Here is a 72,089-nt window from a genome sequence, read left to right as displayed (position 1 = left end):
AATGAAAAGAGATGCCCATCCTTTGAGAAATAGAATGCCATAACCTTGAAACAAATTGAGACCCTCGATTGGAGACAATAGTCTTTGGTACCCCATGCAGGCGAAAAATCTCCTTGACAAAAATATCTGCTAACTTAGATGAGTTTGGAAGACCTTTCAAAGGAATGAAGTGTGTTTGCTTGGAAAAGCGATCAACGACAACAAAAATTGTCTTCATCCCCTTGGAAACCGGAAGCTCTAAAATAAAGTCCATAGACAAATGGTTCCAAGGACAATCCGGTATGGGATGAGGATGTAAGGGTCCAGGTGGTTTGCTACGGGGAGTCTTGTTTCAAGCACATGTCGAGTATTCATTGACAAATTCTTTAATGTCCCTTTGAATGCCGGGCCACCAGGAGGTCCGTTCCACAAGATCGGTGGTTCTTCTGGTACCTGGATGTCCAGATGAATTGGAGGAATGCCCCAATTCTAGAACTTTCCTCCGGTGTTGTGATGAGATGAAAAGGCGGCCCTCTGGGACCGAGATGCTCAGGGATACGAGATTGTTCTTGTGGAATGTCATCCTATATGTCAAACGTGCTGGCAGAGAGAATGTACTTAGAAGGAAGAATTGTCTCCAGATGATCCTAGGACTTATCATCAACCATGAACTGTCGTGAGAGAGCATCAGCTTTAACATTTTTGGAACCCAGTTGAAAGGAAATAATATAATTGAAGCGGGAAAAAAAATTACCAGCTGGCTTGTCGAGCACCCAGGCGATGGGCACCTTCTATGTAGAGCGGATTTTGTGAACAGTTAAGATGGTGATAGGGTACTCCGTACCTTCCAACAGATGTCTCCACTCTTCAAGAGCAAGCTTGATGACCAGGAGTTCACGGTTCCCTACATGATAATTCTGCTTAGCAGAAGAATTTTTTTAAGAAAAAAAGGCGCGAGGATGAATCCTGGCCTGAGGTGATCTTCTTTCTATAAGATGGCTCTGCCCCAACATCAGATGCATCTACCTCCAAGATGAATGGAGGATGAGGATGGGAGCAGACACGAAGGCTCTTTTCAGGTGGTCAAAGACTTGAATGGCGGCTGGCGGCTGACGGCTGGCGGCCAAGAAGCACCTTTCTTGGTCAAGGCGGTAATGGGGGCTACCGTAGAGGAAAAATTCTTAATAAACCTGCGATAATAATTCGCAAAGCCCAAAAAACGTTGTACGGCCTTAAGAGAAGTAGGGCGAGGTCAGTCCAGCACTGCATTTACTTTAGCTGGATCCATGGTGAACCCGGAGTCAGAGATGACATATCCCAAAAATGCCGTAGAAGTTTGATGGAACTGGCATTTTTCCAGTTTAGTGAAAAGAGGATCTTGACGAAGGCGTAATAGTACCTATTTGACGTGGCCGATTCTTGAAGAGATTTGGAAAAAATCATTATGTCGTCCAGGTAGACAATAAGAAACTGATTAAGGAGATCCCTGAAGATCTCATTGACAAAGTCTTGGAAGATGGCACGAGCATTGCAGAGACCAAAGGCATGACTAGGTACTCATAATGGCCGTATCGCGTGTTGAATGCCGTTTGCAACTCGTCCCCCTGGCTAATCCTTACCAAATTGTAGGTGCCATGCAGATCCAATTTGGTGTAGATGCTAGCCCCTTGAAGGCGGTAGAAAAGCTCAGAGATCAAAGACAAAGGATAGCGATTCTTAAGGGTAATCTTATTAAGACCAATGTTGTCGATGCAGGGGCGAAGAGATCCATCATTTTATTTTTACAAAAAAGAATCCTGCTCCGGCTGGGGAAGAAGACTTTTGAATGAACCCTTTTTTAAGATTTTTTTTAATGTAGTCATTCATGGCATTAGTCTCCGGGAGTGAGAGTGGATAAGACCTTCCCCCGGGAAGAACTGAACCGGGTAAAAGGTCAATACGACAATCGAAGGGGTGATGCGGAGGTAGAACCTCTGATCGTGCTTTTTCAAGACTATCACGGAATTCGATTTATACCCCGGGCAGAGTTTGTCTCCTCTCCTGGGGTATCCAATCCACATACCATTTGGACGGAGACTGAGCAGTCTTCTGCACAAAGGGTGCTCCACTGGATAGGTTCTTTATTGGTCCAATCGATACAGGGTTTATGACATTGAAGCCACGGGAGGCCCAGGATCACTTAGACGGAAGAAGTATGGATCACGTCCAGATGGATCTCCTCCCTATGATCCTCACTAGTCTGTAAGTGGAAGAGGATAGTCTGCAAAGAAATTAAGGCTGGTTGTAATGGCCGATCATCAATGGCTTCAAATCCTATCGGGATCCTCTTGCAGACAAGCGGGATGTTGTTCCTCTCAGTGAAGCCTTGGTCGATAAAGTTGCCTCCTGACTCTGAATCCACAAATGCTAAGCGCTAAATGCTAAGCTGAAAACCCTTAGCGGCAAGTGAAACTGGGATCAATGTCCTGGTTGGTAAGGTCTTTTTGGTGATGGGGAAGTGGAGAGGGTTCCCAATGAGACTACCCTGGACCTCAGTGGGAGCTTGCTTTTCCCGACTTGTGAGGGCAAAGAAGTACTTGATGCCCGGAGTTGCCACAATACAGACAGAGTCCGGCGTTATGTCGGCATTGCATCTCAGAGGAAGATAATTTATTACCACCCAGTTGCATGGGTTCAGGAGTGTCGGAGTGAGAAGATTCTGGCGTACCGGGGTGGAGAGAAAATGAACTGGGAGAGAGTTGGTGACGACGAGAGCGTTCGGACCTCCTTTCTTGCAACCTTTGGTCTACGAAGATGCAGACAGCTAAAAGTTCTTCAAGATCCGTTGGGCGCTCTTGTACGGCGAGTTCGTCTTTTAGTGACTCCGAAAGACCCTGCCAGAAGGCCGATGACAATGCCTCGTTATTCCAACCGATCTCCGCAGCGATGGTACGAAACTCAAGAGCGTATCTGGCGACCGGACGGTTTCCCTGAGAGATAGGAAAAAGGGAGGAAGCAGCAGTTACCTTGCGACCAGGTGTGTCAAATTCACTGCGGAATTATATATATAAATATATACTAAGGCACTTCATTCCACGTGCACGCGCAGGATTTACCAATGTGAACGCAGTAATGTAACTCCACACGGGAGTATCTGCGCTGCCCTGCTTGAGCACAGTTTTACCTGCGAATCATCCTACGATCCCACGCAACTCCCTTCCCAAGGGGGATATTTCTAAGCACCACCAGTATTATACTTAGTATATATAAGGAACACCATTACCTATCTACTCTCATTCCTAATACTATTATACTGTCAATATAGACCTTACTTAGGCAGAAGTAGTACACATCAGCATCTGCTCTAGCGTCCACTATACAATGACCCTACCCTGGGATTATTTAGGAACAGTTTGTAGATTAAACTTTGGTGTTCTGATCAGGAATTTGTTGTACACTTACTGTACAACCTCTGAGGTGCTTCTTCATCACTAAGGACATTATGTCGGCACACTAACAAGTTACAGTGTTCTCTCCTCAAGGACACTTTGTATTTTGCTTCATACAGTGTGTCGTTATGCTGCAGATTCTCTCTTGCTGACAGGAACTGCAACAATGTTGCTACTATAATACAGCTGTGTTTTATTTTGGGTTTTCAGTGTTTGCACAAATCTGCTACTTAGATCCAGGCTCACACAATTTAATGGTATTCACGCTACCTTTTATTAGCTATTATAGGTAAATTTGTTTCTATGCAGTAAGCTACAGTCATTTCGGTGATCTGTTCCTAACTAATACTACCTTGGTTCTCCTATATCCTTGTTGTTCTAAACTATAGGATCACACAGATCCATCTCTATATAAGGTGGGTAGACTATCACACACCAGCTCTTTAGAACATCATAGTCATTGCTAACCGTTGGTATACCAAGATCAGCTTTTGCATTTTGTCCTTGATTTACTATTCCCCCCCCCCTCTCACCCCTCCCCTGCCCTATTTGTACCTTACAATTCCTTGGTAGTTGGTTGTATTGTATCATACACCAAGGCACAGTACTTTATTACATGACTCTGTATCCAGGAATTATTCCTTACCTGGGGTTATTATACTCCTAGAGGTTTTCCAATGCGCCAATGCATTGTTTGTTTTTAAAGCCCTTTATTTTATCAGTTGTCTCAAATAAAATATTTCAAAGTCCACATTTATCATCCAAGATTAGTGAGAGAGTGCTACAATATTGGGGTTCTTTCTCCTTTACGAAACTTACAGCAATGATGCTGAAAAACAATGTGACTGTGACAAATCTGCCCCTTTGGAACTAGAAATCACCAGTTATGAGGTTGAGTAAGGGGAACAGGATAGTCAAGTGGTGTATTTTTATACCAAGCTCAAAACCAAAAATATATATATATATTCTACTGTCTGTAATATATTCCATCCTGACCCTGACAACAAATGTCTATGGAAGCACAAAGTCAACAGAGGCAGAAAACGAAATCACATTGTGATATCCGTAATGCTACGTGACATGTAAATATCTCATCCCCTTTACAGCTTGTCATAAAAATAAAAAAGCTTTAACATAAAGACTATCTGAAATCCTCTTTTCAGAGTTGCTGTACCCCATTTAAGCTATCAACCTTCCAATCTATGAAAAAATAGTTAGCATTGTTTGTGAGCATCATAGAACGCTGTTGTCTCAAAATGTGGAGAAGTTGCTATGCACTAAAATTAACCCTATTTGATCACGGTGGCACAAAACAAATTAAAAAAAACATTTTTTGAGGATTCTAATTGCAGCATAGATAAGCTTATCATTTTAGGTGATAATGATTATGATATGTTTGATCAGGAAGATGACCATGAGGATAGAGATATAGCCAGACTTATTGTTTTCAGCATTGTGTAAGCTACGGTCAAGTTAACCCCATGGTCCAGACATTCCAATACGGAAGCATGGACAATGGCAGACATTGCCCCAGCACAGAAGATTGAACTTTTTCAGCCATGGGTCCAGAGACCATAAGTCTCTCTACATCTGTATGTAAAAACAGGAAGGCTCTCCTCATTGCTGACTAGCACCATTGGACTACAAATAAATATAATGTAGTTATTTTTGATTTATTAAAGGTTGTTCAGTTATGTTATAGCTTTCCTATTTGCTTTTTACTTATTTAATTTTAAACACAATTTGTGTCACCTTTCAAGCTACAGAATTATGATATAGAGAAATATTTGTACTATTTTTTAAGGTGACAGTATCACTGTAATTTACTTTTCCCAAGAGGAATAAAAGGTAAAATATTAAAGAATTATATATTTCATACAATATGCAACATCTTTCAAGCTAATGTACACTTGAACAAACAAGTATGCTACATAAAGATTTTTTTTTTGGCAGTGACCTAGTATTACTTTGTTTTATTTTAACCAAGAAGGAATTGTTGAGTGAAAGAGAATAATGGGACACAGAACTGATACATGGTTTGGATGAATGGTGGGGCCCAGGACACTGAAAATGTCCTGGGCCCCTACTATATGAGTTTTGGAGTAAAGGTGAAAGAATGGTGTTGTCCAGAATTTAAACATGTACTGTATTGGGCCTTCATGAGTTGTAAAGTGGAGGAAGGGATGAATCGTGTGGACCAGTATTTAGTCTTTGCCTTGTCCAGCAGAGTTATGACCATTTTTTTTGTTTTTTTAATAGTAAGTGTTTATTACTGTATGCCAATATGAGAGTGTAATATTTGAGTTTGTATGCTCCTAACACTAAACCCTATCCCATGTGAGTACAGTATGCCTCAAAATAATATTTATGTAATCTGTTTCCAAATGTTTAGTATTTATATACTTTATAGTGAAAAAGTGTCAACCAGATACACGAGTGAACAACAGAATCTGATCAAATAGTAATCATTTTTTAATTAAAAATATCCATGGGGTGCAAACATTTGGATCCCAAGGGACTTTTCTCAGAGCTGGTGTATGGTTCATATGAGGTGGTTTTCATGTTCTCTATTCAAATTATGCTAATATTACATTGACATGTTTTCAAAGTGCCAGGTACATAAGTTTTATATACAACTCAATGATTTGTAGTCTGCGTAGTAAATGAGATAATTTGGCAGATTACACACCATGCTGTGATAATTGTTCATGTGCTGCCTTTCTAGTAACGTCCTCTTTAATATTATTATCTTGAAGAATATTCTTGCCCAATCTTGTACCTGATTTATGGCATTAACACATATACTAAGTACCAATTTGGGCACGTATTGATGTTATGCCATAGGCCTGCACTGCAGATACTTTATTCTTAATTTGTGACCATTTTTTTTAATTTAAACAGTTGATCCTTTTTTTTTTTTTACATTTTTACATGTTTAACAGTACAATCTTCCTTAATTTATGGACTACCATAAGAAGACATTTGAAAAAAGTTCCGTGAAAAATGAAATGCTCTGTTACCTGCACGGAAATGCCTAAAAAATGTTTTGTTTCCATACGTTGCTCAACATAGTCAACTAACTATTCAGTGATAATACTGTAGCTTCAGCAAAACTGCTTATGTGGCTTAGTAAATCTAGCAATATGACTTTGACATGGCAGAACATGACTGGGATTAGTACCTAAATTAGAATCTAGAAAATTATTGTATATCACCATGTATATTTTCAATATTATAGTATGCTTTTGTTTCTATGCACAGCTCTTGACAGGTTAGAAGATATATGTTTCTGTAATGCACATTTATTTCCACCTACATTGCTAGATCTATAATCTTTTGTCAAATTTCATGCCTTTTTAGACATAATGAGTTTTCTGTTTGTGCACTGCTGCAGCTTTAATTTCAATAAAATCATAAAACTATCATCATTACACTTAATGTAATTTCTGCTGCATTCATTGAAAAAAAGTAAAATTATATTCCTTATTTAACTACAATTGTATTATTCAAAAAAGGCTGATATACTTCCATCTGAGCACAACAACCTAATCTTGTTTTACCTTGTCAAAACAAGAGCGTTAATAAAGATTTCCTACACCACTGAAAACGTTTTTTTCTTACCAGTAAAGATTGTTGAACATCATTGCATGCTTCCTAATGATTCCCTCTGCAGCTCAACCAGAAACCAAACCTTCTTTAATATTCTAGCCTCATTATTCTCATTTTCTATAATTTAACATCTTCTCATATTATTCTTAATGGAAAAGTCATGCAATATTGAGCAGTAACTGCTGTTAATTTCCTGCTGTATATCATTTGCATTTTCTCATTGCTTGTGGAGACTAATTAACATGCTCTAATTATCGTACTGATTGTCTGCTTTAGCTTATGAGAATATAGGCATCTCAGTCCTTGTTTATCTTACAATAGAAAATGTTATTGTCTTCAATAAAAGCATTTGTAGGAGATCAGCATTATATTTCACCAATAAAAATGTGTGATCTACAGTATCAGTTCCAAGGTTCCAAAGTGGTTCAATTCAAAATACAGTAATGAATGTTGTTACAAAGTCGATTTAATATATGAAGGCTAATTTATTTAGTGGTAAGATGCTGTTCTTTCTAGTGGGCAGAAATGAAGTTTCATTAAGCTATTATTACTAGAAAAACATTTGCTTGCATTCAATTTACACTTAATTTTCTCTTTCTTTATAATATGTGTAACGGGTATTGCCCCCCCCAATCGCAGATCTGATGTGGGTGCAAGGAACATACTGTGTTACCATAGGTGTGGTGCATTACCTGTTGGCTCGCAGGAGGGCTGAGCTTCCACCACGGGGAACCTGGGGCAATTATACTAGGGGTAACCACTTACTCAATTCAGCGCCTCCACCTGCGATGGCTCCCACCAGAGGGGGAGTGGTTCCTCGCAGGACAATACAATAATCACATACACGGGAATATATATATTAACGAGTGACTTTACTAACAAGCAATATAACATATCACGCAATACCTTTATATAACCTGTGTCCCTCTCTAGAGGAGACACCTACGGCGTCGCGCAGGACGCTTCCCCAACACCAGCTGATCCCACCCAGTGTCCCGAGAATCCCACCCAATGTCCCGCACTCTTGGAGAGAACGTGGGTGACTGCGCAGTCACAGTTACACTAAGGGGCCCGTTGGTGCACTTATGACTGTATGGTACCTGCCGAGCACTCCGGTACTCGGATCAGCAACTGGCTTCGCAAAGGGTCAGACGTGTGATGAATCCGTCTGATCCTCCAACCGAACTCCTTTGTACGCAGACCGCCAGGGCGGTCTCTCTCTGGAATAGTCTCTGCGGACCCCAACGTGGGTCCGAACCGCTTTACGGGAACCGCAGCGTCCGCTGAGCCCCTAACTAACACTTGGTACTAATGTGACAGGAACCCTAACCTAGGGCCTGTCCCTGTGGTACCGCAACCTAAAGTGGCTTTGGGGAAAACTCCTAGAGGCCTACCGGGGTTAATAACCTGCCCCACTCCCCTAACTCTTCCCAGCCTTGACTGTACTTACTAAGACCTAACGAGTCCCAGCGCCTACAGCAGCAAGCTGTAGCTCACTGGATGCTGCAGCCAACGTGCTGCGCAACAAGGTGCCTGCCTGTCAGACCTCACAGCACTAACAGCCGTGACTCTGACAAGGCAGCACTCTACACTAAGGGCAGCGTCCCTATCTTGGGCCTCCCTAAGCATTTACCCACTAAACTAGTGGGGAGTTGGGGCCTACCTGGGGTGTAGGTACCTATATGGGGCAGGAGCTGCACTCGCTCCCCGCCCCCTTCCTTCCCTCACAGCTCCCTGACTCCAACTCTCTGTAACCTTTCTTTCCCAGCTCCCACTAATGTAAGTGGCAGGGTCCCTAACCTGAGGGCTGTCCCTGGCAACACTCACCTTACTGGGGAGCTGAGCTATCTCGGGCCCTGGGGGTGCTGGCCTAGTACAGGGAGTCCCTGACTCCTGTACCCTACCTCCTTCCCTGGGCTGCTCCGGTCTCTGACTGCCCAACGTGCTGCAACTGAGAAAAACCCTGTCTGCACACAACATTGTTGCAACTCTGCAGCATGAGAATCTGCCAGCTCTATTGGCTTCAATGCTGCCTGTGACCAGGGTGAAAGTGCAGTCCCCAGAGGCTGCTGGGAATTGTAGTCCTTGGCACAGCTCTTTCCTATGGGGACCGCGTGCACGATCTTTACTGCGCATGTGCGACGCTGTAATGGCCGCCGCTACACTTAACTGTGCCTGCGCAACCTCCCAGAGCTCCGGCACACTGGCGATGGCCACCGCTACCCTGGCCAACCTCTGCGCATTGCGCGAACCTCGCACCACAACCAAGATGGCGGTGCCCGCCGGGAGAAGTCGCCGTCCCCTTCCCCCACTGCCACAGGGGTAAGGCAGGGGGCAAAGGAAGATCAGGGGAACCAGGGGTGAGCCCCTTACACTCTCCCCCTGGTGAAAATACCAACGTCCCCGCTTGGAGAACAGCATCACATTACAGAAAGTTACACAATAAAAATGCATTGCATAAACTGTACAACTTAACATGTTGACTTTAACATCACTGATACATGGCATATCACACACAGTAATACCCGAGGCCAGCTGAATTTTAGCTGTTTCCTGAGACCAATGGTGGGGTGCTCCTAACTGATCATGTGGGGGTACCTCACCTCTACGTCTGTGAGCCTCCCCCGGGAGAATCTCTGGGCGAGCACGCCCTGGGGCAACAGTCACCGGTTCCGCACCACTTCCTCCCCCTGGTGGAAGGAATAGCACAGTGTCTCTTGGCCAGACCTTTACCCGGCCATCCGTGGCATGGATGCAGTAGGCCAGGAGGTCTTGCCTTTTTCCGTGGTCCACCATATGGTGAATGGAGCGCTCCTTCTTGGGCTCAAGGGAGGCAATTCTTACTAAATCCCTCGCTATACAGTCCTTGTCCCTACGTACTTGCGAGGCTTCCGCTGGGAAGCGAGCAATGGACAATGTCTCTTTCCTGAAAGTCTCTGTTTCACCCGACAGGGAGTAAAGGGTAGATACCTTACCACTGCGGTGATTCACGGTGGCCAACAGGTCCTCAGGGACGCTGCCAGTTCCCACGTCGGCTGTCTCGGGAGCGTGGGATCCCCGTCCTGGGACCATTTGGGTCGGAGCGCACGGGCTCACACTCTGTTCAGTTATGGTGACACACAGATGTCCAGCTACGTTCTTCTGCTCAGCATGAACTTTAGTTGGGGCATTTTTCACGGCCACCTCCACTGGAGCCTGTGGGGAGTAAGGAGATTCCTCACCACTCCGCTGGCTTGCGATGGGTTCCTCTTCCTCTGGAACACTGTCAGGTACCATCTGTATTTCACTGGACACCACGATGGGGCTGACTGTTCTCTTCACCTGGACGATAGGCGATAGGTACTGGTCCACTCGCACCACTAGACAGCTATCTTCTAAGGGAGACACCTCCGCCAGGACGCGATGCCGAGTGGAGCCATTCGCCCTGCTGGCCAGACTTAAGGAGTTATCGTGCTCCACGGTCACCGGGAGGCTCACACCCAACACCCCTGGGGCAGTCAACTCACCCTTGTCGTCATTAGCAGGTACTGATCCCAAGCTGGGGATCGATGGTACCATTGGAGTAGGCCGGACTGGCCATTGTAGGGCACACGGGCCCATATCACCTGAATACACTGTAACTGAAGTAGGTGATTCTTTGGCCCCAACTTCACTGGTGTGGTCCGCCGGCTGGCGCATCACCACGAGTGGCTGGCGGCTGAATTCACTGAAAGAAGATGGGGGTACAGACACCTTACCCTGTGATTCCTCTGTCTCACTGCTGGGGTGGTTCACCGGTAGGCGCATCGCCACCGATGGTTCGTCCTTTTCTGTCAGCTCCTCCACCTCCGTGGTTGAGGTAGAGCAAGTAACAGCATCTTCATCTCTGGGTTCTGCCATCTGAGATTCCTGCTTGGGATCTGGGACTGTAGACTGCAGCAGCACAGGCTTTAGAAACTGTGCCCCGCAGCCGGCACACTTGGGGCCCCAGGTCTGTTTGCCACCTGGAAAGTCACACTGATTACAAACACATCGTATACACCCCTCGTCCTCCACCACGGCCACCCGATATTCTATTGGTAGCCTATAATGGTTAAAGTCCATACCACCAGATAGACTCAAGTCCTTTTGTAGGCACGGGCACACCAGAAAGGATATTTTCCCTCCTTTAGACTGCCATGCTCCATATAAATGAGGGTGTATTTCTCTGCACTCTGTACTGTTTTTAATGGGAACAGCAGTTGCTGATGGCTGTTCACTTTGCTTGCTCCCCCTGGTGGAATGTAAAGGAGGGGCTCTATCTATCACTGAGTCACTCACATTGCGGGGGCGGAGCTCTGGTTTTCCCGCCAGTCCCAGACGGATTTCTGCAACACAATTTGGTGCAGGCTTGCAGTCAGCAGCACATGTGCTCTCCTGCTTTGGCGGGAGACGCCATTTTAGGTGTGACTCCCTTGATGAGGAAGCCTCCATTTTGATCACAGGTCGGGTAATCTCACTAAGGCTCTCTGAGTATGCAAGAGGGTAGCCTTCTGGTGGGGCCTCTGGGAAATTCAAGGTCAGAGGGACATTTTCCCGGCATATTTCCTGATCCGTTACTAGCCATAGTCTACAACACTGGTCAGTGGGGTCGTACCGGTGCTCTATCATCTTCCACCCTTGGTCTATGCCCAGGAGTCTACCTAGGGCCTCACAAATTTCCCTCAACTTCACGGTACTACTGGGAACATCCCCTACTACTAGCACATGTCGCGGGGATACTTCTGTCCTCTTGGTTCGTTCGTGGGCCTCATGGCTTGCAGGCCCAAACATGGTGAAAAAATCTAAATTGGCCAATTTGGAAAAAATGAAAACAGGGCACCCCAGGTCTCTCTCAGCAGCGCCTCCAAATGTAACGGGTATTGCCCCCCCCAATCGCAGATCTGATGTGGGTGCAAGGAACATACTGTGTTACCATAGGTGTGGTGCATTACCTGTTGGCTCGCAGGAGGGCTGAGCTTCCGCCACGGGGAACCTGGGGCAATTATACTAGGGGTAACCACTTACTCAATTCAGCGCCTCCACCTGCGATGGCTCCCACCAGGGTGGGAGTGGTTCCTCGCAGGACAATACAATAATCACATACACGGGAATATATATATTAACGAGTGACTTTACTAACAAGCAATATAACATATCACGCAATACCTTTATATAACCTGTGTCCCTCTCTAGAGGAGACACCTATGGCGTCGCGCAGGACGCTTCCCCAACACCAGGTGATCCCACCCAGTGTCCCGAGAATCCCACCCAATGTCCCGCACTCTTGGAGAGAACGTGGGTGACTGCGCAGTCACAGTTACACTAAAGGGCCCGTTGGTGCACTTATGACTGTATGGTACCTGCCGAGCACTCCGGTACTCGGATCAGCAACTGGCTTCGCAAAGGGTCAGACGTGTGATGAATCCGTCTGATCCTCCAACCGAACTCCTTTGTACGCAGACCGCCAGGGCGGTCTCCCTCTGGAATAGTCTCTGCGGACCCCAACGTGGGTCCGAACCGCTTTACAGGAACCGCAGCGTCCGCTGAGCCCCTAACTAACACTTGGTACTAATGTGACAGGAACCCTAACCTAGGGCCTGTCCCTGTGGTACCGCAACCTAAAGTGGCTTTGGGGAAAACTCCTAGAGGCCTACCGGGGTTAATAACCTGCCCCACTCCCCTAACTCTTCCCAGCCTTGACTGTACTTACTAAGACCTAACGAGTCCCAGCGCCTACAGCAGCAAGCTGTAGCTCACTGGATGCTGCAGCCAACGTGCTGCGCAACAAGGTGCCTGCCTGTCAGACCTCACAGCACTAACAGCCGTGACTCTGACAAGGCAGCACTCTACACTAAGGGCAGCGTCCCTATCTTGGGCCTCCCTAAGCATTTACCCACTAAACTAGTGGGGAGTTGGGGCCTACCTGGGGTGTAGGTACCTATATGGGGCAGGAGCTGCACTCGCTCCCCGCACCCTTCCTTCCCTCACAGCTCCCTGACTCCAACTCTCTGTAACCTTTCTTTCCCAGCTCCCACTAATGTAAGTGGCAGGGTCCCTAACCTGAGGGCTGTCCCTGGCAACACTCACCTTACTGGGGAGCTGAGCTATCTCGGGCCCTGGGGGTGCTGGCCTAGTACAGGGAGTCCCTGACTCCTGTACCCTACCTCCTTCCCTGGGCTGCTCCAGTCTCTGACTGCCCAACGTGCTGCAACTGAGAAAAACCCTGTCTGCACACAACATTGTTGCAACTCTGCAGCATGAGAATCTGCCAGCTCTATTGGCTTCAATGCTGCCTGTGACCAGGGTGAAAGTGCAGTCCCCAGAGGCTGCTGGGAATTGTAGTCCTTGGCACAGCTCTTTCCTATGGGGACCACATGCACGATCTTTACTGCGCATGTGCGACGCTGTAATGGCCGCTGCTACACTTAACTGCGCCTGCGCAACCTCCCAGAGCTCCGGCACACTGGCGATGGCCACCGCTACCCTGGCCAACCTCTGCGCATTGAGCGAACCTCACGCCACAACCAAGATGGCGGTGCCCGCCGGGAGAAGTCGCCGTCCCCTTCCCCCACTGCCACAGGGGTAAGGCAGGGGGCAAAGGAAGATCAGGGGAACCAGGGGTGACCCCCTTACATATGCAAGATTTAAAACTGTGCATCAAATATCCAATAAGCAGACGTGTTAATGGCAACATAATATATCCATGTGAATAATACTGTATGTCTTTAAAAGTGATTAATGGTAAAAGGTTGAACTCTATCCAGTACATCTACATACGTAATAGAATATTGTCTATTATACTATCTCACACATTTTGTTTAGAGATATGTGAACCTTTCGTATGAGGTCATGAACCATGCAAAATTGGTTACAGTCTGCTGACAATTCACCATGCATGAAGTCAATATGCATTGCAATTTCTCTAAAATTCTATAAAGATGCTAGATTCTCTTATTGCTGAAGATACTGTATAAATAGGGCAGACACACAATATTGCTGTTTGGCGATATTTTGCTAGAAGATTACAAATTTGGTGACATTATTCACCCTTAAAGGCTAGGTGAAATGTTTTGCATGAAATCAAATTTGGGGGGGGGGGGGGAGGGAAGGGAATGTAAAGTGCTGCAAATGTACAGTATTTTGGACAGTTTCACACACCTTTAATGCCGTTCTCTTAAAATATATAGATGTAGCAGGCATTACTGCCCCATTATCCTGCTGCAACAAACTAAATGAATAGATTTGGCATAAACATCATACAAGGTTGTATTTCAAACAAGTGTAAGCAGTAACACATTATTGTTCAATACATGTTGAAATAATAATCTGTAGAATATGAAATGAGAGAGAATCAAAAACATTATTGTGAAATTTACCTACTGAAATGTGGACTAAGGGGCCTATTCTAGAAGCTTCGAAAACGAACTCATCAAGCTGTTTGAGCAGTTCCTGAACGATTTGGCAAGTTTGCTATTTAGAAAGCTTCAATAACTTGACAAATTCATTCGGGAAGGGTGACGGGATGGGATTCGAGATTAGGATCTAGAATTTTTTTTTTTTATTGCATCGGATTCTCCGGAGCTGATACACAGCTCCTGATACCCCTGCTTCAATTAAATGCAATACAAATACATTTATACAGTACACAGCTTCATTACCTTAGCGGCTAGCCGCTAAGGTAATGAAGGAGTTAAACACAAGTGCCTGGTTTATTGTGTGTAGTGGTGGTATTTGACCCATGGTGGGTGTTTAGGCCTTGCAGGGGGTTGTGGGAGGCATTAACCCCTTCATAACATTGTGGGTACTACCGCTATGGTAATGAAAGTGTTATCCCTCCCAGCTATCCACCCGGTAGGCATAAACACTCACCACGGGCCAATACAACCTCACCCAACCCCACTAACCACAATATACATTAAAACACAATACTAGCCAATAAACCCATTGATTGCCAGTGAAGTTACCTATGCCCTTAAATGGAGCAAAGATAACCCCAATGGCAATGAATGGGCACCCCTTCTACCCCAACAACCCCTCTCAACACATACAGTACATTAATGGGCAAAATTACTATTATCCATATCTGGATAATAGCACATTTGCACATATGTCCATGACAAATAAAACATTATCCAGTCAACATACTGCACCGACACACTTTATTCAAGCAAATACCCAGTATGTACCTGGCAGATACCTGGAATGCGCCGCTCCTCACCTCTGACAAGCCCCGTTGCGTTTGCCTTCCCAGCCTGGGTTCATACCTGGCTGACGGGCGGCTGATCTGTTAAATGATAATGATTAGGATTTAATAGGCTGCAATGCTTCGCGTGTCTACCAGATGGCATAAATTCATGAATTGTAATGCAGTATATATATATATACTGTGCAGTATTGCAGCCAGCGGGAATAAAATGCTTCAATCCCTGCCTGGAAAATACCTCAATGCACTCGGGCAGAAAACAGTCACAAACCTCAATACACCCGGGTATACCCGAATTCGTGGGACAAGCCGAGCTCGAATAAAGTGTGTCGCCAGTGTAAAGTAAATTAAAGTTCTACTTACCCCTGCCAGGATGAAGGCCATCCTCATCACGTCATCCACATCCATGTTCTCCGTGGGCAGGAACAGTACAATAAAAAAACAAACTAATGGCCGTTAACCCCTTAATCACTGTCACGGGAGACCAGTACTTTTAACACCTTTAGCTGGATGAAATCTGTAATTAATAAAGAAAGGTGATTCAATGATAGATTCACTACGAAGGTTATTGTGTGCGAATTCCGCCCAAGGAAGGAGGTCCGACCAATCAGCTTGGGAATTAGACACGAAGCACCGAATGAATTGCTCTAAAGAATGATTAGTCCTCTCTGTCTGTCCATTAGTTTGCGGGTGATACCCCGAAGAAAAGTTAAGAGATATCCCCAACTGATACCCAGAAGAAAAGTGAAGAGATATGCCCAACTGACATCAGAAAGAGCTCCAAAATGTAGTTATAAACTGTGATCCTCTATCGGATGCAATCACTGTAGGAACTCCATGCAGGCAAAATATCTCCTTGTTAAATATTTCAGCAAGTCTGGAATAGCTAGGCCAGCCTTTGAGAGGTACAAAGTGTGATTGCTTGGAGAACCGATCTACTACAAAAAGAATAGTGTTCATACATTAAGACTTAGGTAAATCCACCACGAAATCCATGGATAAGTGTGTCCATGGCTGAACCGGGGAAGGTAATGGCTGAAGTAGCCCAGCAGGGAGGTTCCTAGAATCTTAGTCTTGGCACAAGTTGGGCACGCAAGTACAAAATCCTAAACATTCTTCTGCATTCGAGATCACCAGAAAGTCCGGGAAATGAGATCCAAAGTCCTTTTTGCCCTGGGATGACCTGCCGATATAGTAGAGTGTCCCCATTTCAGGACCTTTTTGCGCAAGGAAGGAGAAGTAAACAGACGACCTTCAGGGACCGAAAGATTGTCAGGAATCTGATTTTACTGAAGGACGATATCCATTAAAGCCTCAAAGTTAGTGGAAGAAAGAATGAGTTTGGATGGAAGAATAGATTTGCGTTGATCCTCAGAATTATCCTCAAGCAACAATTTACGGGTGTCAGGAATCGGCGTTCTCCTCGCTTCCCACACGGAGCACTCCCTCTCCGCAGGGAGCCCCTGGACACACAAAACAATCCTGCCTTACCGTCCTCCACGGCTCCTCGCCCCTGCCGCCGTCGCGGGATCACTCGCCTCGGCGATTCCTCTGCTCAGCGCCTGGCGCGCCCACGCCCTCCTGCACGCACACCTACACGCACGCCAGCCCCACACGTTATGTGCATGCATTCCCAGCTTACAGAGCACATGCCTAACAGAGCACTTTTAACCACTGCTCCTGCAGTGAGGCGTCGCCCCCAAGCATCACACAGTTCCATGCAAATCAAGGATTACACTCAGCTGGGCTGTAACACCTCCCTCCTATCAGAGAAGACTCCTTGCAGTCCTCCAGGCCTGCCCCCTTTTCCCATTGGCCTGCCCAGCTTTATTATGCCTGTGCTTCCCATCACTCGTCGCTCGACATAGTCTCTGTATGGAAGCATTTGACTACTCTCTCAGTGACTCCTCAGGTATAGACGCAGATTGGACGACTACCCCCTCTGGCTCTCGACTTCGGCTCTACTTGGACTTCGTAACTTCTGGCATCCCTGTAACATGGCTTATACCTTCAATCATCCGCAACTCTCCTATCCCTGATCCTGGCAACGGCAATAACTACTCCTCCTCTACTACCGATACCGGCAAGTATTGTCTTCATTACTATACCTGGCCTGGCAACACTAACACCACACTCCGGACGCGCTCCCTTTGCTGCGGGTGCGTGTATCCCTACGTCCCCCCTCAGCACAGGGGACGGGTCTGGTCTGCGGGCAGCACCGGCGTAACATTATGTCGAGCCCACAAGATGCAGTCCAGACCGAACTTCAACAGTTTCTCTCTAATCTTCTTCAGCATAACCAGGCCATGGCGGATCAAATTGTGACACTTACACGCCTGGTCACAGTACTCTCAGACATGGTACTGACCGCAACCCAGCCAGATGTAAGCCCCCACTCCGCAAGCGCAGTTATCAGCTCAGATGTAAGGATTCCTCCCCCCAAGCTTTATGCATGTGAACCGCAAGATTGAAGGGGTTTCCTAAACCAGAGTGTGGTGCAGTTTGAAATGGCTCCCCATCTCTACAATACTGATCGCAAGAAGGTAGCCTACATTTATAACCTCCTCACTGGCAGCGCCCTGGCTTGGGCTTCCCCGGTTTGGACGTTCTGACCTTACCCAAGATTACCCGGCATTTAAAGCCGATTTTCAACAAGTATTCGATTCTTCCGCTCGTCGGGAGATGGCATCTGTTTCTCTCCTCCAGATCACTCAGGGACGGCGAATGGTGACGCAGTATGCTGTGGAATTCCGGACTCTAGCAGCCGAGACTAACTGGGGACAAGAGGCTCTCGTCTCCGTGTTCTGGCAAGGCCTGACAGATCCATCAAGGATGAACTCTCTCGCCAATCCAGGCCGGATCAATTGGAGGTCCTCATTGATTTGGCTGTCCGAGTGGATCAACATATCCAGGTACGCCGCTAAGAGCGTCAGCGCACTTGCGTCCATAACTTTCAAGTTCCGTTCTCCAGTACTCCCAGCAACACTCCTGCACTGGAGTTGCCAGAGCCAATGCAATTGGGGGTACAACGCATCCGCACACCGATACGGCAGTTCCGCCACGCCGGGGGATTGTGTTTCTACTGCGGATCTATGGAACATCTGGTTCAGGAGTGTCCACTGCGTACAGGACGGAAACACCCAGTGAGTACAGAGGGGCTCTCTCTGGGTGTAATGTCTCCACATCCCCTTTCTAAAGGTGAACTCCCTAAGAAACTTACATTTCCAGTCTCCCTTTCAGGCGATAAGTTCAAGACTTCTACCGCCGCTTTCATTGACTCAGGAGCTGGAGGAAACTTTGTATATCTTGAATTCGCCATGTTAAACCGCATACCACTCGTGAGAAAGAAGGTTCCCATCGCACTCGTCGGTATCGATGGATGTCCTCTTACCCCGGCCCACATCTCCTTAGAGACGGCTCCCTTGCTTCTGTCCTCACATCTGCACAAGGAGATCTTAGTTCTCGATGCCATTCACGCTCCTGGGATACCCATCACCCTTAGTCTTCCTTGGCTACAGCTTAACAATCCTCTCATTGATTGGACTTCCTCTGCCCCCATTTCCTGCAGGCCGAGGTCAGATGAGACTCATCAACTGCTGGCCAATACCTCTGTTCCCGAAGTTATTCTACCTTCCGTTTACCATCAATTCCGGGACGTTTTCAATAAGGTACAGTCAGACTTCTTGCCGCCACACAGGACTTACAATTGTCCGATCGATCTAGTTCCAGGTTACTCCCTACCCAAGTACAAGACCTACCCCTTGTCGTTACCAGAATCTCACGCTATAGATGAATATATCCAGGAGAATCTCAAGAAAGGCTTTATTCGTCACTCCAATTCCCCAGCAGGGGCTGTGTTTTTCTTCGTCAAGAAAAAGGACGGGTCGTTGAGGCCTTGCATCGACTACAGGGGTTTAAACCACATCACTATTAAGAATCGTTACCCCCTTCCCCTTATTACCGAACTGTTCGATAAATTACAGGGGGCCAAGATTTTTTCCAAGTTGGATCTACTTGGTGCCTATAACCTGGTGCGCATCAGGAAGGGGGATGAATGGAAGACGGCCTTCAACACGCGTAGTGGACACTACGAATATCTAGTAATGCCTTTCGGCTTATGTAATGCTCCCGCTGTCTTCCAGGATTTCATCAACGACGTCTTTCGTAAGGTACTCAATATTTTTGTTATTGTATACTTGGATGATATCCTGATTTTTTCCAAAGATCTCCAGGACCATATACGCCACACCTCCTGCGTCCTTTACCATCTCCCTGAACACCATTTGTACGCCAAACTGGAGAAGTGCACCTTTCATACGACCTCTACTCCGTTCCTGGGGTATATCATTTCCGATGAGGGGTTTATGATGGACTCCGGTAAACTTCAAGCAGTCACTGAATGGCCAAGACCCAACTCTCTCAAGGCCATACAACGTTTTTTAGGGTTCGCTAATTACTATCGTAAGTTTATACGGAGTTTTTCCACCATTGTGGCACCCCTCACTGCGCTCACCAAAAAAGGAGCTGATCCTTCTGCTTGGTCACCCGAGGCCATCTCCGCCTTCGAGACACTCAAGGAAGCCTTTATATCCGCACCTATTCTCCGTCATCCCAACATCGAACTTCCTTTCGTCCTGGAGGTCGACGCTTCTGATTGCGGCGCTGGTGCCGTTCTTTCCCAGAGACCCACGCCCCAAGATAGGTTATATCCCTGTGCATATTTTTCCAAGAAATTCTCGTCTGCCGAGTGGAACTATGACGTGGGTAACAGGGAACTTCTGGCCGTGAAGATGGCTCTTCAAGAGTGGAGACACCTGCTGGAGGGGTCAAAAGATCCGTTTACTATTCTCACGGACCACAAGAACCTTCTTTACATAGAGAACGCTTGACATCTTGGTCCACGACAGGCTCGTTGGGCTCTTTTTTTTTCTCGATTTGATTTTCACCTGTCCTATATTCCCGGGACCAATAACGTAAAGGCAGACGCACTCTCCCGTATACATTCTTCTGAAGAGAGGCCAGAGGAATCGTTGGAGACTATCCTTCCACATGAGAGGATTCTCGCCACGACTACTTTCAAGAATCTTGACAAGATTTTGCACTCCCAGAGACGCATTCCCAAGGACTTGGTCGTTCCCGACAACAAACTCTTTGTACCATCCAAATTTGTTCCAGAGGTCCTGTCTTGGGGTCACTCCTCTAAATCTGCAGGTCATCCAGGTTTTAAGAAGACTACTGATCTCATTCGTCGGAATTTCAGGTGGCCAAGGATGTCTCAAGATATTCTGGAGTTTACCCGCGCATGCCCCACGTGCGCTCAAAGCAAGACTCTCCATCAAAAGCCTCAGGGTTTTCTGTTACCCCTTCCAGTTCCCGACCGCCCCTGGTCCCACATTTCTATGTACTTCATCGTGGAGTTGCCCAGCTCCAGAGGAATGAACACTATCTTAGTGGTCGTGGACAGGTTCTCGAAGATGTCCCATTTCATTCCACTTAAAGGATTACACACCTCCCCCGCCCTTGCTGATATCTTTACGTCCATTGTTTCTGACAGAGGTTCTCAGTTCGTATCCAAATTTTGGAGAGCTTTCACAAAGAGATTGGGCATCTCTTCTTCCTTCTCTTCCGCCTATCATCCTCAGTCCAATGGACAAACGGAGAGAATCAATCCCTGGAGGAGTACCTGAGATGTTTTATATCCGATTTCCAGGATGATTGGGCTCAACTCCTCTCTTGGGCAGAGTATGCCGTCAATTCTGCAAAAAACGAGTCCACCCGGGAGTCACCCTTCTTTATAAATTATGGGTTCCACCCTCCCTGTCTTCCCATCCCAACATTCCTTCTGGAGTACCAGCCGTAGATGAATGCATTTCTTCCCTCCAAACCGCATGGTCCAGGATTCAGTCTACCCTTCTCAACTCCTGCCGCAGATCGAAACTACAGGCCGATCATCGTCGTCGTTCGGCGCCCAGTTACAAACCATGGGATTTGGTATGGCTCTCCTCTAGGAATATCCACCTCAATGTACCATCTCCTAAACTGGCACCTAAGTTCCTGGGACCCTTCCCTATTTGTGAACAAATCAATCCTGTGGCATTCAGGCTCCAACTACCACCCAGTATGAAGATTCCCAATGTCTTTCATGTGTCCCTCTTAAAACCATTCATCTCCAGTCACTTCTTTCCGGATCAGACTCGTAAACCGGATCCCATTACTGTACAAAATAACGAGGAATACGAAGTTCACTCTCTTTTGGATTCTCGCCTATCCAGGGGTCAGCTCCAGTTCTTGGTGCAGTGGAAGGGCTTTGGCCCTGAAGAGAGATCCTGGGTACCTTCAAAGGACATTGAAGCCCTGGCCCTTCTTAAGTCCTTCAGGAAAAAGTTTCCAGAGAAACCGTTCTTGGACCGTCCTGAGACCGTTCCTGAAGAGGGGGGTACTGTCAGGAATCGGCGTTCTCCTCACTTCCCACACAGAGCACGCCCTCTCCGCAGGGAGTCCCTGGACACACAAAACAATCCTGCCTTACCGGCCTCCACAGCTCCTCGCCCCTGCCGCCATCGCGGGATCACTCCCCTCGGCGATTCCTCTGCTCAGCGCCGGGCGCGCCCACGCCCTCCTGCACGCACACCTACATGCACGCCAGCCTCAGACGTTATGTGCATGCATTCCCAGCTTACAGAGCACATGCCTAACAGAGCACTTTTAACCACTGCTCCTGCAGTGAGGCGTTGCCCCCAAGCATCACACAGTTCCATGCAAATCAAGGATTACATTCAGCTGGGCTGTAACACCTCCCTCCTATCAGGGAAGACTCCTTGCAGTCCTCCAGGCCTGCCCCCTTTTCCCATTGGCCTGCCCAGCTTTATTATGCCTGTGCTTCCCATCACTCGTCGCTCGACATAGTCTCTGTATGGAAGCATTTGACTACTCTCTCAGTGACTCCTCAGGTATAGATGCGGATTGGATGACTACCCCCTCTGGCTCTCGACTTCGGCTCTACTTGGACTTCGTAACTTCTGGCATCCCTGTAACACGGCTTATACCTTCGATCATCCGCAACTCTCCTATCCCTGATCATGGCAACGGCAATAACTACTCCTCCTCTACTACCGGTACCGGCAAGTATTGTCTTCATTACTATACCTGGCCTGGCAACACTAACACCACACTCCGGAAGCGCTCCCTTTGCTGCGGGTGCGTGTATCCCTATGTCCCCCCTCAGCACAGGGGACGGGTCTGGTCTGCGGGCAGCACCGGCGTCACAACAGGACAGAGCATCTGCCTTAACATTTTTATTCCCAGGAAGGTAAGAGATAACAAAGTTGAACCTTGAAAATAAGAGTGACCATCTGGCTTGGCGGGATCCCAGACGGCGAGCTCCCTCAACATACAACAGATTCTTGTGATCCGTAAGAATTGTTATAGGCGTCTCAGCTCCTTCTAGAAGGTGTCTCCATTCTTCTAGAGCAAGTTTCATGGCCAAAAGTTCACGATTCCCAATATCATAATTACGTTTGGCTGCGAATTTTTTTTAGAGAAAAAAAGCACAAGTATGCTACCTGGCCTGAGGGTTTTTCCTCTGGGACAAAACAGCACCTACACCGACATCAGACGCATCCACCTCGAGGGTAAAGGGGAGCTTACGTTCAGGATGCACCAGAACTAGAGCGGATACGAACGCTTTCTTTAAAAGATCAAAAGATTCTAATGCAGTGGAAGACCAAAACGAGGGGTCTGCTACTTTTTGAGTAAGAGCCGTCAGAGGAACTACTAAAGAAGAGAAATTCTGAATTAACCTGCGATAATAATTGGAAAATCCCAAGAAGCGTTGTACAGCCTTGAGCGTGGTGGGTTGAGGCCAATCTAGAACCGCTTTGACCTTAGCAGGATCCATCGTGAGGCCAGAGTCCGAAATGATGTATCCTAAGAAAGTGGTAGAAGATTGGTGGAAGAGACATTTTTCAAGTTTAGCGAACAGATGGTTTTCTCGTTGAAGACGTAATACTTGTTTGACATGTCCTATATGTTCCTCAAGAGACTTAGAAAAAATGAGAATATTGTCCAAGTACACAATTACAAAGGAATTGAGAAGACCTCTGAATATCTCATTGACAAAATCCTGAAAGACAGCTGGGGCATTACAAAAACCGAAAGGCATGACCAAGTACTCGTTGTGTCCATCCCGAGTATTGAATGCGGTTTTCCATTCGTCGCCTTGACGGTTTCTGATAAGGTTATATGCACCACGTAGATCCAATTTGGAGAAGATTTTTGCTCCTTGAAGACGTCGAAAAGTTTGGAAATGAGAGGCAGAGGATAGCGATTCTTAATCGTAATTTTGTTGAGTCCATGATAATCAATGCATGGCCGCAAGGTCCCATCCTTTTTCTTAACAAATAAAAACCCGGCCCCAGTGGGAGATGTGGATTTGCGGATGAAGCCCCTCAGTAGATTCTCAGTGATTTATTCTTTCATGGCTTTAGTCTCTGGGATAAGGGATAAGAGGCCCCTCTGGGCGGTGTCATACCTGGAAGTAATTTGATGGGGCAATCGTATGGATGATGTGGAGGAAGTATTTCAGACTTGACTTTGTCTAAGACATCCGTGAAGTCGAAGTATTCCTCCGGCAGCTGCACCCTTTCTTTCTCTTCAGATATGGTGGTTGCACAAATGCTACTTGAGCCTTCAAGACAGTTCTGAACGTAGTGTGAACTTCACTAAATAGGTTCCTTGCTCAACCAGTCAATTCGTGGATTATGAATTTGTAACCAGGGTAAGCCCAATATTACTGCAATAGAAGGAGTGTGAATGGCGTTCAAAGAGATATCTTCCACATGATTATTTACAGACCTTAACTGAGTAATCTGGGTCTCCAACGAAATAAATGCGGGCTGAATTGGTCTACCATCAATGGCCTCCAAGGCGATGGGGTTCTTCTTGCACACTAAAGGAATCTTGTGGGATTCTGCAAAAACTCTGATCAATAAAGTTACCCCTGGCACCCGAATCAAGAAAGGCCAAAGTGGAGACAGAGAATCCCTTACCGGACAAGGAGATAGGTATAAGGATTTTTGTGGGATTAGACGTAGCTATAGGGGAAGAGAGATCGTTCCCAATGAGACTCCCCTGGGCCTCATGGGAACCTTGCGTTTCCCGCCTTGTTTGGGCAAGGAAAAACAAAATGTCCAGGACCCCCACAATACAAACAAAGTCCAGCATCTATGCAGCGTTGCTTCTCAGTGAGTGAGAGCGAAGTTACTCCCAGTTGCATAAGTTCAGAAGAATCTGGGACAGGAAATTCAAAGTGACCAACCTGATTGGGGTTAATCCTGGAGGTAGCCGTGCGATGAAGTCGTCTCTCAGTCCTCGTCTCCTGGAGGCGATGGTCCACCTTCATGCAGACCGCAGTCGCAAGTTCATCTTTCACAGTCTCAGACAATCCCTGCCAGAAGGCAGCAGACAACGATTCTCCGTTCCAGTCCATCACTTCGGCAATAGTCCTAAACTCAAGTGTGTAGCGAGCAACAGAGCAATTACCCTGAGAAATAAAGAAGAGGGCAGAAGCTGTGGAAACCTTTTGACCTGGTGTATCGGACACCCTGCGGAACTCCTTGGTAAAAGCTCCAAAGCTTTGGGTGAAGATGGGTGAGGCCCACGCAAGAGCATTATCAATGAGGAGAGAAATTATGTAGGCTACCTTCGAACAGAGAGAAGAAAAGCAGGAAGAATTCATTTCAAACTGAATGAAACATTGATTAAGGAAGCCCCGACACTCGTGAGGATTTCCCCCGTACTGATTGGGCGTGGGAAGTTGGGGTTCTGACAGATAGGAAGGCATGGAGGGAGTACGGTGGGACGGAATCTGGGCGACGGCCTTGCAGGTGAATGGATAAGGTCCTAAAGTCCTCTTGGAGGGTTCTCAAGTTTTGGTAATTAGACTCCCATTTATTTTCAAGACTTGACAGGGCATTGGCGTGCGTGTTCAGGACTCTTTCTACCTCAGCTGGGTCGAAGCTTGTTTGGCCAAGCAAACTGTAACGTGTAGCTCACCACAAACGAGGCGCGACCCCAAGGTTGAGGTAGGGATTGGTACAGAACGATGACCATGAGGGCACGTCTAGTGTGTAGGATAGTCATGCAGGCTGGATCAGGGTAATAGAAGACAGCTTAATTGAGGCACTTGCCAGGTCTTGGAGTATAGAGTAGTGGATCGTTGGGGTACGTATCCGGAGTCAGGATTGGAGAGCGTAGAGTAGTCGTAGAGCAAAAGCCAGGGTCAGTGCAGGAGAGAGCAGCGTTGTTGTGGTCCAGTGCGAGGGTCAGTGCAGGAGAGAGTAGAGGAGTCATATCGAAAGCCAAAGTCAGCATAGGAGAGTATCACAAGTAAGTTCCAGGTAGGGTCAGGCAGCAGGGTTCAGGCAGACAGGCACAAGGTAGTGAGTACAACGTCACACAAACAGGAGTTATGCTCGGCAATGACTGGGAGCTCTGAGAGCATATTTATAGGACCTCCCACCAATTGGAGGCAACCAGAAAGTAGGGGTGCGGTTCAGGATAGGCTGCTGGATCATGCAGGTGCGTCCCATTACACAGCAAATAGCTATCGCATTAGAATGTGAGCATGTGCCGTGCGTAACCCGCGCAACACGTAGACGACACGGTCGCGCACCGTCATCGCTCGCCACAACACCCTTGCCAACACGGGGGGGGGAAACCAGAGGCAGGACTCGCGGACAGAGGCGGAGTGAGGAGCGCAACCGCGCCACGTAGCAGCGACGTCAGGACGGGGGCGGAGACTAGAGGCGGGACCCGCAGAGGCGGAGCGAGGAGCACAACCGCACTTGGTAGCAGTGACACCAGGATGGGGGCAGGACCGAGGGGCAGAGACCGTAGATCACCGGGCACGCACCGCGCGTCAAGACAGGAGGGGCGAGAACACGCCCCATGCCCAGAGACCAAAGAGACCAACGGGGACCGCACAGAACCCACGAACCGCGCGTAAGTACCACCGCCAGGTTGCCACTCTTGAGTGCCATGGGGGTCCAATGGGCGAGTGAGGGTTAAAGGGGCAGGAGTAGCAGAACGGCAAATCCTCACATATGCAGAGACTGTGTTACCTTGTTCCATATGCCAGGGCATGTTTTGGCTTGGGAACAGCTTAGCTGGCCATGAAATTACTGAGGGTGAAAGCTATGGTGTAGTTAGCTTTCCCTAAAGGGAATAGGTGTTTATTTCCTATTTTTTTATGATTTAAAGGGAAAGTACCCATAATGTTTATTTGTTTGAGGCTAACAAACCACTACAGTTAAAGTTTACCACAGCATCTAGCGTCTTACTGACCCTGCCGTGAGGCCGTTCTGCCACTATATATATATATATATATATATATATATATATATATATATATATATATATTGTGACAGGGTGAATGAACGTCACCAACCATATACCTGGCAATCCTATGTTTAGGCTTGCAGTGCAGCAGTGACGAGGTTAAGTTTCAGTTGAGAAGGGCTGCTTAATTAGTCTGACCTCAGCTGCATAATCAAGGTGTTTTAAAACCCCCAGGCTGTACACACATGCAAGCTAGCTGGTCAGGAGACAGGACTTAAATACTGAAGAGATTACTGCTATAAGGTCTGTTTTGCAAAGTACATGTGTGATAACTGTCTATGTCCTGCATGCTGAAGAGAAGCTGCCTTGTTTTCTATGCTGAAGAGAAGCTATTTTGTTTTTGTATGCTGAAGAGAAGCTAATTTGTTTTTGTGTGCTGTCTGTTTTTAAGGCTCAATAAATAAGCCTTATCAAGAGAACCCTTGTGTGTGGTTGCATGTACCTGCAACATATATATATATATATATATATATATATATATATATATATATATATATATATATATATACATACATATATACACATAAATATTTATATATATATATATATATATATATATATATATATATATATATATACAATAGTTTAATATGACTTGTTCTTTACAACAGATATGTAAAGAACATGTAGTATGCATTACAGCAGGGGTGCACAAACGTTATCTGCTGCGCCCCCCTGCCAGCTCTCCCTCCCTGCTCATTCCCTCCTCCTATCCTTGTCTTCAGCATTAAATGATGTTGCAGGGTCACGTTGTAACGAGTGCTCGCCGCAAACAGGACAGGACCGCAGGACCAAGGTGGGGATATTAATACACCGACCTGAAGCCACATTGCCACATCCAGTGTGCTGGTTCATTGTCGTGCAGCCGGGTCAGGATTGAAGTGGTGTGAAGGAGTGGAGTCAAAAGCAGGATAACGCAAAGCAGAGTGCTTGCACCCAACACAACGCCACAAAAAGTTTATGCTCAACCAGCTTCCTGGTGGAAGGGGCTGAGCCTAAATAGCAGGAGCGATAAATCAGTTGCAGGATTACTCCTGCAGGCAGGAGAGAAGCTAGACACAATCATCTGACTAGAGCTTGATAGAGGCAGAGCCTTGCCCGATCCTCACACCCCCGGGTACTCCAGAGATGACTTGGCAGGATATTGTAATGCTTGCGGTATGAAATGGGCCTGCTTGGAGAACCTATTCACAATGACCAAGATGGTATTCATGCCATTGGAAATGGGCAGCTCCACAATAAAATCCATTGATAAATGGGACCAGGGACGTTCAGGAATGGGAAGCGGGCTTAGCAGACCAGAAGGCTTTTTTCAAATGGACTTATTACGAGCACAGATGGAACAAGATGAAATAAATTCTGGCCACCAGAAAGTACATCTGATTAAATCGGTGGTTCTTCTGATCCCAGGGTGACCGGCCGACCTGGAAGCATGACCCCACTCAATAATTTTTTGACGGAATTTGGTTGCCACATATAGGCAGCCCACAGGTACATCTAGGACTTCTGGAACCCGGGTTTGAGAGTCCAGAATTTTGTCGAAAATATCGAAGGAATTTGCTGCAATGATAAATCTTGAAGGAAGAATAGTCTCTGGAACGTCGTCGGATCGGTCTTCGGAAATGAATTGACGAGACAAAGCATCGGACTTCAAATTCTTTGTACCAGGAATGTAAGAGATTACATAATTGAATCTAGAGAAAAAGAGAGCCCAGCGAGCTTGACTGGAACCAAGGCGTCGAGCACCTTCAATATACAATAAATTCTTGTGGTCAGTAAGAATAAGAATCGGTTTCTCGGTACCTTCAAGAAGGTGTCTCCACTCTTGGAGTGCATGTTTGATAGCCAAAAGTTCTCTATTACCAACGTCATAGTTGATCTCCACGGGGGAGAATTTCTTGGAAAAGTAGCCGCATGGATGCAGGTGATCTTGAGGAGAACATCTTTTGGAGAGCACTGCCCCGGCTCCAATATCCTTCAACGTGAAGGGAAGGGAGGGGTCGGGGTGATGCAAAATGTGAGCGGTGGTGAAGACCTTCTTTAAAGAGTCGAAAGCAAGACAATCCTCCGGAGGCCAGGAGGAAGGATCAGCATCTGTCTTGGTCAGAGCGGTAATAGGAGCAACCAGTGTGGAGAATTTATGAATGAACTTACGATAATAATTGGCAAAGCCAAGGAATCGCTGGATGGCTTTAAGCGACGTGCGCTGGGGCCAATCAAATACCGCCTTTAGTTTCTCAGGATCCATGGAAAATCCTTTCTCGGAGATTATATAACCCAGGAAAGAAGTAGAATTTTTATGAAACATACACTTCTCCATCATGGCATACAGACGATTCTGACGAAGACGAGAGAGTACTAGCTTGGTATGCTGGATATGTTCAGGCATTTAGAAAAAATGAGTATATCATCAAGGTATACAATGACGAATAAATTGAGAACATCACGAAAAATCTCATTAACAAACTCTTGAAAGACCGCAAGAGCGTTACAGAGTCCAAATGGCTTTACTAGGTACTCATAATGGCCGTCGCGGGTGTTAAAGGCCGTTTTCCATTCGTCTCCTTCCCTTATGCGTATCAGGTTGTAGGATCGAGTTTGGAGAAAATGGAGGCACCTTGTAGACGGTCAAACAATTCTGATATGAGTGGTAAAGGGTAACGGTTCTTCTGTGTTATGTTATTCAAGCCTCTATAATATATGCAGGGACAAAGAGATCCGTCCTTCTTTTTTACAAAGAACAACCCTGCCCCAGCAGGAGAGGTGGAGTTCTTAATAAAGCCCTTTTTTAAGTTCTCCTGAATATACTCGGACATGGCTCGGGACTCTGGAAGGGACAAACGGAAAGACTTCCCTTTAGGCAGAACGGCACTAAGGATCAGATCAATGAGACAATCGAAGGGACGATGTGGAGGAAGAATCTCTGAACGGACTTTGTCGAAAACATCAAGAAACTCATGGTAGACTTCAGGAAGGGACCCTTTGGAAGGATCCGCAGTCTCTAAACCGGCAAGAGAAAGTGAAGTGGGAACACAAGGAATGGCACATGGGGTAGACCAAAGTATGGGTTGTTTATCAGTCCAGTCAATCACGGGATTGTGCCGTTGTAACCATGGGAGGCCCAAGATTACCTGTACAGATGGTGAATAAATGACGTCCAACGAGATTTGTTCCTTGTGTCCATCCTTGGTGGAAAGGGTGAAGATCACGGTCTCCAGGGTGACAAGGCAGACTGGAGTGGATGACCGCCTATCGCTTCGAGTCCTATGGGAGTGGACTTCCTAAGCAGTGGAATCCGGTGTTTTATGGCAAAATTTTGATCCACAAAGTTTCCTCCAGACCCAGAGTCGATGAAGGCAAGTGCAGAAGTATAAAAGTCCGTACACTCCATTATGTTAGGTAGAAGGATCCTTTTTGGCATATTTTCCTTGGAAGGAGGACAAGAAGATATGGTACCCAAAGAAACTCCATCATACCTTATAGGCCGCTGGCGATCTGCCGGACGCATAGGACAGCGGTACGCCAAATGACAAGCTAGGCCACAATAAAGGCATAGCCCCTCGCTTCTCCGGCGTTGCTTTTCTGTAAAGGGCAACTGGTGAGTACCCAGCAGCATGGGGTCTGGTGCTTCAGGAACTGGAACAAAAGGAGAGAGAGTAGGAGAGATAGGTATAGGTACCGGCGTACGTGTAGTCCGGCGTTCAATTCGTCTCTCTTGGAGGCATTGATCCACCCATATACATGTAGAGATCAGATCCTCCAGGGCAGTGGGTCTTACATGTGCAGCCAATTGATCTTTCAAGGAGTCAGAGAGGCCCTGCCAGAAGGCTGCAGTTAAAGCCTCGTTGTTCCAACCGGTTTCCACGGCAATAGTCCGAAATTCAAGAGCGTAGTTCGCGACGGTCCGGTGGCCCTGACTGATGTTGAAAAGAGAAGAGGCCGCAGTAGCCTCGCGGCCAGGAGTGTCAAAAACCTGCTGAAACCTTTTTTTGAAAAAAATAAACTTTTGCGTGAGTTCAAGCATTAACTCCCAGATAGGAGATGCCCAGGCCAATGCGTCTCTGGTTAGCAATGAAATGATATAAGCCACTTTAGATCTATCGGTAGGGAAGCAAGAAGGGGTTAATTCAAAGTGGATGTCACATTGGATTAGAAAGCCTCGGCATCCTAGGGGTTCACCCGCATACCGATTGGGTGTCGGAAGACATGGTTCCTGGGGTATGTTTCCCACTAGAGTAGCAGCAGTTGTGGTTTGGCCCACCTCAGGGGGTCAATGTTAGTTGGGCCAGGGGTCAAGAACCCGAGAGAATCCAAATGCAAAGCCAGGTCGGTACACGAGAGGTTAACTGCAGAGAACAAGACAAGACTGGGCTGGGCAAGACAGGCACACGCAAAGGCTACACAAGGTTATGTTCAGCAAGGTATGACAGGAAGAGGCAGTTCTTTATAGGAGACAGGAACCAGTAGGAGAGGGGACGGAGCAGAGGCAGGGCCTCCGCAGATGCCAAGGATAGGCTGCAGGAGACGAGGGCTCACAGCAATCTTGACTCGCAGCTGGGGCTCGTTGCACCAGCAGGGGGGGGGGGCGGATCGGAGGCAGCAGCCGCTGCAGTACTGTTATGTAGAGAGGAGGAACTGTGCCTCAAGGGACGCGATCCCCGAATCCTCACAGGTATCAGATGGGGAGCATGGAGTTGATCCCGGGGAATCCAGGTCCGTTCCTCCGCACCAAATCCCTTCCAATGTATGAGATATTGGGTACCCCATCGTGACTTCCTGGAGTTGAGGAAAGACTGGACCTCGAACTCCTCTTGTCCATCCACTGGGAGAGGCTGAGGGGGAGCACCAGGAGTGGGGCAGGATGGTTTTAGCAGGGAGAAATGAAAGTCCGCCGGAATTTTCATGGCGGGTGGTAAGCGTAGTTGGAAAGCCACTGGTTGACCCTTTTGATGATCAGGAAAGGGCTGATAAATTTTGTAGAAAGTTTCCCGGTGGCCGCCTTCAACTTACTGTTTCTCATTGATACCATACCATGTCTCCAGGGTTGTATATTGGGGCAGTATGACGATGCCTATCCGCTTGCCTTTTGCGACCTTGCTCATCTCAAATCAGGAAGCGGACCCACAGGGCTGAGGTAGGGATGCAAGGAGGAACGCAGTGAGGTCGGTGTCATGGTCCGGGGTCAGCAACAGGGAATTAAAACAGGCAAGAGGGTAAGGCGTAACTGCAAAGACCAACAGGAGCTGCAAATGGTAGAACATTGCTTGGCAACTCCCTGCAGTTACTGCAGCCTTATAAAGCAGACTGCCAGTACGCGAAATGGCCACAGTAGTGAAACCCTGGCACAGATTAAGCAGATCCTTACAGTACCCCCCTCTTGAGGAGAGACCTCCGGGCAATCTAAGACGGTTTGGCAGGGAATTTCTGATTTAATGCCTGGACCAGGTTGGAGGCATGGAGATCCCTGGATTTGATCCATAAATTTTCCTCAGGTCCATAACTCATCCAATGGACCAAGTACTGTAACCCGCCACAGGATCTACGGGAATCCAATATTTGGCTTACTTCAAATTCCTACGGGCCATCCACCAAGAACGGTCTAGGAGAAAGGAGCTAGGAAGAGATAAGATGTTCTGGACAAACAGCTTGAGGTGGGAGACATGGAAAACTGGGGGTACTCTTAGATTATCCGGAAGTTCCAGTTTGAACGCCACCGGGTTAGCTTGTTTCAAGATTTTATATATAGGTCCAATGAACTTGGGCTTGAGTTTGGAGGAAGGCAGTTTCAAGCGGTTATTTTTAGTGGCCAGCCAGACCTGATCTCCCACTTGAAATGAAGGTGGTGGTCGTCGACGTTTGTCCGCCTTGGTTTTTTGCTGGATAGCGGCCTTGGTCAGATTGACCTAGATTTTCTTCCAGAGTATCTGAAGTTCTTGGATTTTATCATCCACTGCAGGAACTCCGGAGACGGGACTTGATGGTGGAAGGTCAGCGGAATGGTACCCATATACACAGAAAAACTGTGACTCTAGTGTTGAATCGTGCTTCATGGATATGTGGGAAAACTCGGTGTAACAGAGTGCTCACCACAAACAAGTTCAAAATATATCTTAATGAGAAAACTCGTAACATCAAGTTCACTTTCAATAGCGATAAGAACATGGTTAATTTTCTAGACCTGTCCTTATACGTCGAGAACGGGTCGGTACAGACAAAAACTTTCTTTAAGGAAGTTGATGTAACACATATGTGTTAGAATCTAGCCTCCACCACCCGAGGTGGCTAAGAAATATCCCACATGGACAGGCCCTTAGAACTTAAAGGAACTGCTCACAAAAACATGTTTATGATGAACAGGTGAAAGACCTCAAGAATACATTTATTGCAAGGCAGTACTGAAAAAAGGAGGTAGAAAAGCCATCTTAGCAGTTGAGAAAATAGATAGGGAAACACTCATTAATATGAATGACACCAAAAACATCTCCAATTAGACCAAATTTGAATTTCTCTCATTCATCACACAGTATAGTAGCATGGCCACTACTATTACTAAGGTCCTCAACAAGCACTGGGGTATTCTCCTGAGAGATCCAACCTTTAAGACTATTTTACCTACAAGCCCCAAATGGTCTTTAGAAGGGAAAAGAATATGAAATTATCCCTGGCACCTAGTTGCCCTATCAGTAGCCAGAGACAACAGGAGGTCACATGGCTGCAAGACCTCAAAGGTCCAAGTGTATAGGGTGCAATTTCAGTTCTAAATGTAAAAATTTCAGGTCCAACAAAATGGGTATTGAATATGATATCAACACCTTTATTAACTGTAAAACCATCTTCTGCATATATCTACTTGAATGCCTGTGTGGGCTTCAATATGTCGGTAGAACTAGTAGACCCCTCAAGAGTCAGTTTGCTAAGCATGTGTACAACATCAAGAGGGGTTTGGAGACACATAGGGCCTCAAGCAGTAAGCGGCGGAAAGGCACTTTTCGCCCGTTTTTTTTTTATAACTTTCATTTTTATTTGGTATTACAATGCATACATAATATCACCACCTATTGGCATACATTACGTAATAAGTAACTTTGTCATCAGAACCATAAATTTAGACGAGACAACAGACAAACTTAACAAACCACGGGTTGAACACACCACAAGGACATATATGACTAACTGGACTGGGATGGGTCACAAATGGGTGTTGGGATAGGTCCAAGGTAGGGGAGGGGGGGGGCACTTGACACTGCTTCCTCGGAAAGGAGGAACTGCACCTCAATGTATGGATCCATCAGGCTTTTTGCGGGCGCCCAAGGCGTTCTACGCTCTGTCTCTATGTCCTCGTCAAGTCTGCTCCGTCTGCTCCGTCAAAGGAGAACGCACCTACTCTTATCAGTGCAAAATAGTGGCGGCGTCCACCCCCGGGATGTCTGTTTGGGCTAACCATGGGGCCCATATTTTTAGAAATTTGGAGCCAGAGTCGATGACCCAACTCGTCAACTGTTCCATTTGGCAAACATGCCAAATTCTGTTCCTGATTTTGGGTATGGTTGGTAATTCCTGTTGTTTCCACATTGCTGCGATCTCGCACCTTGTGGCGGTTGCAAAATGCATAACCAATTTGTGTGTCGCATTGGATACTCCATGAGGCCGTCTGCCCACTAGGAACAGCCACGGGTTCAGGGGGACCTCCAAATTGAGGATCCTTTGTAGCCAGTCTCTAATAGATTCCCAAATCGGGACCACTTTCGGGCAGGACCACAGCATATGTTTTAAATCTGCCACTTCTCCGCACTGTTTTGGACAGAGCGAGGAGTAGCCACTCACAAATTTAGATAATTTCAATGGGGTATGGTACCACCGCATGAGAACTTTATATGTGTTCTCCCTTAACGTGGCACATATTGAGCTTTTGGTTGCCGCTTGCAATATTTGGTCCCATTCCTCGTCCTCTAATGTCTCCCCTAAATCTGTCTTCCACTGTTGCATATATTTCAGTCGAGGGGCCTCCGAAGTCTCCGGACAGATCACCTCCCTATACATCTTAGAGGTTAGTCCCCTTGTGTCCGTTGCTCTGGAGCACAGCTGTTCAAAATTGGTTCGTGCGGGACGAACCGGGAATTTATTATAGAATGCCCTGACCTGGAGGAATCTAAATAGTTCAGTGTTGGGTAGCTTTTTCTCATCCTTAATCATATCGAACGTCTTGATAAATTTACTTCCTTCCAGGTCTTTCAATCTTAGATACCCCGCCTTGTCCACTTTATAAATTTGTCACCTAACAGCCCTGGAGCAAAATCCGGATTCCCCACTATGGGTGTCATCAATGACTGCTGTGTGGTTAATTTAGCTTTAAATTTAGAAGACTCCCAGACCGCCAGCGAGTTCGCAACTGCAGAGTGGCGACCCTAATGATTTCTTACACTGTTTTGGAAGCCAGATCAGATCATGAAGTTTTACCGGTGTGCAACATACTGTTTCTAGGGCCACCCATCTTCTCTTTGTTGGGTTCGAGTGCCATTGGACAATTTGGCATAATTGTGCCGCCTTATAATATGCCAACAAACAAGGTACCGATAACCCTCCTCTCGTCACTGGTTTTGTCAGTATGGTTTTCGCAATTCGTGGGCTTTTTTTGTTCCAAATAAATTGAATAATGTGAGCCTGGAGTGCTAGGACCTCAGCTCGTATAAGCGGTATTGGAAGAGCTTGAAACAGATATAATAATTTGCGTAACAGGTTCATTTTAACACTGTTAATCCTCCCAAACCAAGATATACCATAGCCCGCCCAAATCATGAGATCCTCCTTCAGTTTCTTCATTATTCTGGGGTAGTTAGCTTTGTATAAAGTGTTGTACTCCCTTGTGATATATACCCCTAAATATTTAATGGTGGAGGGTTGCCGTTTAAAATTGAAATTGAGTTCTATCAGTTTTTCGACCGGCTTGGGTAGTTGATGTTAAGAGCTTCCGACTTGGTCTGATTAATCTTAAATCCAGATACCATGTGGAAAGTTCCCAAAAGGGAGGTGAGGGGTTTTGATAACGTCAAAATTACGTCATCCGCGTATAACGCCACCTTGTGCTCCTGTTCTCCTATTTCTATCCCTGTTATATCTGGACATAATCTGATGTGGGCCGCTAATGGTTCTATACAGAGAGCAAATAACAACGGAGATAGTGGGCATCCTTGTCTTGTCCCGCTACAAATGTTGAATATCTCCGAGGGGAAACCCTGGTGTCGCACCCTTGCCGTGGGACCTTTATAGAGGGCTAGTATTGCCTCTAGGAGGCGCCCTTCGAACCCAAACGCTCCCATCGTCTCTCTGAGGTAGGGCCAATCGACCCTATCAAAGGCTTTTTCGGCATCCAGACTCAACACCATAGACGGGATATTTTTTTTCCCGCCAAATCAGCAGATCTACGATCCGTTTGGTATTGTCTGCTGCCTGCCTGCCACCTACTTGATCCGGATGAATCAGCCCCAGAAGGACAATGCCCACCCTGTTAGCTATTAATTTAGAGAAGATTTTAGTATCCGAACTAATCAGGGATATTGGCCGGTAGCTCTTATAGTCTGCCGGGTTCTTACCGGGTTTGTGGATTAACGAGATTAACGCTTGGAGCATCTGTGTCGGGAAGGGCGATCTTGCTAAAATCCCATTAAATAATGTCAGCAAGTGGGGAGCCAGAATCTTAACAAATTTCTTATAATATAAATTTGAAAATCCGTCCGGGCCAGGAGCTTTGGCTGGTTTAAGTGTTTTCATTACCTCTGTAAATTCCTCTAGGGTAAAGTCGCTCTGTAGTGCCTCCCTATCCTCCCTGCTCAAGGTAGGCAAATTCGCCTCCTTTTAGAATTTTTTTTAGTGTTACCGCGGTCTTTTGGTTGTGGCTGACCTTATTCCCGTCATATAGTGATGCGTAGTAATTCTTAAACACTTCCACTATTTGTCTAGGATCGGAAGTAAGGTCCCCCCCCTGGGATTTAATGGACGCTAAACGAAAATTTGGAAGCTTGTTTCTGAGCTTATTGGCTAGTAGGGTATCTGGCTTGTTGGCTTTCTCATAGAATCTGCGCTTTGACCATGCTAACTCCTTTTCGGCCTGGGAGGAGAGCACCAGATTAAGTTTAGTTTTAGTATCATTCAGTTCCTTCCATACGGACTGATTCTTGCTAATTTTGTGCTGAGCAGTGAGGTGTGCCAGTTTCATCTGCAGATCTTTTATTTTTGCCTCCTTCTCTCTTTTCCGTTTGCCTGCTATGGCCATCAAAGTCCCCCTCATGGTAGCCTTATAGGCCTCCCAGAGTATGGACTGTGATGTCACACTGCCTGTGTTTTCCCGGAAATATTCTTTAATCCGTTCGCCAATTTCCTTTTCGATTGCTGGGCATTTTAGGAGGAGCTCGTTGAGCTTCCAATTTGCTCCAGGTCTGTCTAGCATATCTAACGTGCACCTCAGCTCTACTGGTGCATGGTCGGACCAGGAGATTCCGTGTATCTCGGTGTGACCAACCACTGGGACCACTCTATTCGATACTAGGAGGTAATCTATCCGACTGTAACGGTTAGGCAGGTGGGGAAAAAAAGTATATTCCCGTACGTCTGGGTGCTGTTCCCGCCAGACGTCTATCAGCTGGCAGTCTTGCAGGCCCTTATGTATGGTTAGTACGTCCTGTTTGTGGGATGGGTTAAGTCCTGTACATCTGTCGAGGTCGGGGTCTAGTGTACGATTGAGATCGCCTGCCAGGAAGATATGTCCCTACGCGACACTGTGTATTTTGTTGAAAAGCTGTGTAAAGAATGCTGAGCTCTTGTCACATGGGGCATATACTGATACCAAAGTCAGAGGTTGGTTCTGTATCATACCAATTAGGATGAGGAATCTACCCTCAGGATCTAGACAATGTTTGTTTATGGTTTGTAAGGTTAAAACTGTCTTATGCCAAGCTCTGGAATTGATAAGGTTAAAAAGAATACGCTGGCCTTGCTATTTTCACGGGAGGCTATCGTAAATAGCTTGAGACCAACTGTTCAATGCTTGTCAAAATATTGTTAAAACAAGACCACAGAGGATAGGGTTGCCTTATAAGTCACCATTGTATATGTCTCTTGCTCAGCAGTTAAATGTTTTAAGCTCTACAGAAAAGGCATTATGTGAAGGATACATGTAAATTTAGATGTGTACCCATATTTGTAACAGAAGACAACTGTATTTTTGTCCCTGCCTTGTGTATATAAACCTGCTTGAGAATCATTAAAATTTAGTTGTGACAATTCAACCACTAGCTTCCTTGAATTTTCACAGCTCCGAGCTCGTATATGCTACGCTAATTGAAAGCATCCCATATCTGTTGCGTTTCAGTAGCTCCCGGGAGAAAAGGTTTTGCTTGCCCTAGAAGGACCTGATCTGTAGAGATCTAACAGTTTTGGTGACAGAAGTGGAATTTCGCACAGGAAAAAGGGTGAGTAAAGATTCTTTTTATTTGTTTCTCACCTTTTCCTCTGCGAAACTAAACAACCTAAATTTATAAGGGCAAAAGAACATAAGGTGAGAGTCCTTATTGTTTAATCGTGGGTAAGTCCCTTTAATCAAGGGTAAGTCCCCGATTTATGTAACAAAGGGTGAGAGTCCCTTTTGGTTTTATCGAGGGTAAGTCTGTGATTAATGTAACAAAGGGTGGGTCCCTATTGTTTAATCAAGTGTACAGTAAGTCCCTGATAAGTAAAACGGACAGTATATGATTTCAAATAGCGTGGCAATTTAAGTTAAGTTAAGTTAACATAAGGATTGTTTAATGTTAAGTCAAGGTATTGTTTAAAGTTAAAGTTAACATAAGGATTGTTTAATGTTAAGTCAAGGTATTGTTTAAAGTTAAGTTAACATAAGGATTGTTTAATGTTAAGTCAAGGTATTGTTTAAAGTTAAGTGAAGGTAAGTATTGTTTAAAGTTAAGTTAATAATTGTTTATTAATACGTACGCATAAAGTGTTAAGATTTCTTTCCTGTATAAACTCATTATGGGCACTAACATTTCGTCATCTAATAAACCAGAGGTTATAAAGTATAAGACTAATAAAAAGAAAAATGCTAAGAAAAATACACAGCAAGTTATTCCCTGTAAACGGAAGCCAGACCAAAGCCCTAAAAAGTTTGCAATTGAATTAATTGGGGACTATTACTGCGATCCGTTTGTGGATAATTTGGCCGGATGGTCAGAAAAAATGGAATCTAGTAACCCATTTCCCCGGGATGGCTCTTTTGATGACTTTCATGTACTTATGATAAAAGGGACATGTTCGGGAGGAGACCCTGATTGGCCATGGTTTGGAGGTGACCCCAAGTGGAATCATAAATATATGAGGGAAAGTGGCAGTGCTTGGGTTAAGATTGCGCCTTATGGTTGTGAAATATCCCCCGATGGAACAGTATGCCCCTTGTTATGTCCATCTGCTATACCGGGTGCAACTGCCCCGAGTATGCTCACAGCCCCTCCACCATACATCCCCTCTATCTATCCTAACCTGTCAGCCCTCGTACAACCCCCTCCCTCACTGTCAGTGGCATTTGCGGATGAAGATATAATCCTTGCAGCCCAGCAATCAATGTATAACCAAAGATCTCAGGTTGCGTCTCAGGTCACGTCCCAGGTCACGTCCCAAATTGCATCCCCATTCCACAGCGCAGCTGTTTTAGCTCATGATGAAAATAAGTCAGGGAGTGAGACTGATCAGGGTGAAATAATAGACCAATACACTTCTGGTCCTGCGGGTAACACTAGATCTCACACGGCAGCAAAATATATAGGGAACATAAATAGTAAGGCTAAAATCCCCAAGGATAATTCCTCTTCAGAAGAACAGGAATCTATCAATCTTGGTTTAATTTCTAAACAAATTGGGGAGGTTGCATACGAATTGAGCAAAATAATTACTGCAGAGTCCCCTGTAGTGCGTGAAATAAACACTCCAAAAACAGATGGGTCCCAGTCCCAAACACTGGAGGTATCCTCTGCAAATGTGTCATCTGTAGCTATGCCCTTTATGACAGTGGGTGAACAAGTAGTTATAAAACCCCCAGATACACTTGTTATGAATGCTTGGGCACAAGGTTGCCCTGACCCCACTAAACACCCTGAGGCTGCAGTCAGGTATTTAAAAAGATGTACCAAACACATGAAATTGTTGGGTTCTGATTATATTTTTTTATTAGATCTAGTCACTAAACATGCAGGTATTAAATGGACAGAGGAGTGTAGAACTCTTGAAACACAGTTTGATAATCCTGCTGCAACTATTGATAATCATTGGGGAATGTCTGAATGGATAACAGAAATGTGGAAACAGGTCTTGGATGTATTTAAAAGCGAGCATGGTTCTAGACAAGATATATCTGAGGCTATCGCATGTATGCAGAAATCAGACGAAACTGTCACTGATTTTTTAAGAAGGTTTAAAGAGTGTTGGAAGAATGACTGTGGCTTATCATTAGATGACGCTATTGCTCCGTTGTATATTCAGCACGCGATGAATAATATGTTGCCAGGTAATGCACAGACAGTTAGGATGTGTATTGATGGGTGGCACAAGCTAAATATAGCAGAATGGGATCAGTGTGTTAGAATAAAAGATGCCGCAGGGGTTTTTCCCCCTCCCGTTAAAAATAAGCAGCGTTCCAACGCGACCATGTATTTTGACGGAGGACGGGGACGTGGAAGAGATAGAGGTGGTAGGAATCAGGGTAGACAATCCTTTGCAGGACCTCGTAATTACTCAGGTGGGAGATCTCATCATAATGGTTCCTGTTTCAAGTGTGGCCAAATGGGACATTGGCAAAATAACTGCCCATTTCAGGATGCCAATATGGAGGCAACTGGCTCATGGCAGCCCCCGCCTCAGGCCATTTCACAAAAACCCCAACACCCCCCACACTATAATTATCAGGGAGGACCCCCCAGGCATAATTTGCATGTCCAGTGGAAACCACAAAACCCCCAACAATAGGGATGCCAGAGGACGGAACCCCTCATTTGTTATTTGGCCGAACTCTCCTCTCGATGGGAAAATTTACCTGTGGTAACTTTTACTGTCGACGGGACCCTGTATGATTTTTTAGTTGATACAGGAGCAACCCGCTCATCTATTTCGCAGCGGTTTTATAAGGGTCCGGTCACAGATGCAAGTGAGTCCTCTATTGGTGTTGGTGGGGTTCCAGTGGAATGCAAAAGGACACCCCCTTTAAAATTAACATCCACAGTCGGACATGCGTCCCCTGGTATACCCCCTTTGGAGGTGCAGCATTCCTTTCTAATTATCCCAAAATGCCCCGTTAATCTCCTGGGAAGAGATCTTATGGGAAAAATGAGTGTGACATTACATATCACAGACAAAGGTGGGGTTGTGTGTGACACTCCCTATTGTCTTACCACTCCTGCAGGTCCAAAAGAAGATTATGTTTCCTGTTTTGTTGCAAGACATACATACGACCCCAATAGGAAGGTTCGCACTCTGATGTTTGCTCAGGAAATCAGACAGCAATTGTATGCAGCTTATGATTTTGCACGCACACAAAAAGCATATGTCAAAATTGCATTTCAAACTCCGATTGAGGCTTGGGATTCGTATGATCAATTTTTAGATCATGCTGACCACCCTCAGCTGGACGCACAGATGTCATCAATCACTGGACTTTATTTGACACCACGCTATGCATACATCATTACCCCTGACTGTACATATGAGTGGATCAAAGGACATGACATTGTTTTAAAACCTTGTTATTTGCCTTTGGATAGTTTGCCAGCAATGACTTGTCTTCAAACTTGTGACATTGTACCTCAGCACATTTTTCCACATCCCTCACTTTCTGAACTACCCATTACCTTATGGGCCACGTCATCCACTGACCCAGGTTTTATTGATTGCTCTCCTTATGAGGCGACCATGAAACCTAATACTTCCCCGGTGTACATTAAACAATACCCCTTATTCACAGATAAAGAACAGGGTATTGCCCCCATTGTACACGAGCTGTTAGACAAAGGCATTATTTCCCCTACTGTCTCCCCATACAACACACCTGTTAACCCAGTCCCTAAGCCAGGAGGCCAGCAATGGCGCTTTACACAGGATTTGCGAGCAGTTAACGCACTGGTACAACCTATTGCCCCCATAGTACCAGATGTGAATTCAATCCTCACTGGTATACCTACCACAGCGACCTGTTTCACGGCAGTGGATCTGTGTTCGGCATTCTTTAGTGTACCGGTACACCCCAATACCCGGCCTCTTTTTGCTTTCACTTATGGGGGGGCTCAATATACCTGGAACCGTTTACCCCAGGGGTATATCGACTCCCCAACGGCCTTTTCAACCATAGTCCGTAAAACCCTTGAGTCTTGGTCCCCGCCATGCGACTCTGTATTGCTCCAATATGCAGATGACCTGTTGCTGTGCAGCAAAGACTATGAATCATGTCTCACTGACTCTCTCAGCCTGTTTCTACAATTACATGACTCAGGACACAAAGTGTCACTCAAGAAACTGCAATTTTGTCTCCCAGAGGTACGATACCTGGGATTCATCCTGTCACATGGGCAAAGGACATTGGCTCCTGAACGTGTGCAAGCAATTGATGCTTTGCCAAGGCCCAAAACCAAGACTACATTGCTATCTTTTCTGGGTGTTGTGACATATTGCCGTCAATGGATTCCTGACTGTTCATACTATGATCATATTCTCCGACAGGCAACCCTCAAAGACATGCCAGATGTTGTCTAGTGGAACAATGAGATGTCCGATGCCTTCCGGACACTGAAAGCCTCCCTCTGCTCTGCTCCTGCTCTTGGACTGCCAAACTATCAGCAACCGTTTCACCTTTATTGCTCTGAAGGTGGAGCGACTGTGGCGGGTGTCCTTGCTCAGGAACACGGCTGTGGTTATAGGCCCGTTGCTTTTTATTCTAAAGTACTACCTTTTGTGGTGAGGGGAATGCCGGCATGCTTAAGGGCCGTAGCCGCCTGTGCCATGATGGTTGAAGCTGCTCAGACCATTGTTCTTTCACACTCTCTTGTCTTGCATACAACACACCAAGTTATACATATCCTTAACAACATCACCACACAGCACATGACAGCTCAAAGGAAATCAGGATATGAAACTATTTTAACGGCAACCTCTAATCTGGTTGTCAAGTATTACCCCTCTCATGCAGGCCCCACGGTACTACTACACAAGTTACTGTCCTGCAATGACACAAATGACACAGATGACCCAGACGACAGTTCAGTACATGATTGTGCTCAGACTTTAAGGGAAGAGACATCTCCAAGATATGACTTACAGCAGCGGCAGCTCTTATTCGAGCAAAAGCCGCTGGCTGTATGTAGCTGGGAAGCGGGTAGCCGCGGCGCGTGGCGGCGCACTGTGACGTCACAGTCACATGCGCGCCCGGCTTCCCCGTCTTCCCCGGCTTCCCCAGGCTTCCCCGACACCCCTGGAGATGAAATTAAGGTAAGCGGGGGTTCGGGGAAGCAGAGTGGCAGAGCAGAAGGGGTACAGGGGTCCGGAAGGGTGTGTAAATTGCGCGCGATGGAGGAGGGGGGGTGAGTGGGGGAACGCAGCGGCGCGCGTGCATTACTGGCGGCAGCTGGGGCAGATCCCGGCATGCCGCCGGTATTTAGTGCAATAAGATATGTCGCTACTGTATCTTCATCCCCTTTGTCAACCGGTGACATTGTATTTGTAGATGGGTCTTGCTCAAAACCTATGGATGGTGTTTTTCTGACTGGTTTTGCAGTAGTACAGTTGCCTGACACTGTTTTAATGGCAAATGCTTTGCCTTTTGTTTCAGCCCAAGCTGCTGAGTTGGTAGCCCTGACACAGGCCTGTATACTGTTTGCTGACAAACCAGTCACCATCTATACAGATTCCCGGTACGCTTTTGGAGTGGTACATGATTTTGGGGTAATCTGGAAGAACAGAGGTTTCCGTACATCAGACAGTAAGGCAATTTCTCATGCACAGCTGGTTGTAGATCTTCTAGATGCTATTATGTTGCCCTCACAGTTAGCTATTGTTAAATGCAAAGGGCACAGTAAAGGGGATTCAGCTATTGCGGATGGCAATAATTTGGCAGATATGGTAGCTAAGGATGCGGCATTATCTGCCCAGTTTCATCCCCAGTATCCCGAGGATCACATACCACAATATACTCTGATATTGCAACCACCCATCCCACAGTTTGACATATTATCTCTTCAAGCTCTCGCATCCAAAGAGGATATTCAGTATTGGGAATCAGAAGGTCTGACAAAGGATGTGCAGTCTCTTATGTCAGACAAGGAGGGAAGGGTGGGTATACCAAAGACAGCAGCACCAATTTTTATTAGTCATTTTCATTCTTTTGGTCACATTGGTCGCAAACAAACCTGCAAGACAATACAGACTAAGTTCTGCATTAAAGATCTCCCACTGTTAGTAGAGACACAATTATCTAGGTGTTTGACCTGTGCTCGTAATAACCCCACGGGTAATATTCACGGAGCACACGACCATTTGCCACCACCTGATGGGCCTATGCAGTGTTTACAAATTGACTTTACACACATGCCTAAAGCCAAGGGTACTGTAAATTACAATTCCTATTGGTAATTGTGGATCAGTTCTCCAAATGGGTAGAAGCATTTCCTACTGCAAAGGAAGATGCCAAAACGGTGGCTAAAATTTTGTGTAAGGAAGTTATTCCTCGTTTTGGTTGCCCATTGGTTATTAATAGTGACAAAGGTACCCCATTTACGGCTAAAATCACGCAGAACATTTGTACACTGTTGTGCATTGACTGGAAGTTTCATATTCCATATCATCCCCAGTCATCTGGTCAGGTGGAGCACACAAACAGGACGATCAAAGACAAAATCAGGAAGGGCACTAATGGCACCTTTCGAAATTGGCCTGATCATTTGCCTGCCGTACTAGCAGAGATAAGGATGACCCCAAACAAAACTACTGGGTACTCTCCTTTTGAAATTTTAATGGGTAGGCCTTTCCCTACCCCCTGGGCACGGAACCATGGCACACCACTAGTAGGGAATGACTTGCAATGTATAACTGAAGAATATGTAACACAACTTATTGAGAAATTGAATGGCATCTATGGTGATGTTTCTGTCTCTTTGCCTTCTCCGTCAGGTGAGCCTACCCACCCCTTTAAGCCTGGAGACAGTGTCCTGGTCAAACAGCTGTTCAAGAACAAGACCTTGGATCCTCCTTTTGGACCACCTGTCACCGTGATCGCCGTCACCCGCACTGCCATACTCACAGACGACAGCCCAACATGGATCCACGCAAGTCGCGTCAAGACCGCACCCATTGGCTCCCATGGTCCACCCATCCTGGACTCGTCGGCAAGCTCCTAATGTTCATCACATGTTTATCCTTTATAATAGTTTTGATTACAGGACTAATTTGGGGATTAACTGCTTGCATTGTGTACCACAAAGACACCCCACCCATTAGTTATAGGTTTAATTATACAATACAGCCCAACCGACAGAAAAGAGAGCTTCATAAATCGTCCTGGGAAAAGGACAATATATATATAAAGTCTCTAATAGTTGTTCATCGAGAAACCGAGCCTAATACATCTTGTTGGGTCTGTGGACATGGTCCACATAGCCTTAAACATGGCTACCCAGCAGTACCTATCCCCATTGATCAATCCAAGTTACAGGAGATAGTAGAAAAGGATCTTTCATGGAATCTTACCCCTGACGACAAATCTCAAGAGAGAAAGGAGTTAGATCAGATCCATCTTAGCAAAAAGGTTGTAGCTGGAGCCATATGCTACCAGAATGTACAGAATATCCAGGGAGATTCAATTTCTCTATTGCACTCTGATTGTCAGGAGGCAGTGATCACATTACTTTTTAATATACCTCTTATCACACAAAGTGAACATACGATATTTGATTCTCTGAAATTGACCATGAATTGTAGTGAGTTCTGTCAAAATTCAGTTACTTATAATAACACCGCCAAGATATGTATCAGTAACCCCCCCAAGTTGTACACGTGGTTCAGAGCACAGCTCCAGACTTGGAGAGTATGGATAAACCCAACACGAACCAATCAGTTCTGGTCAATAGATGCTTGTAAGTGCGGTGATGGTTTTAGCAACAGTAGTTGTAAATATGGTACTTCACAATTATTGGAAAGAGCAAACACAACTTACCCACCTAAGATTAAGCTCCCTTATGGGTATTACTGGTTATGTGGTTCATGGGCAACTAAGGTCGTGCCCTATAATCATCCCGCCCCATGCTATCTAGGTTTTGTTCTACCCGCTTTTCAGGTAAAACTTACTCTACCTGAAGGCCGGTTAAGGAATAAAAGAGGTTTAACTGTCAAAGCAAGTAAAGGCGAAATATTCACAGGTACCTTATTCCCTTTTTACGGCATCCTTGATTTATATTCCAAATTGGGATTACTGGTGGACGAGCTAGATAATGCTTTCAATGCCACCAGTGATGCTATAACTAGACTCACCAATGAACAAGAACAGATAAGAACGGTAGTTTTGCAAAATCGCATGGCACTAGATTATCTGTTGGCAGCACAAGGAGGGGTTTGTAAATTAGTGGGTAAAGAATGTTGTGTTTATATCGATGACCAATCAAAAAGTATACATCATGACATGGACACTCTAGCAGAAATTCAATCTAGAATGCGAAAGGAACCAAAAGAGTTTGATTTTACCTTTGGCCTTGGAAATTGGCTAGGCGCATTAGGAATGAAGATTCTTTATGGAATCATAGCAATTTCAAGTTTATTACTTTGTGTGTATATGTTAATTCAAATGACTAAAAGTGTAATCCGCTCTATTTTTGCCAGAAGAGCTGCTTCTGCTTCTAGCTCGACCGTTATGTATATGTCTCCCACCAAGAGAGCGAGGAATACCAATAGTCTTGGTACTCGTCAACCACCCATATGTTCATCTCTGATTATCAAACGAGATACCTAAAAGAGATAGGTTTCTGCAGGCACATGGTCTCTTGGAGGTTTCTCCCTTGGAGTTTTTCCTCTCCTCAGTGGTTTGCAGAAGAATAAATGGGATTGGTCAATTGATTTGTTCTTTCAGAACAAAAGGAGGGTATGAAAGGTTAAAACTGTCTTATGCCAAGCTCTGGAATTGATAAGGTTAAAAAGAATACGCTGGCCTTGCTATTTTCACAGAAGGCTATCGTAAATAGCTTGAGACCAACTGTTCAATGCTTGTCAAAATATTGTTAAAACAAGACCACAGAGGATAGGGTTGCCTTATAAGTCACCATTGTATATGTCTCTTGCTCAGCAGTTAAATGTTTTAAGCTCTACAGAAAAGGCATTATGTGAAGGATACATGTAAATTTAGATGTGTACCCATATTTGTAACAGAAGACAACTGTATTTTTGTCCCTGCCTTGTGTATATAAACCTGCTTGAGAATCATTAAAATTTAGTTGTGACAATTCAACCACTAGCTTCCTTGAATTTTCACAGCTCCGAGCTCGTATATGCTACGCTAATTGAAAGCATCCCATATCTGTTGCGTTTCAGTAGCTCCCGGGAGAAAAGGTTTTGCTTGCCCTAGAAGGACCTGATCTGTAGAGATCTAACATGGTTAACGCAAGATTATTGTGTATTAGAATAGCTACTCCTCTTTTTTTGGCGTCAGCCGAGGCTAGATAGAATGTTCTATAATGTCGATCAAGATATTTAGGGTGATTAGTGATTAGTGCGTGAAAATGGGTTTCCTATAGGAAGATTATGTCCGCTTTTAGCCGATTATATTCCTTGAAAGCAATTCTACGTTTGACTGGACTGTTAAATCCTTTGACATTATGTGATATCATTGTTAGTTCTTTACTCATCTTGAGTGTGTTGGGTGACTGCTTCGTGGTCTGGGTCTTGTGGGCTGGCTGACGATATGACTGCTCCCTCTTCTACCGCTGATCTGCCGATCCTTCCTCTCCAGTAGTTGTGTGTGCTAAGGGACGGTGGATACGAAAGGGGGAGGGGGGGGAAACATCTAGACAAACATATATCAAACATCAAAACAAAGATCCCAGAACCCTGGTACCAGTACCCTGGCTGTGGGACCCACGCCCTTGGGTATCCAGTGTAGGCGGCTAGGCATTCCCTCCCCATCCGCCTACCCTCTTCCCTCACTGGTGTACCCCCCCAAGGGACTTTGCCGGCTACAGGGGTTGGAGTCTTTCCCCCTTCCGGTGGTCGGCCCATGCGGGATCCGGAGCAGGCACAAACCCTGTCGCCCGGTCCCCCTCCTACTGTATATTAGCTATGAACGAATCGAATAACAAATAACGTTTTCGTGTAACAAGTTCTGTGCCCCGTGTATTTCCCTGAACCTTGACTTTCCTCTTCCCCCATCTCTACAGTTATGTGTTGCCCCTCGTTTTGAATATAAATGGAGGATGGTGTTGCAGATCCCTGCGTGCTTTTTTTAGTTGTTTGATTATTTAATCCTACTTTCCTTTTTCCTAATCAACGCTTATCTTTTCGTCTAGCGCCTCCCTCTGCTATCTTGTTAACTTACGTTGCCTTCTTCTTCACTTTCCTCTACCTCTTCCTATTCTTGCTGAACTCTGTCCTTTATGGCTATTTCTTCTTTCCCAACTGCATCACCTTCTATTACTTTCTTCTTCTATCCTTTTCCCCTAATCTAGCACTTCCCCCTGCTTTCTTGTCTACTTACATTACTTTCTTCTTTATTTTCCTCTTCCTCTTCCTATTCATACTGATCTCTGTCCTCTATACTGTAGTTACCTCCTCTTTCCAACTTCTCCACCTTCTGTTACGTTCTTCAGAGAGCCACGTCCCTTAACCTATCACTTCCCCCTGCTTTCTTATCAACTTACATTACTTTCTTCCTTACTTTCCTCTCCCTCTTCCTATTCCTACCGGTCTCCATCCTCTAAGGCTACCTCCTCTTACCCACTACATCCCTTTCTGTTGCTAACTTCTCAGCTCTTCCTCTCTTAATCTAGCACTTCCCCTAACCTATCCATCTACTTACTGTATCCCTTCCACCCCCTACTGTCAACACCCTCCTTTCTTCAGGACTGCCGGACTCCTATTACCCTGCTATCTAGCTCTGCGATCTTCCTATGTCGCCCACCGCTCCTAGGCTAAGCACCAGGCCCTCCATGCTAACCACCCCCATGGTGGGCACTATGGTGCTCTCGTCTGGTGCTGTTGCAGTTGCTGGTGTTGCATCTGTTACGGGGGCTGTGTCCCTCATATGCTCCTTCTGGTTATGGCATGGCGCCGTCCGGCGCTCTTCTATTGTCTTACTGGCTGCGGGGCTGCATTGGGAGGCTGTGCTGCTGTCCGGCGCTCCGTGACGGTGCGACCGCCAGTGCCGCCTGCGTCTTCCGCCACCTCCAAGATGGCCGCTCCCGGGTCCGCCCCTTCCAGTGACGCGCTTCCTTCGATCGCCATCTTGGAATGGACGGCCCACCTGTGCGGACGCGTCGCCGACTGCTCTTCCCGCTCGATCAGCTCTTCCTGCCAAGGTCTACTTTCCGGGAACTGCATGTCACACTGGGTTCTCCTATTCCGCCATCTTGGCCGCCATGTCGCTGCCATGAGGTAAGAGTTATTTTCCACAGATTACCTCAATCCGTGCTCTTTCCGTGAGAGGGTTATATTAGCTTCCAACCGTGTTCTTAGGGGTATAGCAAGAGAGCTGTATGTGAATGTCCAGGGTGTCGGAGCACATTTGTAACGCGGTTAACCACAACTTTTTCAACTTTTATAAATCCTGTAACTGGTGGGACTGCGTGAATGCAGGTTTCTTTAGCCTTGACTGGCCCGATCCTCCGTTGGACCCCCGACCGTGGTCCATGATGGGCCTGGTTCTGCGTCCTCTGTTACAGTGTCCGGTGGGGTTGTACGTAGCCCTAACTTCTTGAGGAACGCTGGTCCTTCCTCAGGGGCTTTACTGTTGATGGGGCGGCCATTACGGATCACAAGCAGCCCGAATGGAAATGTCCAGCGATAACGGATCGCGTTATCCCGGAGCTGCTTGGTGATGGGCCACAGTCCTCTGCGTCTGGCTAAGGTGGTTGGGGAGATATCCTGGAACACCGCAATTTTAGCTTTCTCAAACTCCATGACGGGAGTGTTCCTTGCGCGTTGTAGCACCTCTTCTCGGGTCTTATAGTAGTGGAGCCGCACTATAATATCCTGCGGCTGTTCTGTCGGTTGTGGCCTGGACCATAGCGCCCTGTGGCACCTGTCCATTCCCAGCTTATCTGGTGGAGAGTCCGGGCATATGTGCGCAAGCCACCGCGCCACGAACTCCTCGCAGTCCCCCACATCTTCTGGGATCCCCCTCAGACGGACGTTATTTCGTCGGACACGGTTTTCCGCGTCCTCTTGTCTCTCTTTTATTCTTTTATTACTCTTCCTTGCCTAAAGCTTTTATTTCAGCTTGGAGCATTGTTTTCAGGTCCGTGTACAAGCACTCAAAGTCGCAGGGCCGTACAGGCAGGAGGCCCTGATCCTCACCAGGTTCTCCCTCTCCCTCAGATTCTGACTCTGTACGGGAGGTGGGTGCCATTGCCGCTGCGGCCCTGCTCGAACGGCTTCCTCCAAAATACTCCGGGAGCCTCTTTTTCTGTGGGGTTTTGGATATCTTTTTTGACATCCTGTGTGTTGTAACTGCGGTATGTAGATTATTTATTAGAATGTGGTGCGGTTATTCGGTCGTTTTTTTCAAAAGTGCTGGGAGTGAGGCACGGAGCTATTAGGTTAAGCTTCCATGCTCCTTGCTTCCGCCCATGCGCCTCCTTTTCACCCGTTTTACGCCAAAAATGCATACCCCGATTCAGGAAGGGGCAAAAACTTGGCGAAAAGCAAAAAAAAGCCAAGGTTTTTGTAAAGTTTTTTTTTCGCCATCGGCGCGGCGAAAAGGCACTTTGCGCCGCAACTAGCCATGTTTTCAAACCCGCTCAATTCTAGTAGTGGCGAGTAGCTTTGCGCCACTCTAGAATGGCGTTTTTCACGCCAATCCGGCTCGCCACAAAAAGTAGGCAAGTTGCTGGTGAGAGGCTGCGGATTAACGACGGAACGGCACTTAGAAAAAATCAGGCCTTTTTCCTGCCTGGGATTGATGCCGGAGGTCTTCGAAGCTGATACCATTAATACCAGCACCGGAGCCCCCCGGCATGCATCCGAGGCAGAAAAAATGCATTTAAAGCTGCAGTTCAGTCAATATCCTGCATGTGTGTTTTTTTAAATAAATAAGTTCTGTAGTCAGAAAAAATACTTTTAGCATTTTCGGTTTTTAAAAAAACAACTTTGAAAGACCAATTTTCTTGTATTCTATTTTAACAAGCATTTACTAAGGCACTGCCCCTTCATGTCCTGTCACAAGTCCTGGCACACCCCTTTGTCAGCACTGCCCTCCCTCTCTCTAAAGGTGCACTAGCATGTGTCCTGTTTTTTTCTGGTCACATGATCTTCCTCATAGTACATTCAAGGAAGCTGGAGAAAAGGGATCAGCCATGCATAGCAGCTCAGATAGGTGATTTCAAACTTATTACAGTGTTTATTCCATTCATTGCACGTGTATATAATGTAAAATTGTAATAATTCCATTTATAGCAAATGTGTATATGTGAATATTATTTAGATGTATATGTATGTTACTGAAATGTGGAGTGAGTGTGTAGGTAAATACACACACAATACACTTCCACTGCATATATATATATATATATATATATATATATATATATATGTATGTATATGTGAAGTTATGCGAGTAAAAAAGTGACAAAAACCCTCCATAGCAAGGCATATAGCAAATGGAAATATTACTGTATGCTCATATGTATGTGTATATATATATATATATAAATGTAAATACAACTGTATGCTCATCTGCATGTCTTAGGCAGGTCTGCAACCCCGCCTTTCCCCATCATCACCCAGCACACAGCACTTCCACTGCAGCAAGGTATTATATATATATATATATATATATATATATATATATATATATATATATATATATATATATATTTATACACACACACACACACTTCAAATACGGATAGTGATTCACATAAATGATGATATATATATTCACTTTCTGGGAGTATAGGAGTGACTGTCCTGTTGTTCCTTTTTTTTGTATCCATCATTGAATGGTATGCACCCTTCCTTTACGTTTATTTTATATTTTGTTTTTGTGTGTGTCCACACAGTTGTTGTATCATTTCCCAGAATCACTCTCTGCAGTGTGTATTTGTATAAGTCTGTAGTGCATGTTTATAATGCTAGTCAATTGCAGACCAAGATAAAGAAGCAAAGGTGATCTCTGAACTGTCTCTTGTAAGACACCATAAGGCCGAGTCCATAGAAGGACAGGCTAAGCAGTGCTGACGCTCCACGCTGAGCCACTGCATCCTCCATGAGGATGTCTTTAGAGGGGGCTCACGCGAGCGTCAGCAGGCGTGCTGAGGAGGCAACATTTTCGTCCGACGGGATTTCTGTTCCAAACCGCCCTGAGCAAGTCACGTGGGCGGCCAACAACCAATCACAGGTAAGTGAAGCAGAAAAATGAATACATGTAAGTAAAACTTTTGTGATTCTTTTTCTGTGTGCCTTGTGCTTTTATTTGTGCTGTGACTTGTGTGCTGACTTGTGTGCTGTGGCTTGTGTGCTTGTGTGCTGTGACTTGTGTGCTGACTTGTTTTCTGTGATGGATCCAGCACTTATTGAGTATTTGATCAACGAGGTCTCCCTCAGAGATCCATTGTGGGATCAACGTTCCAGAACTTATCATGACAGAAATGTCCACGATAAGCTATGGAAAGAGATAGCGCAGCTACTGAACACATCACGTAAGTATTTCTCCCCCCTTTTATGCGTATACATGTGTATTTGCCTTCCCCCCCAAAAGCATACCCATACGCCTGTATACATGTATTTTCCCCCAAGGTATGTGTATACATGTGTATTTGCCTTCCCCCCCCAAAAGCATACCCATACGCCTGTATACATGTATATTTCCCCCAGGTATGCGTATACACATGTATTTTTCTTTCCCGCCAGAAGCATACCCATACGCCTGTATACATGTATTTTCCCCCCAGGTATGCATATACATGTGTATTTGTCTTTCCCGCCAATAGCATACCCATACGCCTGTATACATGTGTCATCAATCGATAGTATCCATAGTATAAAAAATGCATGTTTTATCAATTGTATTTTATATAAAAATTGATGCCATTTTTTTTTGGTAGCATCAATTGCAAAGGCGAAGTGGAAGAACCTTCGGTATGGCTACTGGCGGGAGCTGAAGAAGTGCAACCCACCACGTTCAGGGGACCCTGGACCAAGCATCGGTGAAGGATCATCGACGTGGCTATATTTCGAACTGATGAGCTTTCTGAAGGAGCAAGTGCTGCCAGCCAAAACATCTTCAAATTTGGAAGAACCTGGAAGCCAGGAAGAGACCTTCGCGGAGTTGTCCTTCGTTGACGATGACCCGAGCTCAGAGCCTGTTGCTTCAGTTTCAACGCTGGAACCTGCACCTAAAAAGCAGCGTCCCAACACAGACTTGAAGCGCAAAATGGTCCAAATAGAAGAAAATAAATACGGTTTGATGCAAGCAATGATGACTACTAACGAAGAACTGGAGTTCTTTAAAAGCTTGGTTCCATAAGTCATGCCTCTGGACAAATTGTCAAAGCTTCGGCTGCGGCAAAAAATTCAAGAACGTGTTTTCGAAGAGGTGGCCGAATTTGAGGTGGATAACTAGAAATGTATTTTCAAACTATAACGTTTTCAGTTAAAATGAAAGTTTAAAAAAAAGTTATGTTGCCAATGTAGTTCAATAAATATTTATACTTGTTCATTTAACTTTTTTTGTCTGTGTTTATTATCCATGTAGGGATTTAGATTAAACAATTGTTAATAAATGTATAAAAAAATAAAAAAGGTTATGACCACCACATATTTACTGACTGTCTCACACGCTCCCTCTCACAGACTCACAGACAGTGGGCGTACGCACAGACTCACAGACAGTGGGCCTACTCACAGACAGTGGGCCTACTCACAGACTCACAGACAGTGGGCCTATGCACAGACTCAGACAGTGGGCCTACGCACAGACTCACAGACAGTGGGCCTACGCACAGACTCAGACAGTGGGCCTACTCACAGACTCACAGACAGTGGGCCTACGCACAGACTCACAGACAGTGGGCATACACACAGACTCACAGACAGTGGGCCTACGCACAGACTCACAGACAGTGGGCCTACGCACAGACTCACAGACAGTGGGCCTATGCAGACTCACAGACAGTGGGCCTACGCACAGACTCACAGACAGTGGGCCTATGCACTGACTCACAGACAGTGGGCCAAACACACGTACAGACTCACAGACAGTGGGCCTACGCACAGACTCACAGACAGTGGGCCTACGCACAGACTCACAGACAGTGGGCCTACGCACAGACTCACAGTGGGCCAAACACACGCGCAGACTCACTGAGAGTGGGCCAAAAACACGCACTGGCACATTGACTCAATGACCCAATGCATTTTGCATCTCTAATGTGTTTATTGATAATTTTGTGGAATACAAAGAACAACAATTAATAACCATATCCAAATAATAAACTTTATTAACATGACATGTGTTATTACTTATCTGAACAATTTTTTACATATCATTTTGCCATGGCACAGCTCCCTCCGCATTAAAATAATCTCTGAATGTATCACGAATGCATTTTGCAATTTTTCCTGGTGCACTGTTAGCTTTATTTCTGCGGAATGAAGTAGGAAGTACTGCTGTACTATCATTCATTACACCATCATTTGTTCCTTCCAAATCGATAACCACATTATGTAGTATAGCTACACATTTCACTATACGTTTTGCATTGGGCACCGAAGTTTCTATCGCTTTCAATAGTATGCGCCATTTCACTGAAATTATACACTATTATATGCACTCTACACACCGTCTGGCCCTCGATAGTCTGTAATTAAAGATTTCACCCTCTTTTGTTAATCCTTTCCTACAATAAGGCTTCATTAAGTATTTCAGCAATGGGTAGGCCTCATCTGCTAGTTGGACATGTGGTAATTTATCTCTGGAACTGGGTGGCAAAGCTTTCGCGTCAGGAAGCACCAATTTATTTTGTTCTATTAACTTATATAGTGATGATGCTCTAAATACTCCGCCATCACTTTGTTTGCCATACGCTTCCACATCAATTGCTAGAAACCGACATTTTGCATCAGCAAATGCTTGTAATACAATCGAGTGAAAATGTTTGTAGTTAAAAAACATTGAACCTGATTTTGTAGGGTGTATGATTCTTATATGTATGCCATCTACACAGCCCACACAATTTGGAAAATTCCATTTCAACTCAAATTCTTTAGAAACATTTTCAAGCAAGTCAACAGTTGGAAATGGCATATGGTCTGGTTGCAATGCATTGTAGATTGTGTTACATGTTTCATATACAATTGATGCAACGATGCTTTTTCCCATCTTGAACGAAAACGACAAGGAATGGAACGATGCCCCAGTCGACAGAAATCTGTAAAATATAAATGAAAACAATGCAAGAGTTAGTTGGCTCTCTGTCTCTCTAGACACACACACACACACACACACACACACACACACACACACACACACACACACACACACACACACACACACACACACACACACACACACACACACACACACACACACACACACACACACACACACACACACACACAGAGACACACACACACACACACACACACACACACACACACACACAGACAGAGACACTCACACAGACACACACAGCCAGACACAAACACACACAAACACACACACATACACATGCACACGGGGTATTAATTGGAAGGGAGGTGGCCCATCTGTTCATCCAGGCATTGTCCTCCACATGCCAGCTGAGGGTCGGGCAGCCAGGCGTGGAGGGGGGGGTCGGCAGCTATGGGGGGGTCAGGCAACCCAACAAGCAGGCGGGAGGTCGAGCCGACATGCGCGGGGGTCGGGAAGCCAGGCGGGAAGATCGGGGCCAGCGGAGGACAGACCAACCTCTCCATGAGGAACGTGCCCCCCCCCCCCCCGCGTGCGCAGGCAGCAGCCATGGCGACGGGAGAGCTGCCAGCCTCGGGACCCCCCCCAACCCCTTGCGTGCGCATGCTTCAGCCATGGCGACGGGAGAGCTGCCAGCCTCGGGACCCCCCCCAGCCAGTCTGCTTCCCCGCTCCCATTACCAGAGCGTGGGACAGAGGGGAAGCGCCAGGGCAGCAGCAGCCGCGGGACGGAGGGGAAACGCCTGGGCAGCAGCAGCCGTGGGATGGAGGGAAAAGCGCCTGGGAGCAGCAGCCGCGGGCCCCCCCCCCAGCCTACCGCCCCAAGAAGCGATCGGGGGCAGGGGGGTTGGGGCTGACCCAGAGCTGCCAGCCGATCTCTTCCCCGCATCACACCAATCAGGGAGGGGGATTATTTATTTTTAAAAAAATTAAAAATTGGCGCGAGCAGGGGAAATTCTTAGAGCCGCAGGCACGACTCGCCAGCGGCCAAAATACACCCGCCACGGGCGGGTAGTTATCATTAATTGTCGAACACTGTACATATGTATGTATGTATGTATGTATGTATACATACATACATACATACACACACACACGTGTATATGTGTATATGTGTATATGTGTGTATATATGTATATGTATATGTACAGGCATACCCCACATTAACATACGCAATGGGACCGGAGCATGTATGTAAAGCGAAAATGTACTTAAAGTGAAGCACTACCTTTTTCCCACTTATTGATGCACGTACTGTACTGCAATCATCATATACGTGCATAACTGATGTAAATAACGCATTTGTAACAGGCTCTATAGTCTCCCTGCTTGCGCACAGCTTCGGTACAGGTAGGGAGCCGGTATTGCTGTTCAGGACGTGCTGAATGGCGCATGCGTGAGCTGCCGTTTGCCTTTTGAGCGAGATGTACTTACTCGCGAGTGTACTTAAAGTGAGTGTACTTAAACCGGGTATGCCTGTATATGTATATATATATATATATATATATATATACATATATATACATATACATATACATATATATATATATATACACACACACATAAAAGAAACAAAAAGTAGCGCCAACAGGTATATGAACATATATCAAATGATAATAATGATGGTTGAATAATTACCCTAAAAGGTGAAAAACCTTAATAATATATGTACAAAAATCAATAAAATGGTAAAAAAAAACAAACGGATACACAAAATAACAAAATCAAAGTCCAATGTCCAAACCCTATGATGAGTCCTGACAGGTAGCACCAGAACAATGTACAGAGTCCAGGGGCCCACGGCAGCTCTCACATGGAGTAACCAGTGCCACAGCAAAATCTATGAGAAAGACAAAACAGAGAGCGCACGCCCCATAGTGTAAACACTGTAACATTTAATGTAGGGAAGGGTGGATGGGGGGGATTAAAAACACTCACAATGGAAAGGTAAAATAAAAGCAGTATGTGATATATAATCAGTGTTCGACAAACCTATACATTTGCTCGCCCCGGGCGAGTGGATTAAACCCCCGGGCGAGTAAATATTGGCCCAAGCAGCACACGTTTGGTAATAGGTGGCGAGTAGATTTTTTTGTGTTGCGAGTAGATTTTTTGGTGATTTGTCAACCACTGTATATAATCACCACCAAGGCAAGTCCAAACCGCAGCAGAGTCCAAGACAAGCTGGAATAGGTCTCACGAACCGCGCTGTCCCTCCGGTTCACTCGAAATCCTCCAGGTACATCTGGTATCAGAGTTGGCCTTAAAATCACTACATGTGCTCCCCGGCCATAAAGGATGCACACAACGTGATGACTTAGTGTCGAAAGGTACGTCCTTGACGCGTTTCGGTCGCAACAATGCAACTTTATCAAAGGGAATGTCCCCTGAACAAGGATAGTAGTGTATAAGTACTGGAAGTCCCAAATATGATTGGTGGAAGTACTAAGTGGTAGTCCCTCCCCTATAAACGAGCCATGGCTTAAAAGTATATATATATACTAGCTGAGAGACCCGGCGTTGCCCGGGATGTAATGTTCCCGTTCCTCTCTCTCTCCTCCCCCCTCTCTCTGTTTGTCCCCCATTCACATCAATCCAGTCCCCCCCTTCCCTCCCTCCCTCCTTTACAGCTTCATGTAGCGTGTGTGCGTCAGTCACTGTGTGTTTGTGCGTGCGTCAGTGAGTCTGAGGCAGAAACACAAACACACACAGACTGACTGACGCACACACAGTCAGTGTGTGCCTCAGTCAGTGTGTGCGTGTGTGTGTGCGTCAGTCAGGGTTTGTGTGCGCGTCAGTGTGTGCGTGCGTGCGGCAGTCAGTCAGTGTGTGTGCGCGTGCGGCAGTCAGTGTGTGTGTGTGGGTGTGTGTGTGTGCGTGCGGCAGTCAGTGTGCACGAGCGGTGTCAGTCGGTGTGTGTGTGTCAGTCGTGTGTGTGTCAGTCAGTGTGTGTGTCAGTCAGTGTGTGTGTCAGTGTGTGTGTGTTTCAGTCAGTGTGTGTGTCAGTCAGTGTGTGTGTCAGTCAGTGTGTGTGTCAGTCAGTGTGTGTGTCAGTCAGTGTGTGTGTCAGTCAGTGTGTGTGAGGATGTGAGTGGAGCGCCGGGGAGGGGAGCACCAGGGAGGGGAGTCAGGGGAGGCGTCAAAGGCAGGAGGGGAGGCGTCAAAGGCAGGGGGGGGGGCGTCAAAGGCAGGGGGGGCGTCAAAGGCAGGGGGGGCGCGTCAAGGCAGGGGGGGGGGGCGTCAAAGGCAGGGGGGGGGCGTCAAAGGCAGGGGGGGGCGTCAAAGGCAGGGGGGGGCGTCAAAGGCAGGGGGGGGCGTCAAAGGCAGGGGGGGGCGTCAAAGGCAGGGGGGGCGTCAAAGGGAGGGGGGGGGAGTCAAAGGGAGGGGGGGGCGTCAAAGGGAGGGGGGCGTCAAAGGGAGGGGGCGTCAAAGGGAGAGGGGGAGGGTGGCGTCAAAGGCAGGGGGGTGGCGTCAAAGGCAGGGGGGGTGGCGTCAAAGGCAGGGGGGGCGTCAAAGGCAGGGGGGGCGTCAAAGGCAGGGGGGGCGTCAAAGGCAGGGGGGGGCGTCAAAGGCAGGGGGGGGGGCGTCAAAGGCAGGGGGGGGCATCAAAGGCAGGGGGGGGCGTCAAAGGCAGGGGGGGGCGTCAAGGGCAGGGGGGGGGGGCGTCAAGGGCAGGGGGGGGGGCGTCAAGGGCAGGGGGGGGCGTCAAAGGCAGGGGGGGGCGTCAAGGGCAGGGGGGGGCGTCAAAGGCAGGGGGGGGGGCGTCAAAGGCAGGGGGGGCGCCAAAGGCAGGTGGGGGGCGTCAAAGGCAGGTGGGGGGGCGTCAAAGGCAGGGGGGGGCGTCAAAGGCAGGGGGGGGCGTCAAAGGCAGGGGGGCGTCAAAGGCAGGGGGGGGCGTCAAAGGCAGGGGGGGCGTCAAAGGCAGGGGGGGGCTCAAAAGGCAGGGGGGGGCGTCAAAGGCAGGGGGGGGGTGTCAAAGGCAGGGGGGGGCGTCAAGGCAGGGGGGGGGCGTCAAAGGCGGGGGGGGCGTCAAAGGCAGGGGGGGGCGTCAAAGGCAGGGGGGGCGTCAAAGGCAGGGGGGGGCATCAAAGGCAGGGGGGGCGTCAAAGGCAGGGGGGGGCGTCAAAGGCAGGGGGGGGAGTCAAAGGCAGGGGGGGGGACTCAAAGCAGGGGGGGGGGCGTCAAGGCAGGGGGGGGCGTCAAAGGCAGGGGGGGCGTCAAAGGCAGGGGGGGGGGCGTCAAAGGCAGGGGGGGGGGCGTCAAAGGCAGGGGGGGGGGGCGTCAAAGGCAGGGGGGGGGCGTCAAAGGCAGGGGGGGGGGCGTCAAAGGCAGGGGGGGGGGCATCAAAGGCATGGATTCCTCCCCCTGCATTTCCTAACCTAGCAGCATTAAGTCCCTGCCGCCCTCCTCCTGCTCCTCGGGGATGTTGAGCCGTAGAGAGCGTGCTCTGGGAGGTAGGTGGGGAGGGGGGGGAGAGGTGGGGAGGGGGAGGGGGGGGGTGAGAGGTGGGGAGGGGGGGGGGTGAGGGGGGGGAGAAGTGGGGGGGGGGAGAAGTGGGGGGGGGGGGGAGAAGTGGGAGGGGGGAAGTGGGGGAGCGACACACGCGACACCTACCTGTAGTTCCGGGCACCGCCATCTTCTCACTGGGCGCCGCGAGGGAGGAAGGGGGTCCTTCCGGGCGCCGCCATCTGTTCCAGTTGGAGCGGCGGCGGGAGGGAGAGACGTGAGTTGTAGCGGCGAGGGGAGAGAGATCTGGCGTTGCCCGTGAGTAAAATTTCCGCTCCCTCTCTCTCCCTCTTTCTCCGTGTTCCCCAGAGGGAAGGGACGAACAGTGGACAGGAGGGGGGGATGAACAGTGGACAGGAGGGTGTGGGGGGACAGGATGGGGGGGGGGACAGTGGACAGGTTGGGGGGGACAGTGGACAGGATGGGGGGACAGTGGACAGGAGGGACGGACAGTGGACAGGAGGGGGGGCAGTGGACAGGAGAGGGGGGGAGGGAGGGGGGAGGGGGGGAGGGGGGCAGTGGACAGGAAGGGGGGGCAGTGGACAGGAGGGGGGGGCAGTGGACAGGAGGGGGGGGCAGTGGACAGGAGGGGGGGGGGCAGTGGACAGGAGGGGGGGCAGTGGACAGGAGGGGGGGGCAGTGGACAGGAGGGGGGGGCAGTGGACAGGAGGGGGGGGCAGTGGACTTGAGGGGGGGGCAGTGGACAGGAGGGGGGGCAGTGGACAGGAGGGGGGGGGCAGTGGACAGGAGGGGGGGGCAGTGGACAGGAGGGGGGGGCAGTGGACAGGAGGGGGGGGCAGTGGACAGGAGGGGGTGGCAGTGGACAGGAGGGGGGGCAGTGGACAGGAGGGGGGGGGGCAGTGGACAGGAGGGGGGGGCAGTGGACAGGAGGGGGGGGCAGTGGACAGGAGGGGGGGGCAGTGGACAGGAGGGGGGACAGGAGGGGGGGGGGCAGTGGACAGGAGGGGGGGCAGTGGACAGGAGGGGGGGCAGTGGACAGGAGGGGGGGGCAGTGGACAGTGACACACACACACACACACACACACACACACACACACACACACACACACCTCTCTCAGTTGATGCGCCCTTTCTCACTTCCGTTTGGCGCCGGAGGTGGGGGAGCGACACCTACCTGTACTACCGGGCGCCGCCATCGTCCTGACTCGGCGCCGCGAGGGAGGAAGGGGGTCCACCATCTTACGCGCCGCGTGGCAGCTGCATTCCCCCGCCGGGGGGGGGGGAGAGGTGATGCCGCTGGGGAGGGGGAGAGTTGAGTTTGAGCGCCGCTGGGGAGGGGGAGAGGTGATGCCGCTGGGGAGGGGGAGAGGTGATTTGGAGCGGGGAGGGGGGAGAGGTGATTTGGAGCGGGGAGGGGGGAGAGGTGATTTGGAGTGGGGAGGGGGAGGGGGGAGAGGTGATTTGGAGCGGGGAGGGGGAGAGGTGATTTGGAGCGGGGAGGGGGAGGGGTGATGCCGCTGGGGAGGGGGAGAGGTGATGCCGCTGGGGAGGGGGAGAGGTGATTTGGAGCGGGGAGAGGTGATTTGGAGCAGGGAGGGGGAGAGGTGATTTGGAGCGGGGAGGGGGAGAGTTGATTTGGAGCGGGGAGGGGGAGAGGTGATTTGGAGCGGGGAGGGGTGTGTGTGTGTGTTTTTTTTTTTTTTTGGACCTTTGGCCCGTCACTCCGCCTCAGGCCAATGAGAGGTGTGGGGGGCGGGCCAAGGGGGGTGGTGTGAGTGTGTGAGGCCAATGAGAGGTGTGCGGGGGCGGGCGGGCCAAGGGACCAATGAGATTGCCCCTAGGGACACCGGACATCCAGGCAGGCAGGCATGCATGCATGCAGGCATACAGTGCTTTCACTAATATAGTATAAGATTTTAAACATTTTTAAAAAAAAGACATGTGAGAATAAATTATTAACATTGTGCAACTTTGATAAATATATTCACACACACACACACACACACACACACACACACACACACACACACACACACACACACACACACACACACACACACACACACACACACACACACACACACACACACACACACACACACACACACACACACACACATATATATATATACACACACACCACACATATATACACACACACCACACATATATACATATATATATATATATATATATATATATATATATATATATATATATATATATATATATATATATATATAAAAGTATACATTACCGCATAGCAGCAAAAAGGGAGACAGCACTCAGGTGAATGAAAATAAATGTATTAAATACAGCACATAACTCCAACGTTTCGATCCCACAGGGGGATCTTCCTCAGGTGCATTTATTTTCATTCACCTGAGTGCTGTCTCCCTTTTTGCTGCTATGCGGTAATGTATACTTTTATTATTTATATGGGACATGCACCTATTCATTATTGAATTTCTATTGGAGTGCCAGTGATTTTTTATCACATATATATATATATATATATATATATATATATATACACACCACACATACACCACACACACACACACACACACACACACACACACACACACACACACACACACACACACACACACACACACACACACACACACACACACACACACACACACACACACACACACACACACACATATATATATATATATATATATATATATATATATATATATATACACCACACACACACACACACACCACACATATATACATATATACACACACACACCACACATATATACATATATACACACACACACCACACATATATACATATATACACACACACCACACATATATACATATATACACACACACCCTGCAGCCCGTTTTTCACACACACACACACACACACACACCACACACACACACACACACACACACACACACACACACACACACACACACACACACACACACACACACACACACACACACACTTGCAATGCCGGGCACTGAAGTTGCAATGCCGGGCAGGCTGCAGTCCCATTGGATGGGAGCGGTCACGTGACCGCTCCTCTGCTTCCCCTCAGAGGTTTTTTTTTTTTTTTTTTTTTAAATGAGCTAGCAGCCCTTGTTTCCCGCTGCTGGCGGCCCTGATCGCGGCGCCCCTCTAGCCAAGCCGCAGCGCACAGTTTGGGAAACACTGTATTAGGGCATTGGTGTTGGACGCAGGCCAATGAGAGGTGTGCGGGGGCGGGCATTGGACGCAGGCCAATGAGAGTCAGTGAGGGGTGGGACGCAGGCCAATGAGAGGTGTGCGGGGGCGGGCATTGGACGCAGGCCAATGAGAGTCAGTGAGGGGTGGGAAGCAGGCCAATGAGAGGTGTGCGGTGGCGGGCATTGGACGCAGGCCAATGAGAGTCAGTGAGGGGTGGGACAGTGTGGCATTGGTGTTGGACGTAGGCCAATGAGAGGTGTGCGGGGGCGGGCATTGCCTGAGCCGGAGTGACAGGGCCAAGGTCCAATGCGATTGACCCTTGGGACGCAGACATACAGTGATTTCACAAATATATAGTAGATATATATATATAATTAACAACAACTATCCAAATAGGCTGTTTATAATGAATGAAAAATTATATATCTGAAAATAATGAAATAATTAAATAATGAATTAAATTAAACGGACTCTCCAGTAGAGATACAATGCTAAACAGTGAAGAGCAAAGGAACTGAGTATATACTGCTTCAATCAGTATACATACAATATCTTTAAGTACAATACTAGATTAAAATACATAACAATTTTAAACATACCTCATGTGTTACACTCATTTATACAAAATACATATGCAATAAAAATGTAATATACTTAACTAAATACTAAATACTAAATACTACAATTGATTAAAAAATCTTTTGTGTAAAACATTTAAATGATATATAATCCACAGACAGTAATTATATATACAAATATAAGGCCAATAGCATATTAATAGTTTCGTTGGTGGCAAACACAAACAAAAACAAAAACAATATCTCCTGCATATACTAAGAAATATATAAAATTATAAAATTAATATTAAAATGTCCACATAAATCAATTAAATTGATGGAATACTGAAAAGGAAGGAATGGAATAAAAGTATCACATATATGGATGTAGAAGTGGGGGCAAGGATGAGTAAGGGAAATAGGAAGGGAAAGAGGAGGGAAGGGGGGAAGAAAGGGGGGGGGAAGGAAAGGGAAGGAAGGGGGAAAGGGGGGAAAAAGGGGGGTGGAGAAATAAGGGGGGGGGAGAGGGGAGGGAGAGGGGAGGGAAGGGGGGGGAAGGGAAGGGTGGGGGGGTTGGGGGACAGGGACGGTAGGTGAGGAAAGGGAAGAGGGGAGGGGGGGGAGAAGGGGGAAAGAGGGGAGAAGAGGGACGGTAGGTGAGGAAAGGGAAGGGGGAAGAGGGAACATGGGGGAAATAGGGAGAAGGGGGGGAATTTGCAGCAGTGGATGGGGATGGTGAAAAGAGAGGGTGGGCAAAAAGAGCAGCAGAGAATGATACAGAGAACCAACAGCCTAGATGTTATAACAAGCTTATACCAGAGTACTGGTATCTAAACATTCATTTTGACCACCGGGGTGAGTGTCCCCAATCGGTGTATCCAAAAGGTCTCCCTTCTACAAAGTGCCTTGAACCGGTCCCCACCTGATTCACTAAGAGGAATGTGCTCAATACCCATAATCTTTAAGGATTCCGGATCCTTATTATGTTTACTAATAAAATGTCTCGGTAAGCTATGGGTAGTGACACCATTTATCACATTCCTCCTGTGCTCCAGGAATCTGGTACTGAGGGGCCGAGTGGTTTACCCTACATAATGTAGGCCGCATCCGCACTGTATTAGATAAACGACAAATGTACTGAGGCAATTGATATTGCCTCTCACAAAATATCGTTCATCCTTATGAAGGGAGGCAAACTCCATTTTGGTATTGAGATGTTTCCCCTCTCCTCTCCCACAATAACCCCATCTTTTGGATTTATTAATGGTGAATTTGAAAGACAATGGTGTCTTATACTTAATGACTGTTCGTTCAAATTAATGGACCTAATTATACAATTCAAAACCCAAGAAAATAAGGTTGTGTCCAAACAAGTGGCAGATTTACAAAAGAAACTACAGGCCTTTTCCCATATGGAGAATTTTAAGGAACTGGATTCCAAAATAGCCACTAAACTGAACAAACAAGAAAAGACTATCATGCTTAACAAACAAACCAAATTCGAGAGGGATAAAGCAGATTATGAGGCACATCAAATCTATATCTGGCAAAAATTATCCTCTAGAAATAAGAACAAACCGAGACCAAAAAAATCCTACAAAGAGGGAGGAGGCAATAAATCTATTCTCAAGGGCTCTAAAGATAATGAACTAACATCCCATGCAGTTTCTTTCTCCTTCTCTGAGAGTGAATTCTGTCCATCATCTGGAGAAGACAATACCGCATCCAGTGAGATGACACATCCGGGTAGAGCGGCTAGCCAGAAGTCGTCAAAAAACGGGGAAAGACACAAAGAGGCAGAAGGAAAAATGTACAGTGGGAAGCCGTCAAAGAGATTAAAGACCTGAGCATTACGAACAGTAACGTGATTAATATCTCTAATTATGAACTTACTCAATCTGAATTGTCAATTTTACATCTTGGACTATCTTTTGCACCAAGTACACAATTTAACCTCTTCTCCACCATGGTAGATGTTTTCAAGTTTACACGCAAATTAACTTTGAAACGATTTTTTTCCTCTAGGATTGGGACAAAAATTAATATGTTACCTATTTTTGACATTAACCCTGTTGTTCCTGTTTCCCTAGGCTTTCAAGATCTGTGCCACCAACAAGATTTGATAGATCTTTTTACTGAAAACAACACAGTAGATACCCCTATCCCCTTTTTGGGTAGTATTAACTCGGGTTTTAAAAAGAAGTCTACATTTTACCCTTCCCATATGAAAGGGCAATACATTGATACTTTTCAAAAAGCTATAGAAAAAGATCTATCACTTCTTGCTAAGGGAATAGGGCCTAAAGGATCCTCTGCTTATGGATCACATGTAGATAATCTTACAGTTGACCAGAGGGCGGCTATTAGATCACTTGCTGATAATGACTCTATTTGTATTAGAAAAGCTGACAAGGAGGCGCGACAGTGGTCCGGGACAGGGATTACTACGTGTCGGAGGCTAAACGGCAGCTGAGAGACAAAGAGGCGTACGCAGTTCTTGCCAGTGATCCAACCCCTCAATTTCTCTACTTGTCACTCTACAATGTCACTCCCGCCCTCTGGTCAGAGGCATCCCGAGGGTCCAGTTCCTTCGCTTACGTCGGAACTGTTCCACTCTGGGTGCCTTTGTACACAGGGCGGGTGAGATGAGGGACAGATTCCTGGCAAGAGGGTACGCCCAACAGGACCTAGACACAGCGTATGAATTGGCATTGGGCACTGACAGAGATTCGTTAATTAACATTTACATAAAAAAATCAGACAAGAGCGCATCTCAAGAGAACTTTGATGCACCTTATTTTATTACTAATTTCAGTGAACAATCCAATGCCATCAAAACAATTATTCAGAAACATTGGGGTTTGTTATCTGTAGACCCACTGGAGACACAGAGCAGGTGAGCGCTAACTAGATAGTAAGTACACACTAAGTAAATACAGAGTAAAACCTTGCAAAGTAGATTGGACTCTTTGCAGGGGCTGCTAAATACTAAAACTGACCCCCTGGTCAGAATGAAATACAAGGTAAAAAAAGGTGTATTACAGGCGCCAAAATGATAAAGGATATATCACACCAAATGCCGGGCCAAGGTAAGGCTCAGGATAGATGAGTTGTACTTGAAAGAAAAGAAGACAAAAATACAAACATAGCGTAATACTGTAGATATATAGGACAAACAACATACAAGACTAAAAACTAGCAGCTTAGATCAAGGTGAAAATTATTAAAAAAACATTTAATGAAACATGTAATTGAATACTATGACAATGGACATAGGAAAAATAAAAAAATACACAGAATGATAAAATGACCAAATGGTTAATGGTTAGGACCAACACACTGCGACACCGGGTGAACTGCCCACTCACCGGACGAAAGATGGTAACAAGCTGTGGATAATTTAGAGAGTATCCCCTCTCTGCTGCTCAAACAGCTACTGCACCGGAACGGGTCTGCAGAGGAGGCGCTGCACACGCCAGCCGGCGTGTGTGTGTGCTCTCAGTGTCTGCTCGCGGGAAGGATGCCGTGCAGATGATGACGATTTCCCAGCAGCAGATTCGTCTGTTGAGATTACCAGCTGATTCGCCTCCGGATCGGCTTACAAGAGAGGCGGCAGGCTCGGCGTCACTATGGGGGTCCTTACAAGCCACCCTACGCGTTTCGAAAGCGTGCTGCTTTCTTCCTCAGGGGTTCCTGTAGACCCACTGTTACAAAAAATGTTATGTAACGGTCCTCGTATAGTTTTCCGTAAAGTTGCCACATTAGGTAATCTTCTGTCACCGAGTATGCTACAGCCGGATACCTATAAGAAAAACAGATTATCACTATTCCCTAAATTACAGGGTTCATTCAAATGCGGTCACTGCAAAATCTGTCCATTTATGAGAAAATCCACAAATGTTTCTAATTGTAATGAAACACATAGTTTTAAAATTAGATCCTTCATGTCATGTCAGACATCTTTTGTAGTGTATGTATTACAATGTGGATGCAAAAAACAATACGTGGGTCTCACAAGCAGATTGCTCAAGATTCGCATCTTGGAGCACTTGAGACTTATACGTAACCACGATATGATACATCCAGTATCAATACATTTCAATACTTGTCCATTGGGTTCGGTGAGTTCATTACAATGTATAGCCATTGAGCATATTCCTTTACCTCCTCGTGGAGGAGATCGGAAGAAAATCTTGTATCAACGAGAGGCTCATTGGATTTTTGTCTTGAACACACTGCAACCCAATAGACTTAATCTTGAATGGGATTTACGGTGTTTTTTATAACCAAACAATATACGCATCTTACTGTCTCAAAAGGTTATTATGATATACCATGTGACTTCCTTTTTTATTTTATATATTTTAATAGTATATAAGAAATTCATAATTTGCTCCATCAGCTTTTCTCCGCATGTGTCTTTTTCCCCACTTCCCCATTCCCTTCCCCTCTCCTCTCCCCCCCCCTCTCCTCTCCAGCTTTTTCTTCCCCTTTCATTTCCATTCCCTATATCTATAATATTTATTTATTTATTTATAAAATATTTTACCAGGAAGTAATACATTGAGAGTTACCTCTCGTTTTCAAGTAACATAGTAATATGACACTAATAGCAATCTAGCCTTTTTGTTAAATTCTTGAATTTTTAGGATTAATGCATCTAAATATGCTTTATCTACATTAACAAAATATAGATTGAATGGTTAACAATAGAGTCATAAGAACAGGGTTGTAATCTCTCTAAATGTTGCAAGCAGGTTTTTAAGCTTTTTTAAGTCTCTTTCAAGCTTTTTTTTCCTCTCCATGTGCAATTAGTAGTTACAACTATAGCTAATGATAGTGAACCAGGGTTATTGTATCTTTAACCATATGCATACTGATTACTATGTGAAGAAGATTATTATGTTTATCTGAATTACAACATTAGCTAATTATAGTGATTTAGGGTTACTCTAAATTTAACCTTATGTGTTTAGATTACTATAAAAGGAACATTAGTATACTTACCTACATCAAAATTGCATTCTTGCATGAAGGGGTTAATGATTGCAACCCGTTTTTCGCGGGCTTTTTACTTTAAATATTCAGGCAGCACCACGTCTCCCCACTCCAAGACGAAGCCCTATTCTAGAGGGTGAAACGCGTAGAGGGGGAGATCGTGGTGTAGCCCTAGTGTGATTCTGTGCCAATAATGTTTTTTGTATCATCCGGGACCTTGTGGAGATCAGTCATGCGCAGTGGCGCCTTTACCACACACTATCTATCTACACTCATTGAAGGCAGCACGCGGACGCTGGAGGAGATTGGAGAGCAGGACCCAGACCGGAGTGGAAATTAAAGGTAAGAGTTTTTAACTTTATTTACCTCTCCATACACTCCGGTCACTCTAGGGTTATACATAGCTTCCTCATGCCCAGCATAATGGCGGATTGACACCTTTTGGTGCATTGCTGTGTAGCTGAAGCGCAGGACAGGTTTTTCTTCTGGATATCCCATTCTGTCAGCAGCTCAGCCCAACACTAGCATTCATTCTTGTGGACTGGATTTTTGCATTACCAAATCCCCTGCTTATATTGTATGTACAGTGTGGGGATAACCATCCAAAAAGTGTTTATGTAACACTAAGGGCACATATTACACCTAAGGGCTACACCAATATGGATACTGATACTGAACATGATTCAGAAATTTTATTCAGCTGCTGCAACATTTCTAATCGTTCTCACAGAGCGGAGGCTATTTTTAGCAATAATAATGAACTTTTATGTGAAGACACGGCAGACCTTAAAATGCATTTTGCAAGATTAGAAAAACGTTTACTACAACGTCAAAGATTATGGTGGGAGATTACCACTATGGAAAATTATAATCAGGTCAAACATATACCCAGAGGGTAGCGCCACACCAAAACCCCATCTTTTGGATTTATTAATGGTGAATTTGAAAGACAATGGTGTCTTATACTTAATGACTGTTCGTTCAAATTAATGGACCTAATTATACAATTCAAAACCCAAGAAAATAAGGTTGTGTCCAAACAAGTGGCAGATTTACAAAAGAAACTACAGGCCTTTTTCCCATATGGAGAATTTTAAGGAACTGGATTCCAAAATAGCCACTAAACTGAACAAACAAGAAAAGACTATCATGCTTAACAAACAAACCAAATTCGAGAGGGATAAAGCAGATTATGAGGCACATCAAATCTATATCTGGCAAAAATTATCCTCTAGAAATAAGAACAAACCGAGACCAAAAAAATCCTACAAAGAGGGAGGTGGCAATAAATCTATTCTCAAGGGCTCTAAAGATAATGAACTAACATCCCATGCAGTTTATTTCTCCTTCTATGAGAGTGACTTCTGTCCATCATCTGGAGAAGACAATACCGCATCCAGTGAGATGACACATCCGGGTAGAGCGGCTAGCCAGAAGTCTTCAAAAAACGGGGAAAGACACAAAGAGGCAGAAGGAAAAATGTACAGTGGGAAGCCGTCAAAGAGATTAAAGAACTGAGCATTACGAACAGTAACGTGATTAATATCTCTAATTATGAACTTACTCAATCTGAATTGTCAATTTTACATCTTGGACTATCTTTTGCACCAAGTACACAATTTAACCTCTTCTCCACCATGGTAGATGTTTTCAAGTTTACACGCAAATTAACTTTGAAACGATTTTTTTCCTCTAGGATTGGGACAAAAATTAATATGTTACCTATTTTTGACATTAACCCTGTTGTTCCTGTTTCCCTAGGCTTTCAAGATCTGTGCCACCAACAAGATTAGATAGATCTTTTTAATGAAAACAACACAGTAGATACCCCTATCCCCTTTTTGGGTAGTATTAACTCGGGTTTTAAAAAGAAGTCTACATTTTACCCTTCCCATATGAAAGGGCAATACATTGATACTTTTCAAAAAGCTATAGAAAAAGATCTATCACTTCTTGCTAAGGGAATAGGGCCTAAAGGATCCTCTGCTTATGGATCACATGTAGATAATCTTACAGTTGACCAGAGGGCGGCTATTAGATCACTTGCTGATAATGACTCTATTTGTATTAGAAAAGCTGACAAGGAGGCGCGACAGTGGTCCTGGACAGGGATTACTACGTGTCGGAGGCTAAACGGCAGCTTGGAGACATAGAGGCGTACGCAGTTCTTGCCAGTGATCCAACCCCTCAATTTTTTACAGAATTTTCAGAACTGATGGAAGACGGTGAGATTTTACAGATTCTCACTCCATCCGAGCGGGACTTCCTCACCATTCCAGATCCAATCACACGCATCTTTCATCACCTCCCCAAAATTCACAAGACACTTCACTCACCACCCACCAGACCAATCATTTCCAGTATTGGATCTCTGGGAGAGCACCTTTCGCAATACATAGATCACTTTTTACAACCACTAGTACACACATTACCTTCACACATTTTGGATACTAAGCATGTTTTATCACTTTTAGCACCCTTTACATGGCACTCATACTACATCTGGGTTACACTAGATGTAGCTTCCCTTTATAACATTATTCACCATGACCACGGGCTCACAGCTGTGGAATTCTTTCTCACTGACTATTCTCCTCTTTCACCTGCACACACGGCCTTCTTACTGGATAGCATTAGATTTTCACTCACTCACAACTATTTTCTTTTTGACCAACAGTTTTATCTCCAAACACGTGGGACAGCTATGGGGACTTCGTTTGCCCCCTCCTATGCCAACCTGTTCATGGGTTGGTGGGTGGCGTCCCACGTGTTTGGAGATTCCAATCCTTACAGGCATCATATAGCGTTTTACAAGCGCTATATTGATGACCTGCTTCTGATCTGGAGTGGTGGGGAGAAGGACCTCAAAGCGTTCCTTGCCTATTTGGCAGATAACACATTGAATTTAAAATTTACACATGTGTTTGATATGCACCAAATCCAATTTCTTGATCTCAGTCTTTATATTGATATCAATTATAAAATTCAATCAGACATCTTTAGAAAGGATAATGCAAGGAACTCTCTACTTCATGCCAGAAGCTGTCACTCCCGCCCTCTGGTCAGAGGCATCCCGAGGGGCCAGTTCCTTCGCTTACGTCGGAACTGTTCCACTCTGGGTGCCTTTGTACACAGGGCGGGTGAGATGAGGGACAGATTCCTGGCAAGAGGGTACGCCCAACAGGACCTAGACACAGCTTATGAATTGGCATTGGGCACTGACAGAGATTCGTTAATTAACATTAACATAAAAAAATCAGACACGAGCGCATCTCAAGAGAACTTTGATGCACCTTATTTTATTACTAATTTCAGTGAACAATCCAATGCCATCAAAACAATTATTCAGAAACATTGGGGTTTGCTATCTGTAGACCCACTGTTACAAAAAATGGTATGTAACGGTCCTCGTATAGTTTTCCGTAAAGCTGCCACATTAGGTAATCTTCTGTCACCGAGTATGCTACAGCCAGGTACCTATAAGAAAAACAGATTATCACTATTCCCTAAATTACAGGGTTCATTCAAATGCGGTCACTGCAAAATCTGTCCATTTATGAGAAAATCCTCAAATTTTTCTAATTGTAATGAAA

This window comes from Ascaphus truei, chromosome 4, assembly GCF_040206685.1.
Source record: "Ascaphus truei isolate aAscTru1 chromosome 4, aAscTru1.hap1, whole genome shotgun sequence".
Classification (NCBI taxonomy): Eukaryota; Metazoa; Chordata; class Amphibia; order Anura; family Ascaphidae; genus Ascaphus; species Ascaphus truei.
Note: the sequence above shows the minus strand (reverse complement) of the source record.